The 69,123-nt window shown below is 54.3% G+C and overlaps 3 protein-coding genes across 3 annotated transcripts in view; 2 read left to right on the top strand and 1 right to left on the bottom strand.

Moving 5' to 3' along the window:
• Positions 1 to 10,534, top strand: part of SRRM3 (serine/arginine repetitive matrix 3) — a 22,666-nt gene extending 12,132 nt beyond the window's left edge. The window contains exons 11-14 of the mRNA XM_058680828.1: positions 7,489 to 7,862; positions 8,231 to 8,455; positions 8,589 to 8,726; positions 10,198 to 10,534. Coding sequence (XP_058536811.1) covers positions 7,489 to 7,862; positions 8,231 to 8,455; positions 8,589 to 8,726; positions 10,198 to 10,417 — 957 coding nt within the window. The 3' untranslated portion in view covers positions 10,418 to 10,534. The remainder of the gene's footprint in view (positions 1 to 7,488; positions 7,863 to 8,230; positions 8,456 to 8,588; positions 8,727 to 10,197) is intronic.
• Positions 10,535 to 21,144: 10,610 nt separating this feature from the next.
• On the top strand, positions 21,145 to 22,584 carry HSPB1 (heat shock protein family B (small) member 1). Its single transcript, XM_004587193.2, has 3 exons — positions 21,145 to 21,550; positions 22,069 to 22,132; positions 22,273 to 22,584. The coding sequence occupies exons 1-3, from the start codon at positions 21,190 to 21,192 to the stop codon at positions 22,460 to 22,462; spliced, it is 615 nt and encodes a 204-aa protein (XP_004587250.2). The 5' UTR covers positions 21,145 to 21,189; the 3' UTR covers positions 22,463 to 22,584.
• Positions 22,585 to 33,925: 11,341 nt separating this feature from the next.
• On the bottom strand, positions 33,926 to 54,905 carry YWHAG (tyrosine 3-monooxygenase/tryptophan 5-monooxygenase activation protein gamma). The gene is made up of 2 exons (XM_004586982.4): positions 54,590 to 54,905; positions 33,926 to 35,207 (listed from the first exon to the last, which is right to left on the bottom strand). The coding sequence occupies exons 1-2, from the start codon at positions 54,674 to 54,676 to the stop codon at positions 34,551 to 34,553; spliced, it is 744 nt and encodes a 247-aa protein (XP_004587039.1). The 5' UTR covers positions 54,677 to 54,905; the 3' UTR covers positions 33,926 to 34,550.
• Between the last annotated feature and the right edge of the window lie 14,218 nt (positions 54,906 to 69,123).

Below are 69,123 nucleotides of genomic sequence, written 5' to 3'. Positions count from 1 at the left end.
GTTGCGCTGCCTGCCTGGCATCCCCCCGCTGCGCCTCCCCGACGCCCGCCGCCTCTCCCGCCGCCTTGCCCGGGAGGGGAACGTCCTGGCACAGGAGCGCAGGGGATGCGGGTTTGCTGCGTGCCACCGGGGCGCTGGAGGCGGGGCGAGGTGTGTGTGCGGCGGAGGGCTGGTGCGGCCAGCGGGCTTGGGCCACCCTGGAGCTTAGCGAGCGGGGGTCTGGCCGTGAGGCACACAGCAAGTGAGGGCCTCAGCCTCCCCCAGGCATATTGGGGTGGGAAGCGGCGTGGACCATGCTAGGGGTCACAGTCAGGAGTAGGATTCCAGCCAGACACAGGATCCACCCCCTCCGCCCTGTCTTGGGCCACTCCTGGGGCCCTCCTGTCCCTCCCCACACCAGCCGGCCCCTTCCCCACTTGGGCTCCACCTACTGCCACAGAGCTGCGTTTGTAAGAGTCGCTGTTCTTTACTGGGAATAGGAGTCCCCTAAGCTGCCCATTCCAAGGGACACTCACCCCCTTGGAGACGCCTCACCGCCCTCGCCCCCCCAACACGCTGGTCACTGCCTACGCTCCTGCAAGGGCCCCCACCCCCGTGGGGGGGAGCCTTCAGGCAGGTTGGTGATGGCGGCAGCTGGCACTGGAGGGTGGGTGGGTGTCAAACAGGTTGGGGTTCTCTCCCCATGCCCTTTTGTATGTCCCGAGCACGAAGCAGGATTGAGGCCCCACAGAGGGGGCGCTACAGTGCTGGTGAGGGAGGTTACTGGATGAGCATGGGTATTGGGGAGCCGCCTGGGGAGAGGAGGCCGGTGAAGCGCCTCCCCCAACCCCAAAAAAGCCGCAGCCAGGAGTGGGAGAGCCGCTGCTCCCTGCCCCTCTGCGACCCCAGGTCTCGGCAGCAAACATGTACGTGTCGGTCAGTTCGTTTTGAGTTTTGGCTGTTTCCTTTCACTCTTTTCTTTTCTCAAACACCCCTCACTAACAAGGAAGGAAGTCCAGACAGCCGACCCCAAAGGCTTGTTGTTGGGGTTTGTTTCCATCCAAGGACTTTTAACCACGTAGCTGCATAGGTGGCAGCTGGCTGCCGGAAGGGGGGCAGCTGGGCTAAGCCGGGAGGTTGGCATAGAACTTGGAGAGGGTGTGCTGAGGGTGGTCGTGGCAGAGACAGCCCCCCCCCCCACCAGCTCCGTACCCACTGAAGGGAAAGTGCAAACCCTGAAGGTACCCCAAGCACAGCGCCCCTCCAATCAGCTGCAAGCTCCTCCTGCCTTGGCCTCCCCAAGCAGGTCTTTGGGGCCTTTTTAACCCCAGGGACTCCACTTCCTGCCTCCTTCCGGGGGGCCATGGAAGCCTGGGTAATCACCTCCTCCTTGCCACGTCTCATCCTCCCTTCCCGACTGGGCACCTGCTGATCACATCCATCTCCAAGAAGACCCCACCACCACCACCACGGTGTCCCAGGGGAGACAGCAGTCTTGGCTTACAACCCATCCTCACCTATCTCCCGTGGCACTCCCGAGGTGCATCTGTGGCCCCAGTCACAGAACAGGGGGCCCAAACCCCACCCCATCCTGGCAGTCCCTTGTGGGCCCTGCAAGGTGGGGACTTTGCAATCCACACCCAGGTCCCCTCTGGGCCCAAGAAGCCCGTCTAGGGGGTAAAGTGAGCCCCTTGTCAAGTGCAGGGAGGTGAGCTAGCACCCAAATGTCTGCAACTTTACCTTGAAGAATAACAACAGACATGTTTGGGGAAAAAGTACTGGGGACAGGGTATTTTCAGATACCACCCTTTTTTTTTTTTTTAAAGAAAAAAACACTCGCTTTTTTTAACCCCGTCTATGTTTTTGTTTGTTTTTTAGCCTGCTACTCGAAAAGTGGTAATATCACAATTCCATTTCTTGTTTAGCTGGCAAAGAAGAGGGTGGGGGACATTCCTGTGCATTTTCTGGTTGCTTTATTTTTGTTTGTATTTCTTGTTGATTTTTTGCCCCCCTTTTGTAATGTACAGAAATGCCAAGTCTCTGGGTTTGTTTGGGATTTTCCTTTTGGTTTGGTTTGGTTTTCCTATCTTCTTGGTGGTTCTAGAATTTTGCCTGTGTGTGTGTGTGTGTCTCCCAGGTGGCTTTTCAATCTCCAGTGGACATGACTCCTAGACATATAATCTCTAGACAACTTTTCTGTGTTCCTTCATAATGGAAATTTAAAAGGGAAGGTAACATTGAACAAAGCACTCCCCAGTTGTCATCCCTGGGGGAGATCTTCTCAACTTTTAACTTCACAGACACTGGGAGGCCCAGGGAGAAAAAGGGGGAATGGGGGCAGGGCAGGGGGTGCTTCTGAAGTTGACATAGCCAGTCCTGCAGGGCACAGAGCGCTGGACAGGCAGTCTCCTCGGACCATTGGCTCCCCAGGATGCTCATGCAAGGGAAGGCTCAGTTCAGAGAGGGTCAGAGACTAGTTCAAGGTCACACAGCATCTTAGAAGTAGATTCAAAAGCAGACCCCAGCCCTGTCGTAGACAGAGCGCTGAACAGAGGAGGGGACCTCCCTCCAGCTCAGATGTTTGTGACTGCTGTCCAGCTCCTTCAGCCACTCACACCGAGAGAGAGAGATGGGGGAATGCAGGCAGCCCCCCAGCTGCTCTGGCAATGCAGCCCTCATAGTTGGGACAGACACAGAGGCCTAGAGAAGGGCCGGGAGGTATCTAGGGGGTCATAGCGTGGGGTTGGACCCACCTAGTGCCAAGATCAGGGGACTCCACCCCAGCCTCCCTCCTGTTGTAACATGCACTTCAGCAGGAAGTTGGAACGGGAGCAGAGCGGACAAGCAGCCCAAATTCCCTAATATGGAACACGATTGTTCCAAAGTCTGCCCTTCTGCCCAAAATCCTTAACAGGCAGCTTAGGGTGACCCTTAGGAGAACTACAGTGCTCCCTGGCCTGGCTCTTCCAGGGCTCCCCAGCTTGTACCCCCCCCCCCCCAGATAATGTGTGTGTGTGTCGCAAAGGGTTAGAGTGGGCAGAGCCAGCTGGCCATCTCTTCCAGTCTCTCCAGCTGCTGTCTCCCAGGGTGAGCAGGGTAGTGTTTTGCTATGCAGGCACCAGTGGTGGGAGTAAGTGGTGTACGTCCCACTCTGAATCAAAACTGTGGTTGCCTTCCCTCTTAAATGCACCACCCCCATCTGTCCACTCCCACCAGTCTTGTTGCCCAGCTTCTCTCCTCTCTCTCTGGGTCCACCTTCCCACCCTTTCTGCCTCTCCATGCCCACGTCTCCTCTTGGCATCGCTGTCTTCCTCCTCCTGCTCCTTTCTGTCATTCATCTCTCTCCCCGTGTTGCCAGCCCCCTCTTCAGCCCCCTCTGCAGTGCCACCTCCATCCACTGCTTTCTGCATGCCTTCCCGGGTCATCTGGTATACAGCAGAGTTCAGGAAAGCTTGCCTATGGGAGCTTTTTTTTTTTTTTTTTTTTTTTTTTTTTTTAAATCCTAAGTGGTCAGTTTTAAAAAGCAAAAAGAATGGGACTGAGACTAGACCAAGACCAGACCCCAGCACCCTGGCTGCCCATCAGCTGTCCCATGCCCCCCCTGTGCCTACCCCACGCAGAGACCTTCTTTCTTTTCTGTTTTTGCACTCCTGCCCCTGACCACGAGAAGGTAGGTACCGGCTCAGCTGTGTGCATTGCCCCTCTCCAGACAAGCCCACCACTCTGCTTGGTTTAAATGTGATTCTCTCTCAGCCTTGCTCTGGTTGGTTTACCCTCCTCCCTTTCCTTCTTTTCTTTCAATGATGACTCATTTGTAACTCGCACTTTCTCTAAATGAGCTACACAGCTGTGTTTCCTGGTCTGTCCCCTTTGGTTTTCTGGACTCCCTCCCCTCTCCCACCTACAGCTTTTCTGCTCCATCTTCCCAACCCTCCACCTGCCTCAGTCCTCCTTCCTGCTTCTTCCCCCAACCCCTTCATTTTGCTGACCGATGCATCTCTGTGTGGTGTAGCATCCCAAGTCTGTGTCCCCTTCAAGAGCCGATCAATCCGCTGCAGCAGAGCCCGTTTGGTGCTAACTGGAGAGGCTAAGTCCTTTGCCCTCACACCTGGCAGCCCAGGGATTCGGGTCACACCCTGGCCTTCAGGGCCCACACGGGCGGTGAGCTGCAGTGGGATGGGGCGGCTATGCTGGGCCTCATGGCCTCACTACTGGGCAGCATTTCAGCTGGGAGCTGCAGGGCTTACAGCAGGTGAGGGTTAATGGTGGGGCCTGATCCAGCCAGCAGGGGACATTGCAGTTTGAGGGCCTCATGGACAGGAGCTGTTGGGATGACATGCACCACTGATTTTCTGGGATGTCCCAACACTAGACTTTGACTGCCTCAAAACCTTGAACACCCTTCTGTCTTCAGGGTTTGAGCAGCTTCATGGGGGTCCCTCAGGGTGGAATGATCCAGAAGGTGCAATTAGTTATGGGACCAAGCCAGCCCTGCGTCCTGGGACTGGTAATCCCCAGCCCCACATGGAAGGTCCCAGAGACAGAGGTCCCATCCTTACAGCTACTTCCTGGAAGTAGCAACACAAGTTGGGCCTCCCAGCGAGGGGAGGGCTGACCTTGAACCTCGAAGGGCAGAGGGGCCAGAGGCCACTCACTGGCCAGGCCCCCGAGAAGGAGGGCAGCCTGGAGAAGGGGAGTGACAATGCATGCACGAGCAGCTTCCTGGAGGGGCTGCCTACATGTCCCAGCTCTGCTCTGGCACCTCCAGAGGCCCAGCTGGGACAGACGCCATGCACCCCGATTTCAACAACAGGCAGACTAAGCTCCCTCCTCCCCGGAGTGAGGTCCCTCCCACAAGGTCAGGGTGGATGCCAGAGAGTTCTCAGCCTTGCCAGGACTTGCCGGTGAACATCCTCTTGGACTGTAGCAGACCAGTAGGCTTGGAGGAGAGAAGAAAGTGAGGGCAGGGCAGAGCTCAGTAGTCAAGATACCCCAGAAGAGAAGCAGGCAACTGGCTACTGGGGAGCCAGCCATGGCCGGGGTGGGGGTGGGGCTTGGGTCTGAGGGGCCTCACTGAGAGCAGTGGGCAGCTATCGAACCCAGAGCCCCCCTATTTTTCCCCACCACTCTGCCCTTCCCAACATGCCAGGCCAAGGCCTGGGGAAGTCCACTGGGCTCTGCCATGCTTTGGGAGCGCCATGTCCCTCCATGTCCCTCCCCCAAGTCAGCAGTCTGGGTTGTGGCCAGGCTCCAAGTCCAGGCCCTGGCTTCCAGGTGTGGTACTCAGCCCACTTGCTTGATATTCTCTTCAATGGGGGGCCCCAGCCTCACCAGGATTTTGGGGGGTATTATATGTGGGCTCCCAAGTACCCTTCCTGTTTCTTTTATCTGCTCAGTAATACTTGTTGCCAACCTCAAGCATAGGAGAGAAACTGCCTATTTGAGGTTCCCTGTGGCTTTCTTTCTCTTTTGCCTCCTACTGAGGGGAAAGGATGCCGAGTGAGAGAACGAGCCCAGGGCTGGGGCCTGGCACCTGGGGCTGGGTGGCAGGGGAGCGCCTTGTGATGTGGAGCTGCCATCCCAGAAGACGGGCCATGGCAGTGGTCAAGAAAATGAGGTGCTCAGAGAGGCACTTTACTGTAGCCACTCTGCTGACTTGTCAATGCCTTTGCCCCCAATCCAGACGCAGCCCCCACTGGCTGTTGGCAGCTGGGTTCACCCTCTGTGGCTGATGCTCATTGGCTCTTACAGCTGTCCATCCACCAGCTGTGCACCAATGGGACTGACTTCCTGGCTCTCCCCCTCCACAATCAGATCAGCTGGAGGGTTGCAAAAAGGCACCCAGGACAGGGCTGGGGAATGCAGGCTCCTCCTTGCAAGAGGCTGCCCTGAGTCCTACCCCTATCCTGTTGCTGGGACTCCCGGGCCTCCTCCTTGGCAAGTTGTAAAGTGGTTTACTGAGGTCATGGACACAGCTGAAGCTAACCACAAATAGACTTGGTGACGATGAGGGGCCAGGCATGACCTACAAACAGATGGAAGCCACCCCCCCTCCCTGCCTGGGAAAGGAGGGGTCAGTGCTGTGCAGGGAAAGGACCGTCGGACTGGGAGGGGTGTCCAGGAATGTCCTCCCTTGGAGGCAAGAGCCAGCCCTCTCTTGCTTGGTGGAGGGGGTAAGTGGAGTGGCCAAGGGCACTTGATCAGTTAACGGCAGGTTCGCAGATTCCTGGTTCCCAGCCAACACCCTTCCGACTAAACCAAGGTGCCCCTTGTGTCCCCCCATCCTTGCGTCTACTTTTGCATTGGAAAAAAAAAAAGAAAAAAAAAAACATTTGCCATCTTTCTCCCAGGTCACCACCCACCCCGTCCTGAGGTGCCCGCCCATGCTCCCTCCCCCCGGGGCACTGCCAGTCCCTTGTTCTGGAGGTGGCAATGGCCTCCCCTTAGGCCAAGAGTGGGGTGGTTGCGTTTTTCTCTCTCTCTCTCTCTATCTCTCTTGCATTTTTTTGTGAATCTAATGATGAACTTATGCTACCACACTTTTCCCTTCTCTTACACACCTTACCTACTAAAGGAGGAAGTGCCACTTAATTGGTAAGTGGACGTTAACCAAGAGGGACTTAAAAAAAAATAATCAGAACTTAAAAAAAAAAAAGAAAAAAGAAAAAGCAAAGAGAGAAACAGAAAGACAGTCGGGTACTGCTACTGACAGCTTCGCAGCTCTCTGCAGGGGCCGGAAAAACGCAGGAAAATATTAAACAGGGAAACCTCAGGTCCCTCAGGAGTTAAGACATTGGTTTTGATTTTGGTATCTAATGACATTTGTGGATTATTATTTTTTTGTTGTGTTTTTTTAATTTGTTTTTTTCCCCTCCCTTTCTTCAGTTCAATTTTAAGTTAACCCCGCGCCCCCCAGCCCCGCCCCATCTGTGTGCTGTGTGGTTTCCCCTCCATCCCCTCCCAACTGACCCCTCCCCACCCCAAGCGCTGTGGGGAGGGGGCGTTCCCCTGGCTTGGTGGGCTGGCCCTGGCCGGGCCTCCCCGGCGCCACCCTCTTTTATCTCTGCCGGGGTTGTCTGCCCCACACTCGGAGTGGGGGAGCAATACCAGCCCTGGTGCTAGTCCCGGAGCCCCCCCCATCTCTCCCTCTCCCCCTACTGCTCCGTTCCCCTTGTGTTTTGCATGCCGAGAACCTTGCATGAGCTGCCCTGTTGAGGCCAGAGGTGGGCACTCAGGAGAGGTAGAGGCAGGGCAGGCGCGGGGACCGTGTGTGCGATGCTCCGGGACCGGTGACCACCCCCCCGCGACCCGGGCCCGGTGAAAGCCCTCTCTCCCTCTCTCCCCCCTCCCACCCACCCTTCGCCTCTCTCTCTCTCTCTCTCTCTCTCTCTCTCTCTTTCTCTACCTGTCCCCTTTCTGTCTGTCTCTCCGTGCGCGCCTGTCTCTGTCTCCTCCCGTCCCCCGTCTCCCTCCATCCCTCCATGCCCCCTCTGCCTCTCTCTCCGTCAGAAGCCCAGCTCGCCCTCGCCCAGGGCCCGAGACAAGGCGGCGGCCGCCGCGCCCACGCCGCCCACGCGGGGGAAGGACAGCCCGAGCCCGCGCTCCGCGCCGTCGTCGCAGGGTCGCGGGGGCCGCGCGGCGGCCGGGCCGGCCCGGAGGCGGCGGCGGCGACGGAGACGGAGGCGCTCCCGGTCCTCGGCGTCCGCGCCTCGCCGCAGGGGCCGCCGGCGCGCCCGGCCCGCGCCGCCCCGGGCCTCGTCGCGCTCGCTCAGCAGGGCCCGCTCCAGCAGCGACTCCGGCGGCGGCGATGGTGGTGGCGGCGGCGCCCAGGGCCCAGGACCCGAGCCCGGCTCCGAGCGAGGTCACGGTGGACACGGGAAACGGTGAGTGGCTCCGCCCCAGCCCTGCGTTCCTCCCCGCACAGGATGCTGTAGCCCCGCCGACTGTCGCGCCCCTCCACAGATGACCCTCTGCACACGAGCTCCCCTCTACAGACCTCTGCGCCACCCCCTACCAAACCACCACTATTTCCAACATGCCCACTAAGCTCCTTCCGGCCACGGTAACCCCTACACCTGTCAACTTCACGGAGTACGCTCGCCTCCTGGATCCCTCGCCCCTGAGACGCACAGGCTGGGCTCCGCCCTCTTTGCCCCAGTTCCGCCCCCTTAGGGGACTTTAGGGCCGACCTCGCCCTCTTGGGGACCTTGCCGCTGAGTCCCAAGTCCTGTGGCCACATCCTCTCCCGCAGGACTAAGGAGCGACCCCCACGCGCCCGGCCCGTCAGCAACTCGTCGTCCCCCGGCGCGCACGGCCGGCGCGGCGCCCCGGAAGCCAAGAGCTCGTCCCGCAGCCCCGGCCCGCACCCGCGTTCGTGGAGCTCGAGCCGCTCGCCATCCAAGTCCCGCTCACGCTCGGCCGAGAAGAGGGCGCGCAGTCCCAGCCGCTCGCCGTCGCCCAAGAAGGCCGCGGGCCGGTGAGTGCGGGGCCATCCGGGTAGAGGTTGAGGGACCCTGCGGCGTTGGGGGTACGGCCTTGGGGGTACCGGACGGCTATCGGGCCGCGTGGCTCACAGTGGACTGCGCCCTTCTTCCTTCTCCCCAAACCAGGGAAAAGGACGGCGAGGCCCGGGCGCGGCACGCTGAGGCCGAGGCCGCACGCGCCCGACGCCGCTCCCGCAGCTACTCGCCCATCCGCAAGCGGCGCCGGGACTCGCCCAGCTTCATGGAGCCGCGGCGCATCACCAGGTACGCGGGGGCCGTGTGACAGGGGAGGCTGCTGGTGGTGATGGTGGCGGCGGGGCGCGGAGGGCCAGGAGCCTCGGGGTTAGATCGGCCTCTCCTGCACGGAGCTGACCGCCCCTGGCGTGGGGGCGGAGTAGGTGTGTGGGCAGGTTGGGCGCACAGGAACCCGGACACCTCCCACAGTGAGAGGCTGTGCTCTGTGCGTGGCTGCTGTGCAGAGAAGCTCCGAGCTGGCTTTGAGCCCAGCTCCAGAAGGTCCTCGGCAGCCTCCTCCCTACCCCGACGGCCATTGACGTCTCCTTCTCTCCTTCGTCTCAAGGTCTCGCCTGCCGAGTGGCCTGTGGCCAGCCTGGGGCCCAGGTGGACCCCCTCCCCGCAGGCGGCCTGGGAGATGCCCGTGTGAGCTGGTCTGGCTTTGGTCAGCCCTCTGTCTGCCTCCCACTCTTCTCACTAACCTCCCAGCCCCACGGGACACTGGAGGAGGGGGCACAGCCCAGGGGTCTCTGGGGGAACCAGCCCCTCCCACGGAGGGGGGCACCCCTGCCCTAGAGGAGTTGGCTGGTTTTGTAGCAGCTCCTCTGATGGATACAGTATGTGGGTGTGCAGAGGGGAGGGTGGTGTCTGGGCCTGGAACTCCAGGAGAGGTCATGGTCGGCTTTTCACCAGTCACCCGCAGCTTTCAGTGACCCTGGTGTGGGCACTGCCCTCCTCCAAGCTCCTGCGAGCTGGGGGCTAGACTACCAAGACAAGAACATCTCCCCACAGATTGCACAACACACCCATAGGCACTGTGGGGGGGTCCTCAAACAGCCAGACACAAACACACACCACCACCCAACACAGCTTCCCCCCAACCCTCCACCCATCCCAGGCTGCCTCCTCCTCCCCCACTAACCACGTCTGTTTTCTTCCTCAGCATTAACTTGGCCACGGTGGCCCCTTAACCACTCTCTTCTTTTCTCGGGGTCTAGCCTCCACTAACTCCGGGCCAGCGGGAGGTGGCTGAGTGATGCGAGGGGATTAGTAGTGCCAAGGCGGGCGAAGCCTGGGGCGTGGGCAGCAGCAGCCAGGGTCTCCCCCTGTCATCCCTTTGGAAAGCCCAACCCTCTGTGACTGCACGGAGGAGTAGGAGCGCCAGCATCAGGATTGATGGGTGCCCAGCCCACGCGTATTTGAACCAGGGCACTCATTCAGCAATTTCTGGACTTGCGGGGCAAGGATGGGGGGCCGTGCTCCGCTCTGGCAAAACCAGGGCTTCCTGTCCCTGTAGGCAGGGAACAAGAAACATTAAGCCCCAAGTGGAGGTAGCAGGTGACAGCTGCACCTGTCAGATTCCCTTGGGAAGGGGTCATGTCTGAGGCCAGGGGGATCCGGGGGAATTGAGGCAGGAAGCCCTGGCCGCTGCTCAGACAGATGGGGACTTGGGACCCGTGTGAACAGAGCCTGCCCGTAATCTGCTTTTTCTTCCTGGCAGTGCCCGCAAGCGTCCAATCCCCTACTACCGGCCCAGCCCCTCCTCTTCCTCCAGCTGCCTGAGTAGCGACTACTCCAGCCGCAGCCGCAGTCCCAGCCCAGGCCACAGCCACGGGAGCTACAGCAGCCGCAGCCGGACCCGCAGCCGCACACGCAGCCCCTCCCGAACCCCCAGTCCCAACTACCACAGCCGCAGCAGCTCGGAGGGTGGGGGTTTCTGAGTACACGGAGACCCAGCCTGGGTGGGAGAGGAGACAGGAGAGGAGGCCATGCCCCCAGGACCTGAGGGGGGCTTGCATTTCCTCCCCACACCCTCACTGCTTACAAAGAGATCCTGGGGTCAGCGCTGGCAGGCAGGGCCAGGGAAGATCTGGAGAGTAGTTGTGCCCAGCGGGCACTTGAGGAGGATCCCACCCCATTTGCTGCCCGCACACCACATGACCAGGGAACAAAGAGCCGTGCGAACACGGGCCACCCTGGGCCACGGTCCGCTTCCTGCTTGATGCCAGCTCACCAGGCTGCGGATGCCACGGGATGCTACAGCCTGTGTCACTTCACCTCAGCTCAGGGACACCTCAAAAAGGTGTCAGAACTGGGTGGAGGGGGAAGGGGCTTTTTCCTCTTCTCTCTCTCATTGGGAACAGCAATCAAGATACAAGCTAGACAGGAATGGAACTGTCTGCCCCTTCCTCCGGGCACCTGCTGGGCTGGCTGTGGGAGGACCCAGCTCAGGTTTGGTGGCTGACCCTAGCCCTACCCAGACTGGGTAGTCCCAAAGTCCCAGACTGAGAGCCCCAGGAGAGGAGGCTTACTCTGGGCCCCACATGTCCAGGGCCCAAGTGCCCTGGGCCAAGGCCACAGCAGCCAGGCCACCTGCATGATGAGAGGTAGGGAAGGGGTGGTGGGGAGGGACGGGCCACAGCTGCATCAGATGCTGAGATCAAACGGAGTACAGATCAGGAGATCGAAGAGGAGGGGGATGGACATAAGGGGAGATGCAGAGCTGCCGGCCCACATGATGAGCGTGCAGGCACAGCGACCAGGTCTATGCGTCCCAGCCTCAGGACAGGGGTCTGACCGACCAGTGACCAACCGGTGGCCAAGGAGCCCCAGAGTGGAGCAGAGAGGGCACCACATGGCTCTGGGGGTCTTAGCCTGGGGCTCTGGTGGGGAGGAAGTAGCAGTTTCAGTCCTCCTCTGCCGCTCCCAGCCCCCTCCTTGCTGCCCTCAGGGATCTCACAAAGTCTTCCTTCAATCCAAGGGGCGCGAGGCCCCAGGGCGGTCGGGGGAGGGAGGGATTCTGGGGTCGGGCAGGGGCTTCTCCTCTCTCCATTTCCCCTCTTTCTTCCGCAGTGCGGACACAAGGTTGGATTCCAATAAAACTCTTGGTGCCCTGGCGGCAGGGGGTGAGACAGCGCCTCTGATTGTGGGCACCTGGGAAGTCCTGGGGTGAGGGTGGGGATGTCCTTCCTGCTGATGAATGAGGGAGACCCCACCAGGAGCCAGTGCCCCTCCCACGCTCACCTCCAGGCTCACTTGGGGAGTGAAATCAACAAGCTAGACCTGGCTGTGGCCAAAGAGGCTGGAGCCTGCACATCTGCTGGGCCCTCACATGTGGGGGTGGGCCAGAGGAACCGGCCCTCAGCTTGAGGAGAGCACAATTCTGCAAGCCTGGGCTCTGCCCAGCCCAGCTGGGTAGTGTGGAGGGTCCTTGGCAGGGAGGTCCAAAAAGGCGGTCTAGAGTGGTGGGCTTCCCTTTTTATGTAATAGCCACTCCTACAGTGTGTTTCAATTTTTTTTAAATGTATTTATTTTTATTGGAAAAACATATACAGAGGAGAGACAAAGATCCTCCATCAGCTGGTTCACTGCCCGAGTGGAGCTGAGCCAATCAGGAGCCAGGAGTTTCTTCCAGGTCTCCCACACAGATTCAGGGTCCGAGGCTTTGGGCCACCTTCTCTACTGCTTTTCCAAGCCACAAGCAGGAAAGTGGGGCATCTGGGACATGAACAGGCACCCATATGGAAGCCTGGCACGTGCAAGGTGAAAACTTTAGCCACTAGGCTACCGCACCAGGCCCATTTTTTTTTTTTTTTTAAGATTTACTTATGGGGCTCGGCAGTGTGGCCTAGTGGCTAAGGTCCTCGCCTTGATCCCATATGGCTGCTGGTTCTAATCCCGGCAGCTCCACTTCCTCTCTATCTCTCCTCCTCTCAGTATATCTGACTTTGTAATAAAAATAAAATAAATCTTTAAAAAAAAAAAAAAAAAAAAAAAAGATTTACTTATGCCCCAGAACCGACTCCTTAACCCTCTTCACCCACGGGTTCTCATGGACTTGAGGGGTTTCTATCCCAAAGTGACAGGCCAAACTGTGGGATGAGGGTTCGTGGTCTTCTTCAGGTTTTCCAAGAACATCTGAGTCAAAACAAGCCTTAAAATTCATTCTAGGAGGGAGAAGAAAAGAAGAGGCAAGAGGAGGAGAGCTTCGTGTCTGTTTATCTCTAAGGGGAAGAAATACAATGAGGGAAATTGTTAAAAAGTTAGGGGGACGCTATGCTAGTCACTGAGTCCCTGCCACTGCTTGGGAGCCCTGGACTGAGTTCCTGGTTCCTGACCTGGCCCAGCCCTGGCTACTGTGGACACTTGGGCAGTGAAGAGCACATGGCGGGGGAATCTCTCACTGTGTTCTTCATAATCAAGCACTTAAAAACACACAAGGCGGGGGGGGGGGGCGGGGGTCAGCGCAGTGGCCTAGCGGCCAAAGTCCTCACCTTGAACACGTGCCAGAATCCCATGTGGGTGCTGGTTCTAGTCCCGGCAGCCCATTTTCCATCCAGCTCCCTGCTTGTGGCCTGGGAAAGCAGTCAAGGACGGCCCAAACCCTTGGGACCCTGCACCCGTGTGGGAGACCTGGAGGAAGTTCCTGGTTACTGGCTTTGGACCAACGCAGCACCCGCTGTTGCGGTCACTTGGGGAGTGAATCATCGGATGGAAGATCTTCCTCTCTGTCTCTTCTCTCTGTATATCTGACTTTCCAATAAAAATAAATAAATCTTTAAAATGTATTTCTTTTTATTAAAAAGGCAGATCAGATTTACAAAAAGCCAGGAATCAGGAACTTCCACCGGGTCCCCCACATGGATGCAGGGTTCCAAGGCTTTGGGTCACCTTCTCTGCTGCTTTCCCAAGTCACAAGCAGGGAGCTGAGTGGGAAGCGGAGCATCTGAGACATGAACGGGTGCCTATATGGGATCCTGGCATTTACAAGGTGAGGATATAGCCAACTGACCTGTTCTTCCACAACCAAAGATGAGCATAAACTTCAGTCTGAGTCACACGGCACCTGCACCGGCCTTGGGGCCTGCTGCTTCCCTTCCCCCAGCCCACGTGCCTCTTTCCACCCCTCCCAGTTAGGCTGTCCCAGTAGTGTGTCCACCCACCCACCTCCATCTTGCCCTATCCAAGTCCTCCCACCGGCTCTTGAAAGGCCAACCTGGTCTTTCTCCTGCCATGTGCAGGATGGACCCTGCCTGCTGTGATGCCCGCCCTCGGCGCCCACCACTCCCTTGGCCAGAGTCCCACGACCCCGGTGGAGGGAGCCCAGGGCCAGCTGTCCTGCCCTGCTCACCTCCCTCCTAACTCCGCAGAGCCTTCAGCTGCTCACATGCCTGGATTCATCTAGGTGCCTGTTCTTGGGCCCCACTCTGCATCTCTAAGATTTATTAATCTGAAAGGTAGAACAACACAGCTGGGCAGAAAGACCTTTTTTTTTTTTTTCCTCTGGGAGGGGAGATGTACATTTATTTGAAAGGCAGAATAAGAAGGAGAAACAGAGGGAGAGAGATCTTCACTCCTCAAATGGCCACAACAGCCAATTCTGGGTTAAGCCTATGTCAGGAGCCAGGCACTCCATCCAGGTCTCCCACAGGGGCGACAGGCCCCCCTCCCCCAATACTTGGGACTTCTTACACTGCCTTCCCTGGGACATCCAGTGTGGTCGGCATGGGGAAGCCTGAGGCAGCGATGGCGTGAGGCAGACACGAGAGGGCGACAGAGGAGCGAGTGGGGCTCTGTCCTTCGGGGCGGGGGTGAGCCCACTCACCCCAGCGTGGAAGCCCTAAGCCCGCTTCCTCCCCGTCCTTCCCCAGGACCCCGGCCGGCCGTTTCCCCCTCAGGCCCCCAAGCCTGGGACCCGCTCTTCTGTCTTGTCTTGGGGTGCAGAGTCCTCTCCTGGGCGTGATGGGAGGCTGGACAGGGCTTTCGCATCCGCCTGGCTGCATTTTCCTTCCCCTTTCTCCCTATGCAGTTTCCTGCAGCCTCAGTCCCAGGGAAGTTAGCCAGAGGACACGCCCACGTGCGCGTTCCTGCCTGGGAGCACCCGTGCCCTGCCTCTTCGAGATGTTTCTGGAAGCCCGCTCCCTACTGACTCAGCTCAAGAATTCAGTGCAGTGGCTCTGTTACCCAGCACCTGTCCTTCCCCAGGGCCCCACCTTACACATGCAAACCTGCTCAGGGACCCCCTGCCCCCAGCCTCCAGGGCTCTCACCAGCAGCACAAGTTACATGCTTTCTAGGGTGCTCTTTGTAGGGATGCGGGACCCACATCCATCACAGAACAGGAGCATGCTATTTCCTGCAGATCTGCAGCCCTACCCACAGCTTTTCCTCACCATCCTGGAATTTGAGCAAAGCCCTTAAGTCACACCAGGCTTAGCAGGGCCCACAGAGAGGAGCCGCCCGCCATAGTTCAGCCTGGGGGTGGTGTCTTGTCCTACTCAATCAACCTCAACTTTTAAGGAAGAAACAATTCTGAGGTACTGATCAAGCCTGGTGAGATTGCATCCCAGACCATCAGGAGCTGGCAGTGCAGACAGAGCTGCAGTAGGCTTTAGTAAAGGGGAGATGTTTGGGTTCAGTCCAAGGCCAGAGGGGTTAGGGGTCAGTAGTTAGAAAATGATTAACATGGGCCCAGGGCGGTGACCTAGTGGCTGGAGTTCTTTCCTTGCATGTTCCGGGATACCCTATGGGTGCTGGTTCATGTCCTGGCTGCTCCATTTCCCATCCAGCTCCCTGCTTGTGGCCTAGGAAAGCAGTGGAGGATGGCCTGGGGTCTTGGGACCCTGCACTCGCATGGGAGAACTGTAAGAGGCTTCAGATCAGATCAGCTCTGGCTGTTGTGGCCATTGGGGAGTGAGCCAGCAGACGGAGGATCTTCCTCTCTGTTTCTCCTTCCTTCTGTAAGATCTGACTTTCCAATAAAAATAAATAAATCTTAAACACAAACAAACAAAATTCACATGGAAGGCAAGGGGGGTAGGGTGGGATTCTGATTCCCCTAACTCAGGGAGGCCCCAGGGTGGAGGGTGTTTAGGACAAGAACAGCTAACCTGACTTACCTAGATTTTGCACAGAGCCCCAATGAAGCCTGGTTAAGGGGTGTGAGGGGGTGCTCAGCCTAGGGAACAGCCTCCCATGCCTGGGCTCCACACTTGGCTCTGCCCCTGCCACTGTAGACCCCACGGGAGGCACAGATGTTGGCTCAGGGGGCTGTGCTCCTGCCAGCCACATGAGAGACATGGATGGTGTACCCAGGTCTTGGCTGCAGCCCCCTGGCCACTGTCATTTAGGGACTGGACCAACAACAAGCGCTCTCCCTGCATAGGTAGGTGCCTCTCAAATTTTAACAAGTGGGCCCAGAGTGATGGCTCAATAGCTAAATCCTCTGCCTGCCAAGCACCAGAATCCCATATGGGCCTTGGTTTGTGTCCCAGCTGCCCCACTTCCCTTCCAGCTCCCTGCCTGTGGCCTGGGGAAGCAGTCGAGGATGGCCCAAAGCCTTGGAATATTGCATTTATGTGGGAGACCTGGAAGAAGTTCCTGGTTTCTGACTTTAAATCAGCTCAGCTCTGGCCATTGTGGCCACTTGGAGAGTGAGCCAGCAGCTGAAAGATTTTTATCTCTGTCTCTCCTCTTTGTAAATCTGCCTCTCCAATAAAAATAGTAAATCTTAAAAAAAAAAAAATTCTAGGGCCTGGCACAGTAGCCTACTGGCTAAAGTCCTTGCCTTGAATGCACCAGGATCCCATATGGGTGCCGGTTCTAATCCTGGCAGCCCTGCTTCCCATCCAGCTCCCTGCTTATGGCCTGGGAAAACGGTCGAGCACAGCCCAAAGCCTTGGGACCCTGTGGGACCCATGTGAGAGACCTGGAAGAAGCTCCTGGCTCCTGACTTTGGGTTGGCTCAGCTCCAGCGGTTGCGGCCACTTAAGGAGTGAACCATTGGATGGAAGATCTTCCTCTCTGCCTCTCCTCGTCTCTGTATATCTGCCTTTCCAATAAAAATACATAAATTTTAAAAAATTCTAAAGGAAAACAACCAAATGAAATATGGCCAAAGAAGTGTTGCCATCATACCCCATACAAAAGAGGTCTTTAAAAAGTTTGTGGAAGAGGTTGGTACTGTGGCATAGCAGGTACCGCCAGCATCCACAGGGGTTAAGGTTCAAGTCCCAGCTGTTCTACTTCCCATCCAGTTCTCTGCTAAAGCTCTTGGGAAAGTAGCAGAAGATAGTCCAAGTGTTTGGGCCCCGGCACTCACATGGGAGACTCAGAAGAAACTCCTTACTCACAGCTTTGGTTCGGCCCAGCTCTGGCTGTTTCAGCCATTTGAGGCGTGAACCAGGTCATGGATGGCTTCTCTCTGTCTCTCTTTCTGTAACTCTGCCTTTCACATAAATAAGCAAATAATTCTTTTTTAAAAAGTTCACAGAAGATGTATATTAGGGAAACAATATTCTGGGATGTCAAAAAAATATTTTTGAATCAAAATGAACATCTTTGTTTTCCATGGACTTTGAGGTGTGCCCTGGTCCACACACACACAGCATGGAGTCCGTGGAGGAGCCGCTGACCAGGGGGCTGGGGGAGGGGCGGCGCAGGAGAGAAACTTGATTCACTGGAAGGAGACTTCGAGAACATCCAGTCCGACCGTCTCACTGTACAGATCAAGAGAATGAGTCACAGTGCTGGGCTCCAGCCAAGGTCACAGAGGCCTGAGGTACCCAGCTCCCCCGCCCCCCAGGGGGCTCTGCTGGACAACCTGGGTGGGGTGGGGCTGGCAGAGAGAGGATGGGTCACCTCCCTCCAGTGGTGCAGGGAGACCCTGGAGGCCAGCCAGAACTAAAGGCCTGCAGTGGGGCAGGCTGCAGAGTTCTCTTAAGAGACACATCGCAAAGTCTAGATCTTTCCAGAAATCCCTTATGTCCCCACCCCCATGCACTGCAATCCTGGATCTCAGTAAAGCCGGTGGAATCTGTCAGCTGGCAGGCCTCTCCCGGGAGCCCAGGCAACGGCCTGGAAGACTCCAGCATTTTCTCTGAGGCCTGGCCAGCGAGAGGGAGGGACTGACTCCTGTGGCTGGGACGGTGTGCAGTGTAGGTGTGGCTGTGGTCTTTAGTCTGCTAGATTGCCCCTTGAACTGAGGGCTAAGGGGGATAGAATGGGGGCTCCATCCATGTCGGATTCCCTAAACCCTGCAGGGGCCAGGAAGTGGAGGAGGGGGAGGGATGGGGCTATGACCTGTTCTCTCCGCCCCCTCCCCCACAGTTTCTGGAAAATCTCTAGAGGCTTAGAGTTGTCCTATCTATCCCAAGGGAAACAAAACAAAACAAAAAAACCACTCAGGGCCTGGGGTGCTGGAGCCAACCTCGCCAGCCAGGAACCGTGATCCAATGCACAATGGCACCCCTTGCCCAGCCTGGTTACTGGGTGGGCAGTGCAGCCCCAGACAGCCAGCCCGGTTCATCCCTGTGTTGGATAGAGAACGGAGAGTCCAGAACTCTGAGAAAAGGCTTTCACGCCACCCGTGGCTTGATTCTAGGTCTCCCAATCCACAATTAAACACCCTCGTGGGGGGTAGTGGTGCAATGGTTCAATTGGCTAACCCACCAGTATCCCATATAGACGCCAGTTCATGCCCCGGCTGCTATACTTCCCATCCCAGCTCCCTGCCTGTGGCCTGGGAAAGCAGTAGACGGGATGGCCTGGGCCTTGGGACCCTGCGCCCACGTAGGAGACCCCGGAAGAAGCTCTTGGCTTTGAATCAGTTCAGTTCTGGCCATTGTGACCACTTGGGGAGTGAACCAGCAGATGAAGATCTTTCTGTCTCTCCTTCTCTCTGTAAATCTGCCTTACCAATAAAAATAAACAAATCTCACAGAAAAAACAAAATGACCCTCTGAACGTCAGCCAGCATGCCTGAGCCCCAGGCACCTGCCACGCCCCATCCCTGGCTGGACATGGACCACATCTCTGAGTGAGCTAGGCCAGCTGCATGGTTAACCCCGTTTGCAGAGGTCACAGCATGAGCTCACGGGGAGGGAGGCTCAGATACAAGCCCAGCCCTGCATGACCCCAAAACCCAGTTTCTCCCCGCACCAACCCTGCTCCCCAACTCCTGCGTCCCTTCCACCCTGTGATGGGCAGGGTAAGCTCTGCGTGACCAAGCGAGTACCATGGGGCACTGGGCCCTTGGTTACCCAATGTCTCCCAGCTGGGGCAGTGAGGAGGACGCTCTCCCCTCCCCCCACCCCAGCCCTGGCTTTAAGGGAGATGAAGGCAGTGATGAAGATGAAGAAAGCTTTTGTCTCCAAAGCAGACAGGCAGTCAACTGCCACCACCACTAGCAAGCGTGGCTGGACTGGGCAGGCCCATGCCTGAAGGCATTCATGAGCACACCTGACAGCTGGTTCCAGGGTGTGGCACCTGGACTGGGCCCTGTTGGGCAGGCAGGGACAGGTGAGAACTTTGTCTGGCTTCTGATCTCACCCCAACTTTATAGGGCTGGCTGTGCTGGCCAGCAAAGGGTCCGGGGCTTCAGGAAGCCCTGTTTCACTGCCTCCCCACCCCTTGCATCCCCAAAGTAGCCTTTTTGTGGGTAACTTCACACCCATGGCCGAGCCCCAGCTTGTGCCCGATGGGGAGCAGGTGGGCGAGGAAGATGTAATGCTTACATTTGTAGGCATTAAAGCACAGCACGCTAAGCCACTGCTTGCTGTGCTGGCATCCTATACTAGGGCGTCAGTTCAACTCTCAGCTGCTCTGGTTCTTATCCAGCAGCCTGTTCTCACCTGGGAAGGGTGCAGATGGTGGTCCAAGGGCCTCGGCCCCCCTGCCACCCCTGTAGGAGACCTGGCTTAAGCCCGGCTGCTGAGGCCATCTAGGGAAATGAATCAGCAGGCAAATGATTTCTCACTTGCCTGCTTCTCTTTCTACTTTTCAAACCAGTGAATCTTTGAGGGGGAGAAAAGAGGAAAGGGGAACTCAGAGAGGGGAGGGGCCTTCCTGCTCCCTCAGCTTGGCATAGGGAGTGGGAGGGGGGTGGGGGTGGTCTGGGCATCAGCACTTGGGCATGGCTGGGAGGGGGAGCAGGGCAGCAAGGCTGACTGGCTCCGTGGGGGTGTTTTAGGGGAAATTAGGCGGTGAGTTTCCTTTTCTCGGACTGCACTGGGGGTGTTGGGGGAGGGGAAGGCAGGATGGACTGGACAGAGAAATGCAACATTAGGTTACACAGGATCCTGGCGTGGGGGGAGGTTGGGGGGTTGTTTTTTCCTGGCAGCTGGGAGATGGGGGTTAGATGCAGCAGGCCCACAGGTGAGCTCTGTTACCTGGAACAATGACACCCCCACTCCCTGAGCCCCCTGGGAATCTAAATAGCCAAGGTGACCCGTGGCAGAAGGGGAAACTGAGGCCCACCAAGAAGGGCCCTGCCTTTCCTCCACGTCTGTCTCACTGTGGTTTCCCAGCCAGCCAACCAAGCTGTGACTTCTTTTTTGCTTGTTTGTTTTATTTTTGGGAAAAGCAGATTTCACAGAGAGGTGAGACCAAGAGGGAAAGATTTCCCATCTGCTGGTTCACTCACCAAATGGCCACAGTGGCCGCAGCTGAGCTGAGTTGAAACCAAGAGCCTCCTCTGAGTCTCCCACTTGGATGCAGAGTTCCCAGGCTTTGGGTCACCTTCTCGACTGCTTTCCCAGGCCACAAGCAGGGAGCTGGGATGGGAAGTGGATCAACAAGGACCTGAGCAGGTGCCCAGATGAGATGCCAGTGCTTGAAGGTGGTGGATTTGCTTTTTAAGCCACAGCGCAGGTCCCCAGCCAGGATTTCATAGAGAAAAGAGAGAACTGGAGAGCTAAGACCAGCACCTGCCTTGGGACCCCTCGCATCCCGGCACTGGTTGGGGATGGGGGTGCTTTTGGGCTTGACAGAGGGGGAAACCCCATCAACTCCACCTCCCTGTCTCCCTCCCATTCTAGGTGGATGACAACAGCCAACAAAGAGAGACCTGGCCTAGGCCCGAGGCCAAAACCTCCCTGGCATGAAGTCATCGCATTCCCGGCTAACGCCATTACGTAAAGCACTTTCCTGGCCAGTTCCCATTTTCCGGATGGGGAGAGCGAGGCCCTGGCAGCCTTACGGGTGGGTTTAGGGACACAAGCTCCGCAGCTTATGGGAAAGAACCCCGGGGAGGTGAGAAGAGGGGGCTCACACACCTTGGGACCCCAGAAGACTTCTGGGGAGCGCCCCCTCCCCAGCTCCCTAATTCCTGGCCCTGCCACTTCCAACCTGTCCTAAGGCCTGTGCTTGACTGCCCAGGCTGCAGGGCCCTGCCCAGGGCACCGCTCCAGCCCTCAACCCTCCCACCGACCGGGGCGGGGGCGGTGGCTGCGGCTCCACGCATTTGTCTTCCCAAACAGGAGAAGGTTCCAGATGTGGGCAGAACCTTCCCCGCCCCGCCCCACCTCGCCTTTCTGGGGGAGGAATTCAGGAGGCGGAGCGACCCCCAGCTGATCCTGGCCATTAATAGAGGCCTGAGGCACCGCCTGCTAAAAATACCCGGCTGGAGGCCCATAAAAGAGCCCAGGGGAGCCCTCCTGAGTACAACACCGCTCCGCACCCGCAACTGGAACGCGACTCAGCACAGCTCCGCCACCATGACCGAGCGCCGCGTGCCCTTCTCGCTCCTGCGCAGCCCGAGCTGGGACCCGTTCCGCGACTGGTACCCGGCGCCCAGCCGCCTCTTCGACCAGGCTTTCGGGCTGGCGCGGCTGCCCGAGGAGTGGGCTCAGTGGTTCGGCGGCAGCGGCTGGCCGGGCTACGTGCGCCCGCTGCCCGCCGCCGAGGTCCCCGCCGTGGCCGCGCCCGCCTACAGCCGTGCGCTCAGCCGGCAGCTCAGCAGCGGCGTCTCCGAGATCCGGCACACGGCTGACCGCTGGCGCGTCGCCTTGGACGTCAACCACTTCGCCCCCGAGGAGCTGACGGTCAAGACCAAGGACGGCGTGGTGGAGATCACCGGTAAGTGAGACTTCCCCCCCCATTCCTCCACCCTGCCACCTCCCCGGGCTTCTCCCGGCCGGCCCGGACAGTTTGAAACCAGAAAGTTACCCGGAGCTTTCCCGTGCGTCCCGCCCCGGGCCGCGGCCGCAGGTGCCTTCTCGGCTTTGTGGGAGCTTCGTGACCCCCTCGGTTCCCAGCAGAGCCCCGTGTCCCCCAACACCAACCCCCAAGGAAGCAGCGCTCCGAGAGCCGCGTGTCCACTTCCCCAGCCCCGCACCGGGACCGTGGACTGGGGGGCGTGCTCTCCACTCGGTGCGCTTGTGCGACAGCGCCCTACCGCTCCCGAAGCTCCGACTGGAACTTTCCAGAAGTTTGAGGGTCCCGGACACTCAGACGCCCCACCACATTTCCTAAAGAGTTCTCCCTCGTCTGTATCTCCACTGAGCAGGCCGAGGAGGGGGAGAATCCTCTGTTTTCCCCTCCCAGCCTCTGAGCTTTGTCTGTTCGCCTCCACCCCTCCCCCCGCGACCCTACAGGCAAGCACGAAGAGAGACAAGACGAGCACGGCTACATCTCCCGCTGTTTCACCCGGAAGTACACGTAAGTCCTGGTCCCACTTGTGTGTGTCTGGAAGGGGTGACCTTGCGTGGACTGACCCCCCCATGCCCCTCCCCCACTACCTGCACCCCACAATGTTAACTCCTTGCCGCCTTTTTTTTCCCCTCTCCTGACGTGTCCAGGCTGCCCGCTGGTGTGGACCCCACCCTGGTCTCATCCTCACTGTCCCCTGAGGGCACACTCACCGTGGAGGCCCCGCTGCCCAAGCCGGCCACGCAGTCAGCGGAGATCACCATTCCGGTCACCTTCGAGGCCCGCGCCCAGCTCGGCGGCCCGGAGGCCGGCAAGTCCGAGCCACCCGCGTCCCAGTAGAAACTTCTAGAAACTTCGTGGGCACCACCCCAACCCTTCCCTGCACCCACTTGTATGCTTTTTTGATACTGTTATCTTCTGGTTTTGTTGTTGTTTTGCAAATAAAGTTGAAAGCAGCTTCTCGCTCCTGCCTCAGGTGCTGGTGTTTGGGGGACGGCGTCACGTGGTGTCTGTGGCGGAGGGGTGTGCTGGGTCCGGGAAGGGGGCAGCTCAGGTGTAGCTGTCCTTCTGGGTCCCTTTGCCGAGAGGAAGGGAGTGATTGTAACCGGTTAACATTTCACAGGCGAGGTGTGGGAGTCCAGCTGTACCTGGAACAGCTGTGGCCAGCACTCCCTCGGGCTGGGGAGCTTTGGGCCAGCTGAGGGTGTCTTCAGTGTTTGGTTGTCCTCTGTGGATGGGTAACAACTTCAGGTGATTCTGAGGCAACCCAGACAACCCCTTGCAGGAGGCTGGGTGGCTGTCCTGCCCTTGGAGCTAGGTGCCTGAAGGGGGTGTGTCCCAGGTGTCCATGAGCCAGGGGTGGTGACATGCAGGGACTGTGGCTGAACTGGCCCAGGTAGGAACGACCATTGTCCCCCCCTCCCCCAGCCCTTGCCTAGGTCCAAAGAGGGAGCTAGTCTGGCCACCTTCAATGTCTCCCAGGAAGTTGGGGGTGTGGCAGTTCCCTGGCAAGGTCTGTCACACCCAGAGTCTTACTTTCCCAGGACTGCTGGGAGAGACTGGGAAGGGTGTGGAACACACAAACACACCCCACCACCATGAAGTGTGTGGAACACACATACACCACCAACCTATCACCACCCTGCCCCGCCAGCTCCCCTGTTGATAAAAATGGCCCCCAGGGATCCTGTGTGTGCCTGGCTGGCAGCTCAGGGTGCTGCCCTTCGTGACTCTAGTCCAACCCCCTCAACCAGCCACCCCTCTCCCGGCCTCGGCATCTCCTGGGAGACGCTCCCAGCACCCGGGACCTGGACAGTCAGGCCTTTGGCTCTCTCCCCTGGCTCTGCCCAGAGCTGGCCAGGCCTGGCGGGGGTGGGCAGGGCTGGCCCCACCGCTGTCTGGGTGTGTTCAGCAAGTCTGCCCTGGGGTGCCCCTACAGGGTAATCCTCTGGGAAGAGCTACAGTTACTCCTGCGTGACAGCTGGGAACAGCACGTCTCAAAGACAGAGACTTGCCAGATGAGGTCCTGGAGGGGGCAGGAAGGGACACCGTTGGGGGTGTGGGGGCGGGATGGCAGGGTTGGGAGAGAGCTGCCCAGTGTGTGTTGGAGGGGGGCATCTCGGGCCCATGGTCTAGAGCAGGTAAGGGTCAGCAGCCCACAGTGGTCCAGGGCCAGGCCAGTCCCTACTTGTCTTGGAGGACCCGAGCCCCACCTAGGGGCACAGGTGAAAGGGAGAATCCCCTGGAGAGTAACAAAATGGTAGGTGCCCTCTAGTCCGGCCTTGGCCACCTGGAGGGAGGGGACTGGCCTCAGAGGACATGTTGAGGGGGTATTTTCTCTTGGATAGATGAGCCAAGACTGGGAAACACACACACACACACACACACACACACACACAGCCTGTGTGATGGGCGGACTCCCGTTGACAGGTTCAGCTAGGGGACCAGGCCAAATGCCTGCTGCGGAAAAGTTCCCAGGAGAGACAGGTCTGTGGGGCGTGGGCCGGGCAGGCAAATTGCTTCCAGGTCTCGTCATCTGGGCATGCTGGGCCACCTGCGACGCCAGCATCCAACAGGGAGTCCCGGCTCCTCCACTTTTTTTTTTTTTTAAGATTTATTTATTTTTATTGCAAAGTCAGATATACAGAGAGGAGGAGAGGCAGAGAGGAAGATCTTTGTCCAATGATTCACTCCCCAAGTGACCGCAACGGCCAGTGCTGCGCTGATCCAAAGCCGGGAGCCAGGAGCTTCTTCCGGGTCTCCAAAGTGGGTGCAGGGTCCCAAGGCTTTGGGCTGTCCTTGACTGCTTTCCCAGGCCACAAGCAGGGAGCTGGATGGGAAGCAGGGCCACTGGGATTAGAACCGGCGACCATATGGGATCCCGGTGCGTTCAAGGTGAGGACTTTAGCCGCTAGGCCATCTCGCCGGACCCCCTCCTCCACTTCTTGAACCAGCTTGCCACTAATGTACCTGGGAAAGCAGCAGAGGATGGTTCAAGCTTGAGCCCCTGCACACCCATGTGGGAGACCTGGATACAGCCAAGAACTAGCGCCAGGGATTGGTCATACAGCCGAGTGTCTCAGCTCCTCTGGTCTGTTGGCAGCCACCCTGGCACAGAGCAGGCAGGACAATGCAGGGGCCAGGCCTAGGTGAACCTGCCTAGATGCCCTACACCTTCCCCGTCTGCCCACAGGTACACACTGGCCTCTGCACTGCGGGACATTCCCAGGGGTCAGCATTTGGGCTATTGTTGTATTCCCGGGGGGAAGTGGTTCTCGGGAAGGTGGCCAACCCTTCTATGAAGCCCCTCTGAGGCCTGGAGTGTGTATAGATATGGGGTGCAGTTGCCTAGGTAGCCTAGCTCATGTCTAGGGCGCCCCCTCCTGGCCAAGGCCCAGAGTTTCCCCAACGCTGATCCAACTGCACCTGTCCAGGGTCTCCCAGCAGGTCAGGGTGGTGCTTGAAGCCCTGGACTTGGGGCCTGGCGGCATGGCCTGGCGGCTGAAGTCCTCGCCTTAAACGCCCCGGGATCCCATATGGACGCCGGTTCCAATCCAGGCAACTCCACTTCCCATCCAGCTCCCTGCCTCGGCCCAGAGTACTGGTTCCTGGTTCCCAGCTTCGGATCGGCACAGCACTGGCCATTGTGCTCACTTGGGGAGTGAATCATCGGACGGAAGATCTTCCTCTCTGACTTTGTAATAAAAGTAAATAAATCTTTAAAAAAAAAAAAAAAGAAGAAGCCCTGGACTTGGAGGAGGTCTAGTTCATGCCCTTGAGTCCTCCAAGCACTGGTTTTCTTTCCCTGCTTCCTTCCACCCAGCCAGCCAGGTGGCCTCATGGCACCTCCCATTTGAGCTGCATTCTCACTCTCTCCACTGTCAGTTGCTTGTTGCAGGCAGGGAGGACTGGCAACATGGAAACACTCCAGCCTTTCCCAGGCCTGGCTCAGTAGGAAACAGAAGGGCGGCTGCCCAGGTCTCAGATCCAAGCCCAGGGTTTGGGAACACCTCCCTGGCTGCCAAACGAAGGTCAACTGTTCAGCCAGGTAAGCTCCTGGCTCTTGGAGCAGAGAGGAGGACCAGGGCTGGAGAAGCAGATGTAAACACAAAATAGATTTTCTCTGGCATGTTCCGTAACCACAGACACAGTGTGGCTCTGACAAGCTGTTCTTCCCTGTCTATGCAAACAGCAAGTGCAGGCCAGGCTTCCCCAGCCCATACCCTTTTTTTTTTTTTTTTTTTTTTTTTGCTCCCCCGGAAAGCCCTTCCCACAGGAAGCAGAGCCTGGGGACCTGAAGCCTGGGCATGTGGCTACCACCTGCATAACTTCAACTGCAACACAGGACCAGGCTTGTTGGTCCTGCTTACCAGGCACTTCTGGTCCCCCAACTTTCCTAGCCTGTGCCACTTTTCTGCCCCTGACCTGGGCTTAGCTCTCTACACAGGCTGCTCTGTGTGGCCTTCTTGGAGTTCCACTGCGAATGTGTCATTTCTGCGGCTTAGGCACAAGAATACTTTTTATCCCCCTGCCAAACTGTCCATTGTTAGTTTACTTCCTAGGCTAAGATGATTGGATCTTCACAAGGCAAACAGATGAATTTAAACCTCCCACAGACCAGCCCCTCCCACCCTTCCTTCCCAACCTGGACACCTGCCAATCGGATATGCCTACGGACCTGGGACCTAGCCCTGCCCCGTCTCGCCCTACCCGAGGTAGCAGTGAGCGCAGCTGCTGCCACGACACGCAGGGGCAGGAAGCTGGCCTCCCACTCTACCCCCCGTCCCTGCTAGACTACAAGACAGGAAGGCTGGGGCTGAGGAGTGGACCAAGGCAGCAGACAACAGCTGGGGGAAAAGGTCAGAAAATAGCTCCATGAGCACAGGGTGGGGTCTGCAGGGGGTAGCTTGGGGTTCCCCCAAGGCCCCCTAACAATGGGACACCTGGGAGCAAGACAGGGGGGCTCCACACAGGACCAATAGGGTCTGGGGTCTTAGGGCTGGCACTGAAAGGGGCTGAACCCTGGGATCCCTAGCAGGGGTCCTGGAGTCCCACAACAGTGATTGGTAGGTGGGAGGACGGGTGACCCAGGGAGAAACTCCACCTGCCCCCCAGGGGATAGGTGGTAGCCCTTGGGACTCAGGCTGGAGGGATTGTGCTAAATCCAGGCAGGAAACCTGAGCCCACCTGCGTCAGGCCTGTGAAGATCCAATCATCTTAGCCTAGGAAGTAAAACAACGGACAGTTTGTCAGGGGGATAAAAAGTATTCTTGTGCCTAAGCCGCAGGCCTGGAACGAGGTGTGAGTGTGTAGGGGAGCAAGGCAAGCACGATACTGCCCCCTGAAGGATGTCCGGGGACACTGCCTTCGCATGACTCTCGGGGCTCATGGCAGCGAGCGAGCGTCCCCTGGTGCTAACTGCTGGCATTTCTGCCCAGGTCTGGGGTTCCTGCCAGGCCAGGAACTCTTCGAGAACCACACCCCCTCCCCAACGCTGCGCCCACACACCCTCCCTGCCCGCGGCCTGTCTCCAGAAGGACCCCAGCTCACCCCTGTCCCTACCCTGCCCTGTGGCATCTGCACTGCCAGGTGGTAATTACTGTTGGTTAGTAATCAGTGGCTTATTAAAGCTGCCAACTCTGGGGCCACACAGAGGAGGCCAGAGGGGCTGTGAGTCTGCCCAGCTTCAAATCTGGTTGGCCACCCTGAAGGCCAGGAGAGATGGGAGAGAGGAATATTAAAGCCAGGGGGCCCGCTGCACAGGGAGGTGGGTTAGGGTCTGGCCCCCACGGCTGCAGGACCCCAAGCGGGTCTGTCCTTTACTTTCCTGCTCGGTCGGGGAACCTGGTCAGATCCAGGGTTGTGTGCAGCTGCGGCACGCAGGGGAGTCAGCCGTCCCACACCCCCGCTCCCACCAAAGGGTCAGACCCCCGACCAGGTCGCTCCAGGACCGGGAGGATCCTGAGAGCACGAGGAGCATGACGACAGGCGGAGGGAGGCAACGCAGAAGGACTTCCGCCTAGCAGAGCCCGAATCCAGCCCCTGAAGCGAAGGAGGCGGGCAGACCTCCGGAGCACCTAGTAACAGGCCAGCCATTGGCGGAGCCGAGGACGGAGTGACCTGTGATTGGCCCTCGCGGTGACCGACACCTCGACGGGGTGGGACTTGAGCATTGAAGCCCTGGCGGCCGCGCTAGGCTCTCGCCCAGGCCTCGGGGGTCGTGCCGGTGGGGGTGGGCGAGGGGGCGTCCAAGTGCTCCGGACCCGCGGGACGAGGCCAGGCGTGTGGAAGGCTGGCTGCAAACCCCTTTGCCTGAGGCATTGCGAAGCCTGTGGATGGACATGTGGGGGTGGGCGTCGGCGATGGGGCCACCACCGCCCAGGTTCTGGGAGCCCCCCAACCTTGTAAGGTAGAATGCCTTTAAGGCTCAGAGTCCACAGAAAGCTGGGGTCTGAGGGAGACATCCACAGAGGGGTGGGGGACAGCTGAGTTTGTTACCCCGAGATGGAGGACTGGTTTGCAGGCTTAGGGTCAGGGTGGAAACAGAGACACCCCTTCGCCCATCCAGGGCCTGAAGGAAGCCTTCCGTCACCGGGTGGTGGGACTGGCGTGCAGCTGCTAGTGCTCTAACCCCCCAGCCCAGCAGCGGGATGCGACCCTGCTCCCTGCCTCAGCCGCTAGGACACGAACCTGCGCCCATATGGGATCCCGGGGCGTTCAAGGCGAGGATGTTAGCCACTAGGCCACCGTGCTGGGCCCACGTAAAAATCTTAAAAAAGGATGAAAGTAGCGAGTAGTCCCCAAGATGTTTGGAAAACCGAGGTTGAAGGTATAGTGCCCAACACCACCTAGCTACGCATGGCGTTTCATATTGAAGAGGAATTCAGTGAGCTCTGCACGTTTCAGGTATCCAAGCTTACAAATCGCAAAGCACACTGGGGTGCGGGCAGGCAGCAGACGACGACCCAGGCCCCCCCCCACCCCCCCAGTGTGGAAGGCCCAGACCGAGTTCCTGGCTCCTGTCTTTCGCCTGGCCCAGCCGTGGCTTTTAGGGAGTGAACCAGCAGCTGGAAGATTTCTCTTTGTACCAAAATTCTGGCCCGACTTCCAGCCCCAGCACTGCAGCTCAGTGTCACCTTAATACCTTACTTTACAACCTCAGCCGTCCATCCACACCTTCCTCTATAAAGGGATCACAGTCACCTGCTACTCAGACGGACCCAACTTTCCCCATGCCCTATTGGAAACGGCAGGCTAAGGAGCCACCGTGCTTCCTCCTCTAGAACATTCCGACAAGGTTCAGAGGCTGCAGAAATGTCAGCTTGCACAACCACGGAACAGGGCTCCCCAGCTGGCCCACCATCTCCAGGGCATGTCACTGGACAGAAATAGCACGGGTACTGCGTCCACACCGCACAGCGTCCACCTCCCCCATGCCATCACCTCTTTCATGCCATCTTTTTTTCAGGGACCCGCCGCCCACCACACACAGTGGCTATTCACTCCCTCATAACTACTCACTCTCCATTTACCTTATTGCTTCACACTGTTATTTAAACACTTCCTACTTATTTGAAGGGCAGAGTAGAGATGTGTCAATGGTCTGGTTAACAGCGCCGACAGCCAGGGTGGGGCCAGGCCCAAGTTTGGAGCCCAAGACACGGTTAACTGGGCTTCCCAGAGCGGCATCAGAAACCCAGCTGCTTGATCACCTGCTGTCGTCTGAGGCTGTGTTGACCTTAAAGCTAGGATTAGAAGGCAGAGCTGGGACTTGAACCCAGGCACTCCCATGCCAAGCAGCATTTTTTTAAAAAAAGATTTATTTATTTTTATTGCAAAGTCAGATATACAGAGAGGAGGAGAGACAGACAGGAAGATCTTCCACCCAATGATTGACTCCCCAAGTGGCCACAACTGGGGAGTGCCACAGTTGGCTGGAGCTGAGCCAATCTGAAGCCAGGAGCTTCTTCTGGGTCTCCAAAGTGGGTGCAGGGTCCCAAGGCTTTGGGCTGTCCTTGACTGCTTTCCCAGGCCACAAGCAGGAAGCTGGATGGGAAACAGGGCTGCCAGGATTAGAACCAGTGCCCATATGGGATCCCGGATGTGCAAGGTGAGGACCTTAACCACTACACTATCATGCCAGGCCCCAAGCAACATTTTTATACTCACCATGCCAAATGGCCATCCCAGTGTCTAGTTACCAATTTGACACCGGTATTGCTAGGTTTGATCCTGGCTTCCAACTCAACAGATATGACAGAAGGCAAGCAAAGGAACAAGATTCCTTTGAAAACAGGTACACAGTATGGGCAAGCTACAGAGAGGAGCTACAATGACAGGGCATCGGGCGCCGGGCTAAGCTTAGAACTGTTCACCATCAGCGGCTTTTCAGGGAAGGACTGGAGGCCCTCCCCCATCCTTGCCCTTGGCCGGAAATCTCAGCTGGGTGCAGGGATTAAAAGTGGGCGTGTCCACTATGATTTCATTATAAAGAACCTGAAGGTCCAGGCAGGGGTCCAGTCGGCAGTTGTACTGATATATTTCAGGACACACTGGTGCTTTGTGGGGAGGTGGAGGCCTGCATGGAAAGGGGTGGGACGGGACACAGTAGCTATAGTTATACCACGAGTTGGCAGTACCCAACCCCTCCTTGCTCCCCATCTATCCTGAGAACCAATGCAATGAGGCTGTTTGAACCTGGTTAGAAATCCAGCCGAGACGCATGGGAGACACTGAAGTGGCAGTGTGAGACCCCGCACAGGCAAACTCCAGTTCCTCAGGTGTCAGGATTCCCACACCTGTAATGGCAGAGACCTGGAAGGAACAAGGGTGGCACAGGAGGAATTCCTGGGTTCTCTCCCTTCTCCCCAAAGAGCCTCAGGGCCCCCAGCAGATGCAGCCTGGTTGTCTTGACCTGGTCCTGGTTGGCACCTGTGCTTCCTGTCACAAGGAATGTTGGCCATTCCTCCACCCTCAGGAACGTGCATGCTAAGAGCCCAAGCTGCTGTAGGCCACACAGCTGTGGCCCGCTAGGGCCCACGACCAGGAGACGGGCGCTGGGGGAGGACTCACTTCTGGCGCCACACCCTACGGCTGCTACAGGGTATCTTGAGTGATGCACCAGCTCACACAAGTGCCTGCAGCCATCTGTCCACAAGGTGTCACTATTCCTGAAATGAGATTTCCAAAGTCCTCAGCTAGGTCAGGAGGTGTCTCCCTCCTCCTCCCCCCACCCCCCCCGCCGGGTGCTACTGCCGGGCTGCTGGGGCGGGCACAGGCTCCCATGGGGCAGGGTGGCGCTCACCCTGGCATGGCTCCTACCCAGAAAGCCACCTTCCCATGAATTCCACACTGGGAAAACAGTGTGACCCAGCAACCTTTGGCACCAGTAGGTTGCTGGCCAAGCGAAAGGAGCCGACAGTTTACTTACAAGTACTTGTTCAGTGCAAAGCATCATCTTGTTCTAAGAGGTTACACAGGCCACCAGATTGGCCAACTCACTGACCACACACTGGACTAGGAAACCTACAACCCCTACCCAGGCTTGGTGATTCAGTGGTTAGGGGTCAGCACACCAGTATGTCCTGGGTCTTACCTCACTCTCCCTAAGAGGCCAGGAGCTTCACCCAGGTCTCCCATGTGTGTGGGGATGGGGGACAAGGAGTGCAAGCACTAGGCAGTTTTCCGCAGGCACATTAGCAGGGAGCTGATCTAAGTGGAACAGCTGGGACACATGGGGTGCCAGCATCGCAGGCTGTAGCCGCCCACCACCTCCGCTTTTAACCCAGCTCCCTGCCAGAGTGCATGGGACGGCCACCCCCCAACCCCATGAGACGGCCCCATCTCCAGCAGCAGCCAATGCAGCCACCTGTGGAATAGCAAGTCTGTATCCTTCACTCTGCCTTTTCAATGAATATTAAAAAAAAATAACAACTTAAGATCAAGAGGAGCCATAACTCCAGCTTAGCCAAAGTCTGGTCTCCTGAAACAGCCCTTGTCATGAATGCCACTGATGCCGGCCTCGGCTCCCCACGTGCAGACGCAGTGTCGCCCCACCCAACCACATTCCGTGGCTGTACTGTGGGGGACGGGGGTGGGGGGGAGAGGAAGAAAGAGAGAAAACACCCTTGGGTCCCACGGAACCTTCCAGAGCAATGGCAAAGCACCACTTACAGAAAAACTCGCACATCACAGGGCGTCAGATCTGTAAGTTTATTTGCTCAATGTACGACAGCTACGTAATGACTCACATTCATGATATTCCATCACTGAGGAAAACTGCTAAGAATGGTCCGTGTGGGAAAGAATTCCTTAGAGAAACACGGAGCTGGAGAAAAAAAAATCACTGATTAGACCTTGAAGAGAGTTCACCGCGGACCAGGACAAAAAGCACAGGCGCACTCGGGGGGGGCGCGCGCGGCGGCCCCCGACACGGCAATAGCTATAATGTCACCATGACAAACACCAGACATTGAGATTAAGCTAACACTGGTGTTTCTTTTGCTCCCCCCCTTTAAAAAAAAAAAAAAACAACAAAATATAGAACTGCATGTCACTATAGCAACAACCAAAACAGATCAATTGCTTACGATCACTATTTGATAGAGCAAACTTTTACCCCCAAAAGGAAAAAAAATTAAATTAAAAAAAAACCTTAGAAAAAATTTTTGAAGACTTAATTTTTTTTTGTCATAGGAATACGTAACACCTACAGTATAAGTTAATAAATTTCAAGCTACTGTATAGAAATACAACACTAGCATGCACAATATCGTATCAAGAGAGTAATGGAGGAGTGTTCATTTCACCAGAGACAGTATCATAGGCAAGTGCGTTTCTTTAAAAATAAAGAAAAGGAAAGAAACCTTTTGAGCTGCTTAAATGCCAAGTCTCCCATCCCCTCTTTATTTTCTAGCCCTCGGGTAGGGTTTTTCTCTCGCGCAAATCTAAAAAAGCAGCCAGAGCCAAAGCTGAAATGGAAAGGAAAAACAGGGTAGGTTTTGTAATTCCAGTAAATCACTTTCAAATGCTACAGGAAGGACACTGCTCGGTGGACACGAAGATGGATCAGGCAGAGACCCTCCACTCCAACTGAGCAGGGGCCACCCAGGCGACATCACAGCTCCAACAGCATGTGTCCCCGCTCCTCCGCCGTGCCCTGTATCCTCGCCAACACGCTCCTACGGGTGAGCTCACCTGCCAGCCTCTTCCCCCGTCGCTGCTCACACCTGAGCTAGCCTGACACAACAGAGGAAGTCCTGGAGTCGCTACGTAGCTCGGGAGTTCACACGGGTACTGACTTCCAAACACACAACACACACACACCTGAACACACATGCAACAGGTCAAGTTTGTACAGACAGACACACGCCTAAAGCTAACTCAACAGGGTTCTGGAAAGAGTAATGCCATTTCCTTCAGTTCCAAGAGGCGCACAACTGCACAAGAGAGAAAGTGAACCCCCGACTGCCATGCTTTCGTGATAAACTGCTTGAAAACTCGAGTCGACATTGCCATTTCAAGGTGTGTGTGGGGGAAATGGAACTAAAAGATAACATGCATTTTTCCATGAATTTTTCTCAGAAGGTAGTAGGCATGGGTTTCAGGATCTTGTGCTCCAAAATTAACTCATCTTTTAATCCTATTTTCCGAAAAATAATAATCAAAAACAAGCAAACCAAAAACCCAAGATCATCGTGAAGCCCTGCTTGTCACCTGGCAATGACTTGGTTTCCCTTCCTGCTTTTCAGGTAGGAGAACAGACACGAACGAGGCAGAGATGAAGAGACCGAGCCCCTCCTGTCAGGTTCTCCTAGCACCTGAATTTTCACACCCCACCCCACCAACTCACTCCGGAGCTTTCTGGGCCCGGCTGTGGGCCCCGAGGCACCAGGGACAAGTGGGGAAGACGGAGGGAGCCTATGGCGCCAGCAGGGAGGAAGGGGGATGGGGTGGGTTGGTGGCTGCTTCAAAAGCAGGACCTTCTCCGAAAAAAATCAACAAGAAATGACATACAGACCTGAATTTTCTCAATTTTTGTGGTGTTTTATGTTTCTATTAAAATGATCAATAATTTTTTTGTGTGTGTGGTGAATTTACCTTAAGAGGAAAGAAGGACCCCCCCACCCCAAAAAAAAATTCCCACAGCCACCTGCTGAGCACCTGCTGCCAAGCCTGATGTAGCTTTGGTTCTCCTCAGGCCAGTCTTGGGGAGACAGAGAAAACAGCAAAACCGACCCGGAGAAGGCAGGACAAGGATGTGAAGCCAAAATAACTAGCAAAGAAAAACACACAGTTGATGGCTTGATGTTACATATGGCTGTAATGTAGAAATACTGTAAACTGCAATTTAGTGTTAATACTGTCAACTCATCCAAGACTGCCGAAAACCAACCAGGCCTAAACCATCAGGAGGCACGCACCTCACGTTCCTTAGGGTCTGTGCGTTTGGGGTTCAGGCCGTCTCCCTGTCTGGTAGGTAGAGCACACCCTGAAAACACACACAGCTCAAAGAGATGAGATGGAAAGTACCAGAAACTTAAGACAAGAGCGTATGTACAGAGAAGTCCTTACTGGAACCACAGAACTTACTGAGTGAGGGCCACTCCACTGAGGCTTACTTTTCGTCTTAAACCCTTCTTCCTAGCAATAAGTTAACTTAGACACAGCTCCACTCACATCCATCTACAGAGCAGTCCGTGGGCCCGTGGGAGGCTGCTCCTCCCACACCAGCACGGCTAGCCTGACTTTCCACTAGTGGTAATTTGGCAAAAATGTCAAAGAGGCGATCCAAGACAGGACAGGTCGTGGGTTTCTCCCTGGGAAGGTTAGCCCTCCCTCTCCCTCCCCCACCCGACCCCCAACTCATGGGAAAAAAATAAAGACTGCAGTAGTAGCATCCGCGTGCGCTGCGAGTCCACCTGGGGCCTTAATTGTTGCCCTCGCCACCGTCGTCGTCTTGCTGGTCGCTCGTCCAGAGCGTGAGGTTGTCGCGCAGCAGCTGCATGATGAGGGTTGAGTCCTTGTAGGAGTCCTCGTTGAGGGTGTCCAGCTCGGCGATGGCGTCGTCGAAGGCCGTCTTGGCCAGGTGGCACGCCTGCTCGGGCGCATTCTGGATCTCGTAGTAGAACACGGAGTAGTTGAGGGCCAGGCCCAGGCGGATGGGGTGCGTGGGCTGCATGTGCTCCTTGCTGATCTCATGCGCCTCGCTGTAGGCCTTCTCCGAGGATTCCACCACGGTGGCCCGCTTCTCGCCGGTGGCCACCTCAGCCAGGTAGCGGTAATAGTCCCCTTTCATCTTCAGGTAGAACACCTTGCTCTCGTACTGGGTCTCGCTGCAGTTCTTGATCAGGTAGTTATCGAGCAGGCTCAGCACGTCCTGGCACACGGCCTCCAGCTCCTTCTCGATCTTCTCACGGTACGCACGCACCATCTCGATCTTCTTCTCATTGCCGTCGGCGGACGTCTTCTGCTCAATGCTGCTGATGACTCGCCAGGAGGAGCGGCGCGCCCCGACGACGTTCTTGTAGGCCACGGAGAGCAGGTTGCGTTCTTCATTGGACAACGGCTCATTGAGCTCTGTGACCTGGTAGGGGGCAAGGAGAGAGCGTGGTTAGGGACAGACGCCCTCAGCTCTGACAGCCTCACTGCTCACGATCCAACATGCACAGGAGAACCTGGGGGTCGGAGGGCTGCAGGTGGATGAGCAGCACAGAAGGGGAAGCATGCAACCGGGGGATCCTGTAGCCCCCAGCTTCCTCCCAGAGGAGGATGTTCGTGTCTCCGCTGCAGGCTGTTCTAGCGAGCTGTCGAGCTGAGCTCTCAGGTAACAAGCCCGTTTGAAGTGCACAAGGTCAAATTTCTCATGTGACATTAAACACACCAGACCTACAGATTTTCTAAGTGTACACGGCTGACACTCCATTCCTTGGCAATTTTTTGTGGAAACAGAATGCTGGCTCCCTCCTAAGCTTGCGCAGTTAACCCCACTCTTGGCGAACAAACACTGAATCAATTTCAACTTGACTGCTTATGCTCACATGGGCTTTTCTGATTGTATGTGAAGACTACGGTGGGCATAACAGCCTCTGAAAGGTGATCCTATCTGGGGGACGGTGCTGGGACTGCCCACTGCAATATTTTAGCAGCTCAGGCATCAGGTGCTCGTAGGAGCATGTGCAAAAACACAATTAGGAACACCGAAGGGAGGAACACTTCGAGCTGAGTGAGGGGCTGGCAAGAATGAGGGTGACTTCCAATACAGGCATGTCTCATCAAAATGCCAACAATAAATGAAGTCCTCAACATCACATTTCGGGTGCCCGACAACCACTTGCAGTCACTTACACAAAGGACAGCACTATCGCTCCTGCCTGTCCCAGGTCACTCAGCGCCACCCCTCTGGTTAACTGCAGTTCCCGTGGCCTAAACCTCATTTACTAACTCAACAGCTGAGTCCCAGCAAGCCATGTAACCTACCCAGCCCCGCCCCCGGCCTCGCTGTCTCAGTCCTTGAGCAGCACACTGCATGCGGCTGCTCCTCTGCCCTAGCTGGAGAACACTCCTGCCACTCATCGCACAGCCAAGGTCCCAGGCGGGCTGGCCTCTATGATGTCACCCGCAGTTATATCGACTACCTCCCTCTGAGTCCTCACTGTTCCTGATGTGGATCAACCACAACACACCAGGACCTTCAAAAGAATCATGGAAATGTGTATTATGGGGCAGGGGGTAGTCTATGCAAGGATATCACAATTTTTTTTTTAAACTACAACAAGCTTATATATATTTTTTGAAGATTTATTTTAGGGCCTAGTGTAATGGCTCAAAGGCTAAAATCTCACGCTGCAGGCGACTACATCCCATATGGGCACTGGTTTGAGTCTCAGCTGCTCTACTTGTCTTTCAGCTCCCTGCTTGTGGTTTTGAAAAGCAAAGCAGAACGGCCCAAGGGAATGCGTCCCCGCACACAGAGAGAGACCCCCAGGAGAAGCTCCTCATTTCAGATTGGTTCAGCTCCAGCCACTGTGGCCATTTGGAGAGTGAACCATTAGCTGAAAGGTCTTTGTCTTCTCTCCATAAATCTGATCTGCCTAATTAAAAAAAAAAAAATCTAAATTATTTTAGGGCCTTGTGTGGCAGCCCAGTGGCTAAAATCCTTGCCTTGCATGCACCAGGATTCCATATGGGCACCAGTTCATATCCCAGCTGCTCCATTTCCCTTCCAGCTCCCTGCCTGTGGCCTGGGAAAATAACAGGGGTTGGCCCGAAGCCTTCGGACCCAGCACCTGTGTGGGAGGACTCAGAAGCTGCTCCTGGCTCCAGATCGACTCAGCTCTGGCTGTTGTGGCCAGTTGGGGAATGAACCAGCGGATGGAGGATCTTCCTCTCTGTCTCTCCTTATCTCTAAATCTTCTAATAAAATAAATATTTTAAAAGAGAAATGAGTTAAAAAATTATTTTGGAGGCCAGCACTATGGCATAATAGGCTAAGCCTCTGCCTACAGTGCTGGCATCCCATATGGGTGCTGGCTCTAGTCTCTGGGCTCCTGCACCCACGTAAGAGACCCAGAAGAAGCACCTGGCTCCTGGCTTTGTATCAGCCCAGTTCTGGACCTTGTAGTCATTTGTACAGTGAACCAGTAGATGGACTATTCTGTCTCTACTTCTCTGTGGACTTCTGCCTTTAAATAAAAACACTTAAAAAAAAAAAAACTTAAGATGCCGACCTACCCCACTGACCCCATACCCCCAAGAACTTGATGATGGTGGGCCTTTGCACAGGTGCAGAACCAGGAAACATGATCTGAAGGATATCCTGATCTAATCTGGGGGTGTCTGGGATATCCACATTTCTCCACAAGCTGCATCAGTTACTATATTCCACTTTTATAAAGGGGGCCGGGGGCAAGCTTAGAGAAAAAGGTTGCAGTCACTATGTCAAGTATAATCTAGCTGCTCAGAGATGATGAGAAAAGGAGTCAAATAACCAGTTTTTGCAATTCATTCTTTGCCTACGCTTGGCTTACTAATGCATGCAATGCACAGCCTCCAGAATACACTATGGTCTCTCTCTCTCAACAACCCCCCACCAGCACGCTTTCCTGGGACCCTTCCTCCCCTTCCTGCCTTGGCTGGCGTGCCCCACGTGGTCTGAGAGGGAGGAGGCCCAGGAAAGGTGCTCCCGAGGGCGCGTGCCCTTCTAGAGTCAGGCAGCGGGCAGTCTCTCACCCCGGAGGGCCCTGCGCGCAGCCCTAACCCACCCCTGGTGCCAAGTGAGAGTGACCTGTGTGCCACTGCCCGAGCACCCTGGTCATCTTCGTGCACTCCCACCCTGCAGGAGGCCACCGCATGCCCACTAACAGGCTTCTCCCCCTCAGGGAGTGCACCGAGGGGCTCTTCTCCCTGCCTCCTCTCCTGCAGGGTACACAGCCACTGCATGAGGCACAGCTAGCACATGGCCCGGGAGAAGCTCCCCAGCCCAGCTCCTCAGGGCCCCCAAGGCAGGTACAGGACGAGACTCTAGCTCTGCTCAGTGCCTGCACAGATGCCAAGGCCGCCTTGCAGCTGAAGGCCACGAGGATCAAGTTCTGGCCTTTCCCTTCAATCATGCCGTCCCTGTTTCAAGAACCAAGAACTATTTAAGGTTCTAGTGACCTCACTGCAACATGACACCGCTAGGTCAGGGCTCCTCCCGCGGGGAGCTAGGTTGGTCCCCAGGCAGCAGCAGGCATTTGTGCCCAGGGCACCCACTTGCCACAGACAAATGGGAACACGAGGATTGCTAAAGGCCACCCTCACCTTTAGTACAGTAACTCGAGCGCACTTGGAAGGTGCCCAGGCACTCCCTGCCAGTGAAGAACCAAGTCAGAGGGAAGAGCCATCAGCTCTAAAAGGCCTGTGGCCTGAGGGGGCCAGCACCTGCCTGTGGCACAGAGGGTTAAGCTGCTGCTTGCTAGTATCCCAGAAGAGCACAGGTTCAAGTCCTAGTTGCCCATTTCTTCTTCTTTGTTTAAAGATTTATTTATTTATATTGGAAAATCAGATATACAGAGAAGGAGAGACAGAAAGATCTTACGTCCACCGATTCACTCCCCCAAGTGGCCACAATGGCCAGAGCTGAGCCAATGTGAAGCCAGGAGCCAGGAGCCTCTTCGGGGTCTCCCAGGCCTTGGGCCGTCCTGTACTGCTTTCCTAAGCCATAAGCAGAGACCTGCCAGGATAAGAACCGGCACCCATATGGGATACAAATGTGTGCAAGATGAGGACTTTACCCACTAGGCTACCATGCCGGGCCCAGCTCCATTTCTGATCCAACCTCCTCCTAATGGGCTGAGAAGATGTCCAAGTACTTGGAACACAAACGAAGTCCTGCTTCTTGGCTCCAGCCTGGCCCAGCCCTGGCTGTGGTCGTCTGCAGAGTGGAAACAGCAATGCAAGACCGCTCTCTCAGTCTCCCCCTTCCAAATAAAGAAAGACTGCTTAGTGGGCCCTACATGGCTGTGTCAGCCATTCTCCCGGGGGAGGACCCAGGGGACAGCTTCCCCATCCGAGATCTGCCCGCTTCAGGTTCTCTGAAAGCTGACCAGTTCACCCAAGGTCCTGGAAAGACCAGGTCATCTCCAACCGTCTCCGCTGATCAAGAGCCTTAAAACTCCTCAAGAAGATAAACGTCCAAGACAACTGCTGACTTATTCAACAGGATATTTGAATTAATCCTTTTTAAAAAATATACTTCTGGGGTTGCCACCATGGCTTTGGATCCACTCAGCTCTGGACATTGTGGCAATTACTGGGGAGTGAACTAGCTGACAGATCTTTGTCTCTATGAGTTTGCCTTTCATGTGAAGATAAATAAATCTTTACAAAAAGAAAAAAAGCAAAACCCACCACACACAATTCTGTAAAAACTCTAGCATGGCGTCCTTCTGGCCTCTTATCCAGTGTCTGCCTCTGCCATCGGCCCCAGCTTCCTGCTCAGGCACACTCCGGGAGGCCCAAGTACTTGGCTCTGTGCCACCTATGAGACAGAGTTCCCGGCTCGCAGCTCTAGCCTGGTCCAGCCCCTGGCTGCTGAGGGAACCTGAGAAGTGGACCAGCACATAAAAAGTTTTTGTCTCTTTTCGCTTTCAAAGTAAGATGCAGATGAATTTCAAAGAAAATTTTTAGCAGACAACTAGGCTGTGCACGACTCTCACTCCACTGCTGGGATTCAACTCCCAGCTCCAATCCCTGTGCCAGCTCCTCAGAGACAGTGGTGACTGCTGAGCAGTTGGGGACTGTCACCCATGTGGGAGACCCTACTTGAGCTCCTGACTTCCCAGCATCAGGCCAGCCTGGCCCCACAGGTGGGGAGTGAACCAGCAGGTGGTAGCCTACCCTTCTTTCTCAGTACCTAAACTTACTGGGTCTAAATTCCACATGCTTTCCATTCAAGTGTCATCTCAAGTGTGTCTTGGCTGTACAGCTTGCCCTTCCTGGCAGCTTGCCCAGGCCAAGGAGCGCAGCCCCACCTCTGAAGGTGACATCACCGTACCGCAAGACGCAGCACCTCCACTCCCAGCTCGACGCACAACAGAGTATGCAAGATATCGCAGGTTGGGGAGGAAGTTGGGGTGCAGCAGGCTCAGCTGCCCCCTGGGAGACTGGCATCCTCTCCCAGAGGGCCTGGCATCGGGTTCAAGGCTCCAAGCTTCAGCCTGGATGGGCTGTGGCAAACCATTTTGGGGGAGGAAATCAGCATATGCAGAACCACTTTTCCTCTCCCTTTTGAATAAACAAAACTGAAAATCCCGTGCACAAATGTTCACAGCAGCATTAGACCTAACATGCAGTCATGAACTTATGTCAGCAGCCACAGCATGAGGAGTAGGCAGTGCAGTGTCTAGCCAAACCCCGGACTGTCCACTTCGGCATCTAGTACACACCACCTCGACACCCTGGAGACCATTCTGCCATATCAAAGCCCACCACATACCGTATGACTTGAGTTATATGAAATATCCAAGAGATGCATCTACGCAAACACAAAGTTAGGCTGAGGAGGGAAATGGCTGGTTTTCTAGGGAGCGGGAAGGTGTGGCTGCACAGCAAAATAAGCTTGTTCTTCTACATCATTAAACATGCTCTAGGGCCCAGTGGCGTGGCCTAGCGGCTAAAGTCCTCGCCTTGAACGCACCGGGATCCCATATGAGCGCCGGTTCTATTCCCAGGAGCTCCACTTCCCATCCAGCTCCCTGCTTGTGGCCTGGGAAAGCAGTCGAGGACGGCCCAAGGCTTTAGGATCCTGCACCCACGTGGGAGACCCAGAAGAGGTTCCTGGTTTGCCAGCTTCGGATCGGCACAGCACCAGCCGTGGTGGCTCACTTGGGGAGTGAATCATCGGATGGAAGATCTTCCTCTCTGTCTCTCCTCCTCTCTGTATATCTGACTTTGTAATAAAATAAATAAATCTTTAAAAAAAAATGCTCTAAAATGAGCCCAGCGTGGTGGTCCAACGGCTAAAGTCCTCGCCTTGAAAGCCCCGGGATCCCATATGGGTGCCAGTTCTAATCCCGGCAGCTCCACTTCCCATACAGCTTCCTGCTTGTGGCCTGGGAGAACAGCCAGGACGGCCCAATGCCTTGGGACTCTGTACCCGTATGGGAGACCTGGAGGAAGTTGCTGGCTCCTGGCTTCAGATCAGGGCAGCACCAGCCATTGCTCTCACTTGGGGAGTGAATCATCGGACGGAAGCTCTTCTGTCTCTCCTCTTTTCTGTGTATCTGACTTTGCAACAAAAATAAATCGTTTAAAAAAAATGTTCTAAAGTGTACTGTGGTGATGGTTATGCAAGTCTGGGCCACTAAAAAAAAAAAAAAAATCATATGCTTAAAATTGTGTGGTAAGCAAATCAAATGTCAACGAAAGTCATTACAAACTGCTTCTCTAGCACAGTTTGTGGAGCCTGTAGATGCACCTGGCAGTGGGCTGTTGGCCCCGTCGTCTGATGAGCTCACCAGCCCGCACACTGCCTCATGACAGAGGGGAGTGCTCTGTGGCCGCGTACTGAGCCAGCTCTTGCAGGCCCTCCCCCCTGAAGGGCTCCCAGGTGACTCAGTGGTCCTCAGCACCCCCTCCCAAAACAAGGAGGAAGACCAGAGTTCATGTTCACTGCCACCCACAGCAAACCTGAAAACGGGAGACTTTTACTTCCCCACAGATTCAACAACTCCGGCTTGGAGTGAAAAAGTCAAGGAAATCCTACCACAACTACTCCTTTCTGCATCACAACATCCTGACCCCAGCCACCTCAAGCCCGCCCTCCCTGTCATCCCAGGGCACACACCTGGGACCTGGTGTCAACCGCAGGCCTTCCTCATGTCAGGGCCACCTTCATGGCCCCACAGGGCTGCATCCCCCTCCCACTCCTGCTCTTCACACAGAGCCTAAATTTAGGTGTAACGAACCATGTCTTTCAATCTCATCTTGTTTCCTTCACAATCAAGGTTCTACAAAGAAATCTGGAGAACTGGGCACGCCGAGTCATCACAGCAGTCAGCATCCCATATGGTTGCCAATTTCAGCATCAGTAATGAACCAGCAGATGAAGCTCTCTCTCCTTAACTCTGCCTTACACATAAATACATAAATCTTGCCAAATTAAAAAAAAAAATCAAGGCTGACAAGGTGAGACAGTTGATGGCTACAGTCAGGGTACACTGGGCAGTGATACACGCACTCTGGTCATCATTTATGTACTTGGAGAGCAGCCGGGACACGAGTAGGCTGAAAGCCGAGCTCCACCCCGGCCTCCCGCAGCGGCGGCAGGGACCCAGGCACCTGAGCCACCTCTGCCACTCTACTCATGGCATCAGGAGGGAACCAGATTCCAAGTACAGCAGCCAGGACCCAAACTGGCACACTCTACGGGATGCCAGCATGGCAGACAAAGGCTTTCCTGGTTGCTCCCCAGTGCTGGAAACACACCTGTTGACATTCCTCAGATCACTCTCCACTTGCTGCCTGTTGCTCATCCCGAACACCACTTCTGTGCCAATAAATGGTGCCTGGCAGCATGCGGAAGCTGGGGCCTTCCCACCACGCCAGGCATGGCTCTGCAGAGTACCCCCAGCTGGCAGATCCGCCTGCTCAGCAGCAGGCCTAGTCCTTGTTCACTGCTCACTGACTCACCAAGGAACCGCCAGCACCACTCCAAGGCTGTCAGCACAGTAATCGGTAACCAGGCCAGATGGGCCCTGGGGCATCTTTCCACACACGGCCAGGATCACAGCCCATTACCACATGGCCTCCTCCTCACCCTCACCACAGACATCCTTTTCCTCTAAGCTGCCTCCCCTTGCCTGTCAGGTGCCCCTCCCTTAAGCCTGGACGGCCGTGGCTGCCTCCTTACCCTCCCTCTGCCTTCCAGCCCTCTAACCCCATTGCCCTGCTTCCTGTGGTCTTCCTCGTGCCCAAGATGACCTTCCCTGGCTTAAGGAATAAACACACACTCCGGAAGACTCAGAGGAATCAGTTCCCATTAACATCGGCAGACTTCCTGCTAATCCCTCACACACACACACACACAGCCTGAGCGAAGCCTGAGTGACAGCAAGCCACGGGTGCATCCTGTATGGAACCTGCAGTTGGACATTTCTGCCTCCGGCCATTCCCAAACACCCCCAGAGACCACTGTTCAGGGCCCCTTCCCTAGGAAAGCTCCCCTGATGCCCTCTGGGACTACAATGTTCTCTTCTGACTGCTCTGCCTTTGGAGGGGACCTCCATGGCTCCAACAGAACACAACCTCCCACAAATGTTCAGAAAGCAAGTTACCATTTGTATGAAAGGAAGGACAGGGCCCTTCCCAGGCACTGGTTCATACCCCGATGCCCATCAGGGCTGGGGCAAGCCAAAGCCAGAAGGGTCTTCCACAGGGGTGCCACAGACCCAACTGTTTGAGCCGTCACCTGCCACCTCCCTGACGGGACAGGGTTGGAATCTGACACAGCATGCAGGAAACCACTCAGTGACTCAGCTGCTGCGCCAAAGACCTGCCCTGCTTTTTCAGGCTGTTCATTTATCTGAAAGGCAGAAGGACAGATAATGGCTGGGGAAGGCAAGGCAGGCACACAGCTCCTCTGCCAGAAGTCTGCACCATCACAGGCTGCCCTAGCTGGAGCCGCTACAAGCCGTCAGGAGCTCCATCTGCATCTCCTACGTGACTGACAAGAACCCACGCACCTGCACACCATCACCTGCTGCCTCCCAGGGTGCACGTCGGCAGGAAGCTACACTGGGAGGCGGTCTCAAGATCCCAGGCAGGCCAGGATGCTATGCAGCAGCTTAAGCCACTACACCTCCTTTTTTGATGGACTTAAACACTTGTTTTCCAGGACTGGTGTGGTAGCTGATTGTCTAAAAGTCCTCGCCTTGCCTGCGCCAGGATCCCACATGGGTGCCAGTTCATGTCCTGGCTGTCCCACTTCCCTGCTTGTGGCCTGGGAAAGCAGCAGACAATGGCCCAAGTTCTTGGGACCCTGCACCCACATGGAAGACCCAGAAGAAGCTCCTGGCTTTAGCTCAGCGAAGCTCTGGATGCTGCAGCCACTTGGGGAATGAATCAGCAGATGGAAGATCTTCCCGTCTTTTCTCTTTCTCTCTCTCTATATATATCTGACTTTGCAATGAAAATAAATGAATCTTTAAGAGTGCAGGGTCCCAAGGTTTTGGGCCATCCTCGACTACTTTCCCAGGCCACAAGCAGGGAGCTGGATGGGAAGCGGAGCTGCCGGGACACGAACCGGCACTTATATGGATCCCAGGGGACATGCAAGGTGAGCATTTAGCCACTAGGCTACCACGCAGGGCCCTAACCAGTCTTCTTTACCAATACACACAGCAGACGATGGCTCAAGGGCTGGGAGCCCTACCACCCAGATGGAGTTTCATGCTCCTTGTAGTTTAGGCTGACGCAACCCTGACTGTTGTGGACAGTTGGGGGAGCAAACCAGTAGATGGAAAAGCCCTGACCTTCAAATTAATGGAAACAAAAACAACCCATCTCTTCAAAATGTAGTTAACACAAAATATACAAGATGACTGGCTGCCAATGGGGGGAAAAACAGGGAAGATGGATGTGTGGAGGGCTTTTGTAATATTTATTCTTCCTCATTTTTAATGTTTGAAACTCTCCATTAGTTAAAAAAAAAAACAAAACAGTGACAGTCCTGCCTTACACAAGCTAGCTGTGTGACCTCTCCACAGCTTCACACTCAAAGCAGTGGGCACCTTCTGAATTTTCCAGCAGGCATTTGCAATACTCAAGTATTTCAAAACTTTCAGGAGGGGTCAGGTCAGCACCATGGGAGCACACTGAGTAAAGCCATCGCTTGCAATGGTTGCAGTCCTTGCTGCTTTGCTTCTGATCCAGTTTCCCAATAAGGCAGAAGATGGCATAAGGAGCCGAGCCCTTGCCACCCATGCAGGAGGCACCAGATGAAGCCGCAGGCCCCCAGCATCAGCATGGCCAAGCCTTTCCTGTTGTGGCCTTCTGGGGAGTGAACCAGCGGATGGAAGATGGATTCGTCAATCTCTCTCTCTCTCTCATTGTATCCCTTTTGTTCTGCCTTTCAAAAAAAGCAGATTTTAGAAAACAACCAACCAAAAACAAGAGACAACACCCAACAAATTGGGGATGGCTCCAAGAACCTTAAGGATCATTCTAAGAAGTTTTTAGATGTTTGTCCAGCAAGGCTTCTTTTGGGTCCAAGTCTTAATATGTATATCGCACTTGAAGCAACAGCCCCGGTAATACTCACAATGGAAACAGCCAAAATAAAAGCAACAAAAAAATCAGGGGAATTAACCTACAGGACTTATTCAGCCCCTGAAGACACAAAACAGTGATGGGAGGTCACTGAGGCTGCTTCCAGCAGAAAAGGCAAAGAGGTGATAGCAATGCTGGGGGGGGGGGTCCTTCATTTGGGGTCTCCGCAATGCTGTTCGCTCTTCATTCCTAGCATCCTAAAGCCTATATTTCAAACTTCTCCGGCCAGTCCCATTAATCACATCATTCCAAAAACAGGTCCCCTTTGAAAAGCACAGCATCTTTAACTCCAAAATGTTCTAGAAAATTCTCTGCCTAAACACTTGCCCACCCCGGCCCGCTAAGTCTCTTTGCCCAGAAGTGTCCTTGTCTACTGTTCTTCCCCTTTTCCGCTAATGCTCACCTGCCTGGTTTCTCACAGCTAGCTGCAGGGTTTCCGCAGACAGCGGGCACCATCTGAAAATACCCACCTGCCGCTGCCTGCCCACTGCTGACAGACCACTTGGCTGCTTCACCTCAGAAGGTTCCAGGCACAGGTCTGTTCAGAAGCAATGCGGCAAAAAATGCTGAGGTTCATTTTCACCGCCCTAACGTGCCAGCAGCATCCCAAGCAGCTCTGCTACATCAAGGTTCCTGAAACCCAAGAGCTTCCCTGAAGCAACAGAACTGGGTGCAAGCTTTTGACACAGGGGTTAAAACCCGACAGCCCGTATCAATTCTTGAACCTGAGTCCCCATTCCACTCAGGGCCAAATTCCTTCCCTAGGAGGCAGCAGGTGATGGCTCCTGCTAGAGGCATTTGGGAAGTCAACCAGTGGACAGGGCATTTTCTGTCTTCTTCCCTGTCTTCCAAATCAGTAAGATCTTTAAAAGGAGCCCAGCATCTCATCAAACCTTCCCAAGTACCTCTACTCCACTGCAGCCACTCTCACTCTGGGACTCATCCTTGGCGCCCGTTCCTACCTGTTGTTCAGCTGGTCACTGCCATCACCATCTCGCTCCCAGCTCAGACACCCAACTCCAGTGACACAAGTCACGTGCCTGGGGTCCTCCTCACCAAGTCTGCCTTTAGATCTTTCCAAAGGCTGAGAGACTAAGGCCCATGCATAGCAGGACCAATGATTTATCGGGAATTTCTTACCTTATTAAAAATCTACAAGCCAAGGCCAGTGCTGCAGTAAACCTGTGGCCTGCAATAGCAGTATCCCATATGGGCGCCAGTTCAAGTTCCGGCTGCTGTCACTTCCAATCAGCAGGGGATGACCCACATACTTGGGCCCCTGCACCAATATGGGAGACCCCAGAAGCAGCTCCAGACTCCTTGTCCGGCCTCACCTACTCCAGTTGTTGTGGTCATTCGGGCACTAGATGAAAAACCTAAGTAGTTCAAGTAAATAAGTCAATCTAGAAACATAAAACGAGTCTACACTCTTTGATTTAAGTAAATGGACTTTGTTTATGTTAAAATTAACACTTTCTTGGGCCAGGCGGCGTGGCCTAGCGGTCTAAGTCCTGGCCTCGAACGTGCCCGAATCCTATATGGGTGTCAGTTCTAATCTCGGCAGCTCCACTTCCCTTCCAGCTCCCTGCTTGTGGCCTGGGAAAGCAGTCGAGGATGGCCCAATGCACTGGGACCCTGTACCCGCGTGGGAGACCCGGAAGAGCTCCTGGCCCCCGGCTTTTTAAATTTTTTTTTAAGATTTATTTATTTTTATTACTAAGTCAAATATACACAGAGGAGGAGAGATAGAGAGGAAAATTCTCCATCCAATGATTCACTCCCCAAGTGGGCGCAATAGCTGGTGGGTGCGCTGATCCGGAGCCAGGAACTTCCTCCAGGTCTCCCATGCAGGCACAGGATCGCAAAGCATTGGGCTGTCCTCAACTGCTTCCCCAGGCCACAAGCAGGGAGCTGGATGGGAAGTGGAGCTGCTGGGATTAGAATCGGTGCCCATATGGGATCCTGGCGCGTTCAAGACCAGGACTTTAGCTGCTAGGCCATGCCACCAGGCTCCCAGCTTCTGATCGACGCAATACCAGCCATTGCGGTCACTTGGGAAGTGAATCATTGGATGCAAGATCTTTCTGTCTCTCCTCCTCTCTGTATATCTGACTTTTCAATAAAAATAAATAAATCTTCAAAAAAAAATTTACCATGAGAACAAAGGCCATTGGGCATCAGCTTTTGGTAGTTTCTTTAACCTAGACGACTTTATGACCCCCACAGTGAAATAGCTTAGAAAAGGTAGAGGCAGGATGGGGGAGGGTGTTGTGGCACCTGTAATGCCAGCATTCCTGAGAGGCACCAGTTTGAGTCCAGGTAGCTCCCTACTAATGTGCCTGAGAAGGCAGAAGGCGGCCCAGGTGCATGGGCTCCTACTCCCATGTGGGAGACCCCAGAGAATTCCAGACAGGCAGGTCCATTGCTAAACACTGCAGCCATTTGGGGGAGCGAATCAGCAGATGCAAAATACCTATCTAGGGCTTGTGATGTGCCACAGCCAAGTTGGGGAGCCACTTGTAAGGCCAGCACTGCACATGGGCACCCCAGTAAGTCGCGGCTGCTCACTACCCATCTAGCTTCCTGCTAGAGTATCTGGGAAAACAGTGTAAGATGGCCCAACTGCACAGTCTTGCACCCATGTGGGAGACCAGGGATATGCTCCTCTGTATTCAGGGAGTAAACTGGCAGGGGGAAGTCATCTTCCCCTACTGTGCCTTTCAAACAAATTAGAAGAAAAATTTTTTTCAAGACCTATTTATTTTTATTGAAAAGAAGATTTATAGAGAGAGAAGGAGACAAAAAGATTTTCTGCCTGTTGGTTCACTCCCTAACTGGCCGCAACAGCTGGAGCTGAGCTGATTCAAAGCCTGGAGCTTCTTCTGGGTCTCCCATGTGGGTGCAGGGTCCCAAGGTTTTGGGCCATCCTCGACTGCCTTCCCAGGCCACAAGCAGGGAGCTGGATGGGAAGTGGGGCTGCCGGGATTGGAATCGGCATCCATACGGGATCCTGGTGCGTTCAAGGCAAGGACTTTAGCCGCTGAGCTATCATGCCAGACTCCAACAAACAAATCTTTTTTTTTTTTTTTTTTTTTAAGATTTATTCATTTTATTACAGCCAGATATACACAGAGGAGGAGAGACAGAGAGGAAGATCTTCCGTCCGATGATTCACTCCCCAAGTGAGCCGCAACGGGCCGATGTGTGCGCCGATCCGAAGCCGGGAACCTGGAACCTCTTCCGGGTCTCCCACGTGGGTGCAGTGTCCCAATGCATTGGGCCATCCTCGACTGCTTTCCCAGGCCACAAGCAGGGAGCTGGATGGGAAGTGGAGCTGCCGGGATTAGAACCGGCGCCCATATGGGATCCCGGGGCTTTCAAGGCAAGGACTTTAGCCGCTAGGCCATGCTGCTGGGCCCCAACAAACAAATCTTAAAACAAGAAAAAGAGGTGCCTTGTGTAATGGCTCAATTGACTAATCCTCTACCTTCAAGCAACAGGTTTTCATTCAGATCAGCTCAGCTCCAGACAATGGAGCCATTTGGGATGTGAACCAGTAGAGATTCGTTTCTCCATCTCTCTGCAAAATCTGCCTTTCCAATAAAATCTTTTAAAAAAAGAAAACAAGGATGGGGGTGGTACTGTGGCTCAACGGGCTAATCCTCTCTCTGCAAGCACTGGTATCTTATGTTGGCAATGGTTCATGTCCTGGCAGCTCCACTTCTCATCCAGCTTCCTAGCTTAGGAAAGCAATGGGGGATGGCCAAATTCCTTGGGACCCTGCAACTGTATGGGAGACCAGTGAAAAGCTACGGTGGGGCCTGGCGCAATAGCCTAGTGGCTGTAGTCCTCACCTTCCATGTGCTGGGATTCCATATGGGCATTGGTTCTAATCCCACCATTCTGCTTCCCACCAAGCTCTCCACTTGTAGTCTGGGAAAGCAGCAGAGACCTTGGGACTCTGCACCCATGTGGGAGAACCAGAGGAGGCTCGAGGCTCAAGGCTCCAGGTTTTGAACTGGCTCAGTACCGGCCATTGCAGCCACTTGGGGAGTGAACCAGCAGACAGAGGATCTTCCTCTCTGTGTCTGACTTTCCAACAATAAAAAAAGAGCTACTGGCTCCTCTGATAGGCTCAGCTCTGGCCATGGTGGCCACCTGGGGAGTGAACCAGTGGACGGAGATCTTTCTCTGTTCCTTCTGTTACCTGCTTTTCCAACAAGATTAAGTAAGCACATCTTCAAAAATAAAAGGCAGTAGGGGCAGCTTTTCAGCTGCTGTTTGACACACCCAGGCTGAGACATGGCACCCCATGGTAAAGTGCTGGGTTGGGGGCTTCGGGGCTCAGGTGCCACTCTGCTCCTCATGGGGCTCCCTGCCAAGACACACCCTGCAAGGCATCAGGTGCAGGCTTGGAAACTGGGTTCCGGGATGCTGCCTCACCCAGTCTAGGCTGCTTCAGATACTCAGGGGACTGAACCAGCAGAGGGGAGCTGTCTGTCTATCTATATATCAAAAACACCAAAAATACCTATGAAAAGAGGGCAAAGACTGTGCTTTCCATTATCTATAAATGCTTTTTTTTTTCCTTTAGAATTCTTTTCTTCCAGGCGTTGGGGGCTGAAGGACAAGGGGTTAAGAAGGCGCAAGGCCATGGTTGTCCTCTACTGGCCTGTGTGTTCACACTGGGCAGCTGCTGCCGGATCCTGCAGGGAGGACCTGCCCCCACAGCAGGGCACAGTTCTTAAGGAAGCCAGCCGGAGGCCCTGAAAGAAGCAGACGTAGGTAGGGTGACAGACAACGCCCCACCATGAACAGGCGGCTCGGATTTCAGAAAAATTGTTTGAGTGAACGCTCTCCCTATTTTTCTGAAAATGGAAAATATAATCAAAATCTAGCCTGAGCGGAGACCTTTCTTCAGATGGACACTGCAGAGGTTCAGTGGCTAGAAAACAAGGGGGAGACAGGGCTGTCACGGCCCCAGTCGTTGGGGCACTGTTCTCATGCCTCCCAGGCTAGACCCACGCTCCGTGACCTCTCCTTTCTTGAGCTGGGCACATGAGCACAGTGGGTGGACATACTCAATATCGCTCCATCGGACATGCAGAAATTTTATGTGATGCGACTTTCCTCCCAACAAGAACAAAGGTATTTCCTCCACTCACTCTTCTCAATAATTTAGCATGTGGCTTAATAAATAAATCAAGTGGTCCCCCACGTGCTGGATGGGACAACCTACACCCAGGGCATGCAGTTAATCCAGAGGGCTGTACACTCGCCCAGCACCAACTTATTTCAAAAGATGCACAGGGGATTTTTTTTTAAATGAACTATAAGGACACCGTTGCCTGTCCATTTCACCCACTGTGACCCAAGACAGAGAAAGCAGGCTGCTGTCTGTACCCCTCTCCTTCCCAGCCGTGTGACCTCCAATCAGGGCTGCTTGGGGACCTCACCAGGGCGGGTGGAGTCCCGCATGCATTAGTGGTAATGGTTATTGATCCAGTATCCTGACAGAGCTGGCCGGAAAAATGGACTCTTTAAGAGAGCCGATTCTCCCAGGAAGACTTGAAAGGTCTAGAATAATTATGCCAGCCTCTTGCTCTGCTGGACAAGCCCCTCCAGGTTACAGCTGTCTAGCCCAGGAATCAAAGGAAATGACTAGGTCAGAAACTCTGCTCCCACCACTCCCTCCCACCCTACTTAGAAGACTGACTTCCTAAGGAGCTATGCGAAGCCAAAGCCATCAGCCTGGTGGTCCCTCTTCCTGGCGAGGGGTGAGGGGGAAGGTGGAGAGGAACACCTCAAGACCCCAGTGGATGCTAGAACCTCAGATGGTCTGAAATCTCACAACCACTGTCTTTCTCTCTACATCCTGCTGATCAAGATTAGTCTAAATATGAGGCACAGTAAGAGATGAATAATGAAACAGAACAATTATGATAGACTCCAATAAACGTTCAAAGTGATAGACTATATTGCTGGAATTTTCCATCTAGTACTTTTCACTGGTTGCGGATAACTGAAACCATGGAATGTGCGACTTGGGGAGTAGGGGTGCTACTGACGGGTGTCTCCCAGAGGAGGAAACCCCAGGGGCTCACCCACATCCTCAGAGACCTCACCTTCCTCTTGCCTTCTCACAACCCTAAGGGCTTTTCTCAAACACATGGGCCCCAGACGCTTGCGGAAGGTATCACATGGTCCACCCAAAATGTTTAAAAAATGTTTTAAACCAAGACCATGGAAAATGGAATGAACAGGCTATCTATCTTGGTACCACAATAAATAAATAAATAAATAAATAAATAAATAAATAAATAAATAAATAAATACATACATACTTTCACAAAGTTCATGGAAAATAGACATCGTAAAAAAAAAAAAGACACAAATGTCAAATTTTTGTCATCAAACATCTTTTCTTTCTATTTTCCTCAAACATTTTGAACTATTCTGCATACAACTCAACCCATGGGATAATTTCAGGAAACTCAAATTCTACTCCCTTTCTCATTAAAATTTCAGCATTAGGAGACTCATTTGGGTGGTGGTATAGAACTGAGTTTTTCTTCATGCTTCCCCAAGTTCTCCAGGATGACTTGGATAAACTTGGGAAGGAGAGGGGCAGCTGCTCCATGTCTTATGTAACCCTCCTGGCAACCTTTTCAAGTAGGTATTGACCCATTTCACAGATGAGGAAAATGAAGGTCAGAGGTGAACCTATTTCCTCAGTTAACAAAGACAGCTTTGGGGGAAAAACAAAAATCTTGATTTTTTTTTTTTTAGGAATGGTTTTTTTCCTCCCTGCTCTGTCAAGGGGCCTGAGCAGAGACGGAGAAGCTTTTCCAATCCTGACCTCCAATCCTCTGTGAAGGGCTCCCCCCTCCATTCCTTAATAGCCCCTGAAAACAGTCCAACAGGAAACACTAATTGGTTAAGGTTTTTGCTTAAAAGCTGCTGATTATTTGCAATAAATCTAAGTTCCATCTCATCCATCCCACCCCTGTGCTGGGACCACGTCATAATTTCTAAAAACTCTTCCGTTCCACCATTGCCCAATTTTTAAAAAAATAAATGCTAAATGGTCTTCTAAATGGTGGAGGCACAAGAGGCGAGGGTGAAGGTCTCCCCAGAGGTCATGGGATTTGCACGTCCAAGTGAAAAAGGGAACCCGGCCTTTTCTGGGCCAGTCCTTGGGTGGTGGAAGGCCAAGTGCTCCCCGGCCACTTTCTGCACTCCCTGGGCCCACGGCCAAGTGCACACTCCTCCCAGCCCTGAGGTGCATTGCAGCCACTGTGTCATTGTGCGTGACATCACTGGGTTGCTATGGATGTAGGTGCGAGGTCACTCACTCTCCTGCAAAACTAGAAATATGGGGGGGGAAATTAGAAGTCCAAAGAACACTAACGGAAGGTATTTCCAATATTGCTTACGGATGACAAGTGCAAATTCGACATGAAAACCATGGTGATGTATTGACAGAGCAGCATTTCCACATTTCAAAACTAATTCTCTTCTTCAGTAACATTTTTTTTTTAATTTTTTGAGGTAATACACATGTAGCTGTCATAAATCAGAATGCACCAGCTTTGTCTTCTTTGGTGCACCAGCCCAGGTATCCAAGAATGACTGGGATCCTCACAAGGTCTCCTTCTAAAGACTTAACCGTGAGGTACACCCTGCAGCAACCCCAAGAGACGCATGGTAAAACCTTTGTTACATAAGATAAGCAGTGAAATCATAAAGACGGTAGAAGACCTCAATCATTTTTTTTTCCACGTTTCACTGAATCGTATTGTCTTTTCCCCCTCTCGGGATAGCAAACTGGTCACCAAGCCATTAGAGGGCAAGGTGGTGTCCCCACCCCCACCCCAGGACAAAATGGTGCAGCCCAGATAAAATGCGACAACTGCCCGAGGAGGCATTAAAAGTCACCAAAACCTAACCTCCAATGTGGCTCACACACACACACACACAAAACCTTTGCTAAAAAAAAAAAAAAAAAGGACCTTTTCCCCTTTAAAACAACCCCTCCCTGCCTCCACCCAGGCAGGCTAGGCGCTCTGCAATATGACAAATGCAGAATCTTCTGGAATGACTGGATACTGCCTCCCACCACCGCTTTGTTTGCAATATCGGATCTGAGTGTATGTATATACATATTTCTCCCTCCCCACTCAACTTACAGAAATTTCAAGAACCAAGCCTGAGGGTGGGGAAAAAAAAAAAACAGCTTATAGTCACAAATGGGATCCCAGTCCGCTAAATCCACCACCTTTATTTTAAGGGCAATACCTACCCTTTTCAGTGCCAAGAACATTTTTTTTTGTAGGGGGAGGTGGGGAGAGGAATGGGAGATGACAGATTGAGAACAATCAATGGAAACGCCAGCAGACAAATGTGTCTCCCCCTCACCACCCAAACCCCCACCCGCCGCTCCTCTTTCCTTAAAAACCAGCAGATGAGATCGGGGGAGGATGAAGAAAGAACAGCCTTTTGTTAAGAAAAAACGTGAGCCGCGAGGTTTCGATTTTGCACCAGGAGCCACCCCACACCCGCACCCCACCCCGGGAGATTCTAAAGGTTCTGGCCGGGCAGGGTGTGTGTGTGTGTGTGGTGGTGATGGTGGGGGAAGGCAACCTGGAAGCAGCTCCAGGATGGGTGATGGGGGTGCTTGGAAAACGGGGGAGACCTGCCGAGTAAATGGAAAAGGCGCCGCCCAGACACCAGGGAGAAAAAAAAAAAAAAAAGAGGAACCGCATCCATGCGGTCCCCCGCCCCCACGCCTGGCTCGCTGGCTGGGGAGAGGGGGAAATGGGCACAAAGGATGCGCACGGCACCCCGCACCCCCGGAGGAAGGAGAGAGGCCCGAGACGCCCCCCGACCCCTGCCCCATAGTCCCGGCTCCCAAAACCAGCCCCGCGAGACCCCGCCCAGTGCCAGCGACTCGGCCGCGAGAGGCCGCGTCACCACCCGGGGATCCCCCGCGTCGCCACCAGGACGCCCCTTTCCCCAACCTCGGGGAGCCCCGACACTAGGCTGCACCCTCCCCTGCACTCGCCGACGGCAGAGCGGGCTCGCCGGGGCCTTCCCCGCCCAAGGACCTCGTCCCCGAGAGGGACTGGGAAGCGTGGGGGGAGGGGAGGAGACACTCACGTTCTTCATGGCCGCGGCCATGTCGTCGTAGCGCTCCGCCTGCTCGGCCAGCCGGGCTTTCTGCACCAGTTGCTCGCGGTCCACCATCTTCGCGGGGCTGGGTCAGGAGGAGACCGGAGTGGCCTGAAGGGCTTTGGAAGGACGGAGAGAGGGGAGCGGCTGCAGCTGGAACTCGTGTGCCGGAAGATACCGACCCACGAAGTCTGAGGCTGGGGCGGCCGAGGCGGCGAGGACGAGGAGGAGGAGAAGAAGGCGGCACGAGCTGCGACCGTGCGAACGGGCGCGAGGCGGCTGCGGCTGCTGTGCGTGCCGCGGGCGGACAACCCCCTGCGGCCCCGCCCACGCCGCGTGACGCACACCGCCCCGCCCACTCTCCCCGCCCAGGCCCCGCCCGGACACTGGCGCGGCGCGAACTTCCGCGCCCCTACTCGACCCGCTTCCTCCTTCTCCTGCGCCCCTGCAGCACTACCTTCCACCCCCACCTTTTCTTTTTTTTTTCACTGCACCCCGATTTCTTCGCCTGAGCTTCTTCGGACTCCCCTGCCCCCACTTCAGACACCTCCCACCCCCGGCAGGTCGAGGCTCAGGTGCGTGGGCTCCTGGGAGTTGTAGTTCCTAGTGCGGGGCGCCAAGGCTTTGAAGAGACCGAAGACAAAAGGATGGTCAAGACTACATCTCCCAGTGTGCGTAGAGCGCACGCCAGGGAGGAGGAAGGATGGGGGGCTTCTCACCCAGCAGACACGGGGGACCCCTGGCGGGGATGAGGGAGGCCTCAAGTCTGAGCGAGTGCTGATTCACGGCCTCGCCCCACATCCTTACGATGGGAGGGGCAGGGCCTCAGCCTAGACCCTGTTTTTAAGCAGAATGGGCGGTTAAGGGGGTGGACAGGGCCCAGGAGGGAGAAATGAGGGGGCGGGATGGCTGCATGTAGGGGAGCTGTGCCGAGGGTGATCGCCTCCCCTTCTCCACGCCACCTTGAGGTTCTGACAAGGGGGGATGTGGAAAGAGAAAACGCCTGCCGGGCACGCTGGTTACCCTCCAAAACACGGAGTGCACCTTCTTCCTATGGAGGAGGCTCAAGATTTCAGGCTCATTACCCAGAGCCATGCCTCAGCCTGGTGCCTGGGTCCTGGGCCACCCTTCTCCACACCGCATCACCTCCACCACCTCATCGGAACCTCCTGAGCTAAGGTGGACACATTCTGGGTCCCATGCTTCCGTGTGGCTCACGCATGTTAGGAAGAAAAAACAAAAGTAGAAAAATAAAGGGAGGGACAGGAAGTGTGTAGAAGAGAACCTAAAATGAGTTTCCTGTGAGAGAATATTCCAGACTGTGCTAGATACTAGAGGAACCTGTCCTCATGGAACTTAAAATGTTTCAGTGCTGTTTCATATATATATATATATATATATATATATATATTTATTTATTTATTTATTTATTTATTTCAGGTAGGAAGAGACTCTGAAAATCTCCCCCGGGACAGTCTCTCAACCCCAGCCATTAAAAGCTTACAGGATTTCAGAATGGATGCAGGCAAAAGCTGCCAGCAGGAGATGGGCTGAGTGAGGGGACCAAATCCACAGATAGTTCTCCTTTTTCTCCTCCTCCAGCACAGGATCTGGCCTGGCCTTTCCTAACCATGTTGCCCAGCCATATGCAACCCTGCTGCTGAATAAACTCTCCCACTTCCTTCTGTCGCTTAACAACGTCATTCTTCGCTTCCCTTCCTCCTCTAGGACCACGCTGGGCCCCAGGGTCTGGCTGGTCCGTGAGAAACAGGCCACTCCCAGAGGCCACTCAGCTTACCACACATATGGATCGGATGTGTCCATGAATCAGGCCCCAGATGCGGAATCTTGGCTTTTTCTCTGACCATCTCTACTTCAGTTGAATGCACTTGAGGGAGGTGGGGGGTGTTCTAACAGCTCAGGCCAAATCTGTTTGGGGAAAAATAAAGCTGATACAAAGATGTCCCCAAGCATCTGCTGTGTCCCTGTACAGGAAACTTGCATGGGAGAGCTGGCCCTCCCTGCCTCCACTTCCCTTTGTAAATTTAAAGACTTCTGGCTTCCAGTGGCCTCTTATGTTTCAGAGGTGTTAAGGCGTGATCCAGAGCTGCTGCAAACCTGGAGCAGTGGAGCAGGAGGCAGAGTAAAGGAAGCCCTCAGGCATCCTTACCCAGCCCCCATTCTCTCTCTATCTATCTATCTATCTACCTCTATCTCTCCCTCTCTCTCTCTGTTTCCATTTTCCCAACTTCAGAAATGAAACCTGCTACCCATGAGCTCCGAGCACCCCCGCCAGCTGCGATGACTCAGCGCTAGATTCCTCTGCCTGTTCTTAGGAAAGCCAAGGTCCCTTTTAGCTGTGCAGATGGGGGCTGTGGGTCCTTGAGTAACTTCTAATAGCACAGGTGCTCTTAGCTCTGCTGATTCCAGCTGCTCAGGAAAGGGGGGCTTTGCCCTTTGGGAACCTACCCAATATTCCAGGCGAGCCATTCGTGTTCGCCAGTGATGCAGGACATGAACCTTTAAGATGCTTCCTCTGGGGGCTAGTGCAGTAACCTAGTGGCTAAAGTCCTTGCTTTGCATGTGCCAGGGTCCCATATGGGCCACCGGTTCTAATCCCAATGGCCCCGCTTCCCATCCGGCTCCCTGACTGTGACCTGGGAAAACAATTGAGGACAGCGCAAAGCCTTGGGACCCTGTACCCACAGGGAAACCCGGAAGAAGCTCCAGGCTCCTGGCTTCAGTTCAGCTTAGCTCTGGCTGTGACAGCCACTCTGAAAGTGAATTAGCAGATGGAAGATCTTCCTCTTTATCCTCCTCTGTGTATATCTGACTTTCCAATAAAAATAAATAAATCTTAAAAAAAAAAAAAGGTGCTTCCTCTGCCTGAACTGGCCAGTCAGCCATCTGGGGGACATTATTGACCCGCCAGTATAAATCAGCCCTGACTTCTGGCTCCTCCTGTGGCTGGAGCGCTCCTTGATTAGCATAGAGGCAGCATCTGCGGAAGCTAACACTGTTCCTAGCCCTGTCCAATGCAGAACACCCCTCCCCTTACCCCACTCTGTCCCCCCACCCAGTGCCCCATACTGTCCCAGTCCAGGTCTACAATAAAAGCAGAGAACATGACAGCCACAAAAAGCGAAGGTGATGTACTCAGGATGATGGTTTAATTGGCTAACTCGCTGTCTGCAAGCATCCGCATCCCATGTGGGCACCGGTTTGTATACTGGCTGTTCTACTTCCCTTCCAGCTCTCTGGTTGTGGCCTAGGAAAGCAGTTGACGATGGCCCAAAGCCTTGGGACCCTACACCTGCATGTTTGCCCTGGAGGAGGAGGTTCCTAGCTCTTAATTAACGTGGGCTTAGAGACAGAACCCAGGAGTGGAAGCCCTGACTGTTCACTTGACATTGCTGGGCGACCTTGGCTAAGTCACTTTACCTGTCTCTGGGCCTCAGAGGCAGGTGGTGTTGACATGTGGAGCCTCCTGTCCCTATGTTGTCCCACCCTCCCCAGTGAAAGGCCTTTCTCAGGGCGCATCTGCCTCCTCCTTGCCTTGTGCATCACCAAGTGTACCCTGCTTCCGATTTGTCTTCCTCCCTCCCTCTGGAATTCAGGGCCTCTCCTGGGGAACCCAGCCTCCCAATTACATACATACAGAAATACATATTTTATTTTGTTGTTGTAATTTTTAATGATTTATTTTTATTGGAAAGGCAGATTTACAGAGAGAAGGAGAGAGACAGAGAAAAATCTTCCATCCACTGGTTCACTCCCCAAGTGGCCACAACAGCCAGAGATGAACCAATGTAAAGCCAGAAGTCAGAAGCCAGAAGCTTCTTCCGGATATCCCATGGGTGTGCAAGGGCCCAAAGACTTGGAAAATTCTCTGCCACTTTCCCAGGCCATAATGAGGGAGTTGGATGGACGTGGAACAGCTGAAACATGAGCTAGCATCCATATGGGATACCAGCTCTTGCAGGCAAAGGATTAACCAGTTGACCCGTTGATTGGACCAAGCCCTAATTTAAAGTGGTTTTTGTGTTGTTGTTGTTGCTATTGTTTTGCGTGTGAACGAAGTGATTGATCCATCCCCTCTAGTTTTCCAGTGATGGCCTGGGGATCAGGGGGCAGGAACTGAACTGGCCAGGCCAGTAGCTCCTGGAAGATGCTGAGCTGAGGTCTTCTCCCCTCCTCCGATCTGGAATAGAAGTTCAGGCTTAAATGTAGACCCAGCAGTGGGATCGGACACCCTGGGAGTTTGCAAAGGTCTCTGGAGGGTCACCTGTGGTTGACCCAGGTGATCTCAAAATGCCCTCCTCACATGGAACTGGTGTGGTGGCATGGCAATTAAACCTCCACCTGCAGTGCCAGCATCCCATATGGGTGCCAGTCTGAGTCCTGACTGCTTCACTTCTCATCCAGCTCCCCACTAATGTGCCTGGGGAAACACTGAAGGATGTTTCAAGGCCTAGGACTCTGCATCCATTTGGGAGAGCTGGAAGAAGCTCCTGGCTTCAGATTAGCTCAGCTTCGGTCATTGTGGCCATTTGGAGCGTGAACCCCTGGATGAAGCTCTCTCTTTCCTGTCTATCTGCCCACTCTGAAGGAAGCTGACTGAGCTGGGCTGCCTGAAAAGCAAGCGCTGGGACCATGAAACCTCTCAAAAACTGCAGGAGGGTGTCGGGAGAGCTGGCAGCCTGTGATGTTGGCTGTTCTGCCGCGTCAGCCCAGCACTAATGCTCACAGAGTACAAATCCCACTTGGTCCCATAATAAGAACACCGGTGCTGATGCAGCAGGAGGCCGGCAGTCCAGGATGCCGCAGGGGCAGGAGGCAGGCGCTGGTGCAGCGCAGGCGCTGGTGTGGCGCGCGAGCAGTCTGCTCGGAACCTGCGGTCCAGCAGAGGCACAAGGCACCCAGCAAGTATTCCTTTGGCAAGCAGCAGCAATATTGCAGCAGCCTTGGGGCTACATTGTCACCTCATTGGCCAAGCAGCCAGCTACCTTCCTGGTCCTCCTGGGCTGGGGGTTGGTGAACCAGAAGGAGCTGTTTAAGAATTTGTCCAGGAGGGGTGGCCTGACACAGCACCTATCACTTTACTGTCAGCCATGGCTGATCGCCTCCAGCCACGGGCATTTTGCCACTTCCTAGGGTCCCCCTTCGTGTCCCCTAGTCCTTTCTTCCCCAAATTCCTCATTCTACAAGGCTTGCCCTTCTCCCCAACAGCCTTTTCTGTCTGTTTTTTCTTCTAATATTTATTTTTATTTGAAAGAGAGATCTTCTGTCTGCTGGTTTGCTCTCCAAATGGCTGCAGTGGCTAGAACTGGATGGATTTGGAGCCAGGAGCTAGGAGCCTCCTCCAGGTGCCTCTTCCCCTTGCCATGGATACATAGGCACAAACATGTGGACCATTCTCCACTGATTTTCTACTGCATTAGCAGATGGGAAGTGGAGCAACCGGGACTCAAACTGGCACACATATGGAATGCTGACACTGCAGGCAGATGCTTAACTAGCTATACAATAGCACTCACCTCTGCCCTATACCCTTTTCCATGTGATGCCAAAATGTGTGAACTACTGAATAGTTTCCAAGAGCAGACAGTAGATTCTGATCACTAAATATCATTACCACAGGAACCTGGGGATGATGAACCGAAAACGTGCAATTTGTGGGTTCATGTCCAAGCCATGGCAGGTGAGAAATCCGAGGCCTCACAAGGCTGAGCAACCTGTCTCAGCTCACCAAGGGAGAGAAGCAGGGTGCATGTGTCTCCTCCTCCTGCCACCATCCTTAAGGGGGCAATTTCTTTTACTTTTCTTTTCTTTTCTTTTCTTTTCTTTTCTTTTCTTTTCTTTTCTTTTCTTTTCTTTTCCTTTCTTTTCTTTTCTTTTTTTTCTTTCTTTCTTTCTTTCTTTCTTTCTTTCTTTCTTTCTTTCTTTCTTTCTTTCTAAGATTTACTTATTTTCTTTGGAAAAGCAGATTTACAAAGAGAAGGAGATACAGAAAGATGTTTCATCCATTGAGTCACTCCCCAAATGGCCACAATGACTGAAGCTGAGCTGATCGAAAGTCTGGAGCTAGGAGCTTCTTCCAGGTCTCCCATGCGGGTGAAGGGTTCCAGCTGGTCCGTCCTCGACTGCTTTCCTAGGCCACAAGCAGGGAGCAGGATGGGAAGTGGAGTGGCTGAGATACAAACTAGTGCCTATATGGGGTACGGGCACCGAGGCAGGATTAGTGAATTGCACCAGGCTCAGGAGGGAATTTTTCCTTTCCTGGCCTCTTTCCACACCAATATGTGCCTACCTCCCTGCATACAACTGGGTGCATTTCTTAATTTGTTTATATTTGAAAGGTGGAAACACACACACAGATTTTTCATCTGCTGCGGCACTCCCCAAATAACCCCAACAGCCAGGGCTGGGTCAGGCCAAAGCTAGATGCCAGGACATCCTTTTTTTTTTTTTTTTTGGTAAGTATGATCGGCCTGTATCGGTTACCACGCGAAATGGAAGAAAGGATTACGACGGCTGCTTCTGCTGGAGAGGCGTCCACACACTCCCTCACTGCCCTCCTGAATCCAGGAACTTCTTTCAGGTCTCCCAGGTAGGTGCAAGGGTCCATGTGCTTGGACCATCTTCCACTGCTTTCCCAGGTGCATGAGTGGGAGCTGGATGGGAAATGGAGAAGCTGGGACTTAAATCTGTGCCATATGGGGATAGTATTGCAGATAGAGGTTTAGTCTGAGATGCCACAATACCAGCCCCCCACAACTGGGTTTATTTGTAACCTGACCTACAGAAAGATACAGACAAAGGTAGACAGGGTAGGAGGGGACAGAGGGAGGAAATGAGTAACCTGCTCACTCCTAGGGCAAGAGGGGGTGTGGCCTGGGAATGGAGGGTGAGTCAGACTCAAGATCCTATTGGAAAAGTTGGAGGGTGCACTGGGGCAGCCAATCAGGCCAGGCTCAGAGCCTTGGATAACAAAGAGACCTCTGGGAATCTGGATCCATCAATGCCTGGTCAAATTAACCTTAAACTAGGGGATTCTTTTCTGTGTCTTTGTCCCTCTTTGGCAAATGAGAGACCCACCTATTCAAATCAAGGCCCTTGGGTGAATTATAAATATTAAAGAAAAAAGAGTCTGTAACCATGACACATTTTTTATAGTATTTATTTTAGGCCCGGCGGCATGGCCTAGCGGCTAAAGTCCTCGCCTTGAACGCCCCGGGATCCCATATGGGCGCCGGTTCTAATCCCGGCAGCTCCACTTCCCATCCAGCTCCCTGCTTGTGGCCTGGGAAAGCAGTTGAGGACGGCCCAATGCATTGGGACCCTGCACCCGCGTGGGAGACCTGGAGGAAGAGGTTCCAGGTTCCCGACATCGGATCGGCGCAGCACTGGCCTGTTGCTCTCACTTGGGGAGTGAATCATCGGACGGAAGATCTTCCTCTCTGTCTCTCCTCCTCTGTGTATATCTGACTTTGTAATAAAAATAAATCTTTAAAAAAAATAATATTGGGCTTGGCAGTGTGGCCTAGTGGCTAAGATCCTCGCCTTGATCCCATATGGCCGCTGGTTCTAATCCCGGCAGCTCCACTTCCTTTCTATCTCTCCTCCTCTCAGTATATCTGACTTTGTAATAAAAATAAATCTTTAAAAAAATAATAATAATATTTATTTTAAAATTTTTGTTGGAAAGTCAGATTTACAAAGAGAAGGAGAGACAGAGAGAAACATCTTCCATCCAATGGTTCACTCCCCAAGTAGCTGTAACAGTCAGAGTTGAGCCAACCCGAAGTCAGGAGTAAGGAGCTTCCTTCAGGTCTTCATGTGGGTGCAGAATCCCAAGGCTTCGGACCGTCCTCAACTGCTTTCCCAGGCCACAAGTAGGGAGCTGGATGGAAAGTAGGACTACCAGGCCAGGAACTGGCACTCATATGGGTTCCTGGTGCAAGCAAGGTAAAAACTTTAGCCACTAGGCTACCATGCCAGGCCCCAAAAGTCTTAAAAAAAAAAAAAAAGATAACTATGGTCCCAGTGGGCAATGGTGATGGTTTGAATTGGTCTCCTAGAAGGCCACGTGTTAGAATTTTAATTTCTCAATGGAACAGTATTGAGAGGCTGGGCCCAGTGGGAGGCATTTGGGTTATAGCAAAAATGTGAATTTTTAAAAAATTTATCATTTTTATTTGAAAGGCAGAGTTACAGAGAGAGGAGAGACACAGAGAGAAACAGATCTTCCATCCGTTGTTTCACTTGCCAAATGGCTGCAACTGCCAGGGCTAGGCTAGTGCGAAGCCAGAAGCCTGGAGCTTCTTCTGGGTCTGCTATGTGGGTGCAGGGTCCCAAGAACGCAGGTCATCCTCTGCTGCTTTCTCACACCATTAGTAGGGAGCTGGAGCGAAAGTGAAGCAGCGGGTCTGGTGCGGTAGCCTAATGGCATGGGCACATTCGAAGTGAGGACTTTTGTCTGCTATGCTCTCGTGCTGGGCTCAAAAATAAATAAATCTTAAAAAAGAAAAAAAAGAAAGAAAGAAAGAAAGTGGAACAGCTGGGACTTGAATCATTGCCCATATAGGATGCTGGTGTTGCAGGAAGAGACTTAACCTGTATGTCAAACACCAGCCCACGCGCAGCTGTATTTTCTGCACATGTCTGTTTCTCCTGCTTCCTGCCACGAACTGAAGCTGTGTGGAGCCCTCAGCAGGAGCTGAGCAGATCCCAGTGCCACGCCTTTAGATAGCCATGAGTCAAATAAACTTGTGTTCGATAAAGAAATGTTTTTTAAAAAAACACCTGTGAGAAGTAGAGAGACAGATAGAGATCTTCCATGTGCTGGTTCACTTCCCTCAAATGCCTGCAACAAGCCAGGCTGGGCCAGGACAAAGCTGGAAGCCAGGAAATCGGTGCAGGTCTCCTTCCCTCACAGGTGGAAGAGGCCCCCGTGATTGAGCTGTCACCCCCTGCCTTCAGGAGGTCTGTATTGCTAGGGAGCTGGAGTCAGGAGCCAGAGACGGGACTCAAATCTAAGCACTCCAGTTGGATACCCGCATCCTAGGCAGCATCCCAGTCACTAGGCCAAACCTGCCCCTCTTCTATTTATCAATTGCTCTGTTACAGCAACAGAAAATGAAGATGTGGAGAAGACAGCAAGGACAAGCCAATGACCATGGGCTTCCCCAGGAGACATGGGGCAGGGAAGGGGGGTGGTGGCAGGGATCGGAGGGTTCCATGTGTCCCAGGGACCATAGCAGGATGTGGCCCATGGTGCTCCACCTCCAGACTGGCCATAGGTCCTCCAGAAAAGTCACATAAGAACAGAAGGAAAGGTCATTCATGACTTAGGGCATCTTTGCTGACTGTGGCAGGCGCAATGGTTGGGGGAAGGAGATCAGTTTTAGCAGTGGGTAGAGAAAAAAAGGCGAATAGAGGAGGAGGTAGGTTCCCTCACAACCAGAGGGGTTCATCAGGGATGGCTCCAAGGGGGAGAGCTTAGAAAGAGGAGGGGAGGTGAGAGGGTTAGGGGCTGGGGTGGGGTTTGAGAGCAGACTAGTAAGGAGCACTTGGAGGAGGGTTCACTGAGATGGAGGGGCTGGGCCAGACTTCTGAGTCAGAGCCAGCCCTTAGCGATGGCGGGGAGGCTCCTGGGAAGCTGTTTCCCTGAGCATTAACGGCTGAAGTCATCTGCTGAGTCACCCGAGGGGGAGGGGAGGCCACAGAACCGGCTGCCCGTCAGCAGTAGCTTCTGGCTTGAGAAAGCAAAGACCAAGGAAGGACCTGGTATTCCAGGACCTTCTGGCTGAGCCTGGAGATCAGGGGCTGGTGGAGGGACCCTCCCCTTCCTGCCCTATACAGCATCCTCAGCAGTGTGGGTGGGAAGCTAAGAAGGTCAGAATGTGGGGCCCCTGCCCTCCAGAGCAGGGGTCATCTGTGACCAAGGCTCTGGGCAGCCCAGAACCCAAGTGAAGAAATAAAGCAATTGATGCAGGGACTGACCAGGGACGAGCCAGGTAGGAAAGCAAGTGGAGAGGGGGTGTCAGAAGCTGCAGGCCTTGGGGGACCTTGAGCAGAGGGCAACAGTCAAGTTGATGTACCACAGGGTCCATGGCATGTTGTGGTCTCCCCACTCTAGGGAAGGCAGAGCTGCTGTGATGGAGGGGTAGAGGCTCAGATGTGAGCAGGTGCACCCTGACTGGTCCCAGTGGAGGTCCCAGTTAATGCCAGAATCCCCCAGGAAGAGGCCAAGTTGGGGAAGGGGGGGAAAAGTACACCCAGGACCCAGCAATTCGGACCTGAATATGAGGGACCCAGCATGTGGTTGAGGAAGCGGGTGGTCCTGGTACCATCAGGCAGACAGACACATTAGCAGAGCTGGATGGGAGGGACAGCGGTTGACAATGACAGAGAAGCAGAGGTCCAGTGTGGAGACCTAGAGCTAGAGAGAGAGAGGAAGAAGAGTAAGGCCCTGACACAGGGGCCAACGGGAAGATGAACTGTTAAAGACACAGACAGGGAGAGATGGTGCTTAGCAGGCTGGCTGGGTGCCCAGGAAGCAGCTGGGCTGCACCCAGTCAGCACAGGATGGATGGCTGCTTCGGGACCAGGCAGCCTCAGCAAGGCATACATAGCACACAGTCCCAGCCCAGGAAGGCCATTCATTCCCAGCTTCCCCAAAGGCCACAACAGGACATGGAAGGGGCTGTTTTAGGTGAATCTTTGCCCATTTTTATTCTGTCACTGTAATGAAATACATGGTGAGTGGAGTCATGTAGAAAGGAGATATTTGTTACCTTTTAAAAAAAGACTTATTTGGGGGGCCCAGCACGGTAGCCTAGTGGCAAAAATCCTCACTTTGTACATGCCAGGATCCCATATGGGTGCCGGTTTGTGTTCCAACAGCCCAGCTTTCCATCTGGCTCCCTGCTTGTGGCCTGTGCGGGAGACCTGGAAGAGGCTCCTGGCTGCAGATTGGTTCAGCTCTGGCCATTGTGGCCACTTGGGGAGTGAGTCAATAGACAGAAGATCTTCCTCTCTGTCTCTCCTCCTCTTTGCATATCAGACTTTCCAATAAAAATAAATAAAATATTTTTCATTAATTAATTAAATCCTTGGGGGCAAAGGTGACACCTGATGGACTTCACCATTGCCTCCCAACTGCACAGTATTTGGGCATCCTCAAGGGTGTTTCTACGTGTGTCCACTCTCACGAGGGCTTTGCCCCATCTCTTTGCGGCCTAGCAGGATCTGTTATTTCTACGTGGCAGGTGCAGAGCCTGATGATGCCCTGAGAAGGGAGTGACCTGCCTGACTCGCTACCACCAGCACCCCTGAGTGATGGGCAAACTTGGAAACTGGGTTGCAACTGACTTCTCTCCCTCACCCACCCCCTCAGCCTAGATGGTGTTATTTGGGTTGGGTCACACTGAGAGTCCCTCTGTCACTATCAGGCCAGTCATTGTCAGACAGCCTGAAGCTCTTGGCTAGGAAATATCCAGTGCAACCACAGCACTCAGCTCACCTGCGAATGGGCTGGGTTCCATAAGGCACAACAAGGAACCCCAAAGGGGACTGTTTTAAGGCTATCCTGTGTACATGATCCTAGCTCTTGTGGAAGACGACAGTGTGGGGCCTTTGGAGAAGAACCATTATGATCCTCAGGCAAACACCAAAGTCATTCCTAGAAGAAGTTGTGTGTGTGTGTGTGTGTGTGTGTGTGTGTGTGTGTGTGTGCCTGGTGCAATGGCTTAACTGGCTAATCCTCCATCTCCAAGGTCCAGCATCTCACATGGGCGCTAGTTCGTGCCCCAGCTTCTAATCCCGGCAGCTCCACTTCCCATCCAGCTCCCTGCTTGTGGCCTGGGAAAGCAGTCGAGGACGGCCCAATGCATTGGGACTCTGCACCAGCGTGGGAAACCCTGGAAGAGGTTCCAGGTTCCTGGCTTCGGATTGGCGCAGCACCGGCCATGGCGGCTCACTTGGGGAGTGAATCATCGGACGGAAGATCTTCCTCTCTGTCTCTCCTCCTCTGTGTATATCTGACTGTAATAAAATGAATAAATCTTTTAAAAAAAAAATCTGTTTCCTGGGACTGGTGCAGTGGCCTAGTGGCTAAAGTCCTTGTCTTGAATGCACTGGGATCCATGTGGGTGCTGGTACTAATCACAGTAGCCCTGCTTCCCATCCAGTTCCTTGCCTGTGGCTTGGGAAAGCAGATGAGGACGGCCCAAAGCCTTGGGATCCTGCACCTGCATGGGAGACCTGGAAGGGGTTCCTGGCTCCTGGCCTCAGATTGGTTCAGCTCCAGCAGTTGTGGTTACTTGGGGAGCGAATGATTGGACGGAAGATCTTCCTCTGTATATGTGACTTTGCAGTGAAAATAAATAAATCTTAAAAAAAAAAATCTGTTTCCTTAAACAAACAAACAAAAGTCCTGGGTGCCTCCATATAGCTAGCTGGCTGTGTTAGTTTCAGCGCACCTATCTGCCAGTGGGGAAAAACGGCTTCCAGATCATTCGTTTTACATTGTCTAACAGGTCTCCCCTGGGTTCATCTTGCCCTATAGGACAGATAGGAAAAGCTCTTGGCAAGCTGCGAATGGATGCACAGACTAGAAACGGACGCCTCCGTGGGAGCCCTCATTCGCCTTTCTTTGCTGTCCCCCCGGTAGCCGCCAGCCGATGCAACCAAGCGCCAGCCAGACCTGCCGCTGGGCCGATGGCCTCTTTGCCGGGGAAGACGGCGCGTCTCCGTCGCCCTTGACCCCGCCCTACCCTCACCCTGCGGGTTTTCCGTGATTGGCTGCGTCGCTCTCCAATCAGGAAGCCTCTGCGGAGCTGGGGGCGGGACTTTCAGGGGGCGTGGTGGGCCCCACTTGTTCTTCCTCCTTTCCCGGCCGCCCGGCGCAGAGGCCATGACTCAGCGGGAAGTAGTGACCAGGCTGGGTCCCGGAACGGCCGTGTCTTGCACGCCCAGCGCTTTGCTGTCCTCTCCCCTAGCGGTCCAGAGGGCTGGGCCGGGGCTTTTGTTGACTGAGGTGGAGTGGCCAAATGTGATCATTGGGGTCTGGTGTATCTGAGTGGCTCCCCAGATAAAACACACGTCCCACCCTTTCTGGGGCCATCAGTGTAGAGGAGTTAACAGTTCTCACCTCTGGGGAGATAAGAGACAGTTGGGAAGCTGGAGAAGGGAAAGGAGTTTTGGCCTTGGATGGGAATTCCAGTTGCGGGAACCAGACCAGCCCCACTCGGGCGGGTTACCCCTGGAATGGGAGTTTCCCTGTTTCCCCCTTCCTGTGTGTGGGTCGTGTTGGGGAATGGGCTAGAAAAGTGTGGGATGAGGTTGCACCGCCAGACCATAGACTTGGAGCTGCTAGGTGGGATGGCTAGAAAGTTCTGCATCAAACCCTGTGGTGGTGTGTGATTTGGCTCCCAAACTCCTGCACCCCAAAGTTACACTAAACCCCAAATGTGCTAAGTTAATGGTACTCAGAGGATGGGGGCTGAATTCAATTAAGGCTGTGTGGGAGGTAGGCCTGGCAGGGAGTCCCTCCGTCACTAGGGACTTCAGATAGTTTATTATAAAATTTTCCAGTGGACCCAGCCACCTTCTCCCCTTCTCTCTCTCTCTCTCTCTTTTTTTTTTTTTTTTTTGGCTTGTGCACTCTGCCAGCTGCCATCTTCATCAGATTCCAAACCTATGGGGCCATGTGGTCTTGGACTTGAGCCTCCAAAACCAAGCCCCCAGGTAATTTTGTTGTGATAAGGAAATGCTGACTTAATATACCAAGTATTCACAGACAAATGAGTCGATAAACAATCTGGTGAATTACCACGTGGATGAAGGGGTCAGTGCGTTGGCTCAACTGGCTAATTCTCCACCTCCAAGCACCAGCATAGCCTATATGGGCACTGCTTCGTGTCCCGGCTGCTCCACTTCTGATCCAGCTTCCTGCTAATAATATACCTGGGAAGGTAGCAGAGGATGGCCCAAGCCATTGGGGCCTTGCATCCACAAGGAAGACCTCATGTAATTCCAAGCTCCTGGCTTTGGCTTGGCCCAGCCCTGCCTGTGATGGCTATTTGGGTAATGAAGTAATGGATGCAAGATCTCTTGTCACTCTGCTTTTCAAAGTAGTAAGTCTTTAAAAAATAAAACTCCTGCCTTTGGCCTAGAAACCCCAGATTGGATGGCAATCACAGCTCCTCTGGGTTACCTCTTTGCCATTCCCCTTTGTTCCAATCAGTTCTCTCTGCTCCTTTGCTGGCCAGGCTCTGTCCCCATGAAAGGATCTGGAATGGTTCTTCTTGAACTTTCTCCTAGCTAAAACATTCACAGCCAGCTTAGGCCCAGCTCAAACCTTACCTCCCGAGAGGCCGTTGCCCAGCTGCCCTGTCTACCCCAAGTATGCTGGTTTCTCTGTGGCTCAATCATTAGGTCACGCTGTCTCACCTGTGTTATCTGCTTGTTCTGTGGTTTGCCATTGGGCTCCTTGCTTGAAATTCTATTTTATTTAT

The sequence above is a fragment of the Ochotona princeps genome, chromosome 24 (assembly GCF_030435755.1).
Source record: "Ochotona princeps isolate mOchPri1 chromosome 24, mOchPri1.hap1, whole genome shotgun sequence".
Taxonomy (NCBI): domain Eukaryota; kingdom Metazoa; phylum Chordata; class Mammalia; order Lagomorpha; family Ochotonidae; genus Ochotona; species Ochotona princeps.
Note: the sequence above shows the minus strand (reverse complement) of the source record. Positions and strands in the feature narration are given on the sequence as shown.

Bases quoted from the DNA above. Each gene is read 5' to 3' on its own strand.
- HSPB1 (XM_004587193.2), top strand. From the start codon at position 21,190: ATGACCGAGCGCCGCGTGCCCTTCTCGCTCCTGCGCAGCCCGAGCTGG. The intron at 21,551-22,068 runs GTAAGTGAGACT...GCGACCCTACAG, and splicing joins CGGCGTGGTGGAGATCACCG to GCAAGCACGAAGAGAGACAA. The intron at 22,133-22,272 runs GTAAGTCCTGGT...TGACGTGTCCAG, and splicing joins TGTTTCACCCGGAAGTACAC to GCTGCCCGCTGGTGTGGACC.
- YWHAG (XM_004586982.4), bottom strand. From the start codon at position 54,676: ATGGTGGACCGCGAGCAACTGGTGCAGAAAGCCCGGCTGGCCGAGCAG. The intron at 35,208-54,589 runs GTGAGTGTCTCC...GCCCCCTACCAG, and splicing joins TGGCCGCGGCCATGAAGAAC to GTCACAGAGCTCAATGAGCC.